We start from the raw sequence: 71,465 nt of genomic DNA on the forward strand, positions 1-71,465 counted from the left end.
ATTTAAAAGTTGTTTGATAATGAAAATAACTTGTATGATAGGACGTAGTTATGTAACTTGCCTTGTCTAGGGGTTATATTCTAAAAGTGTGAAAAAGCTGCCCAATTGCACTGTATCACTTCAAACACTATGCACTGGTGTCTGCGCCCATGGAGGTAAAATGCAGAATTAGAGGTTAGATCGATTATTCTCTCATTTAATGCCAGCTTTACCTTCTTCCTGTTTTTAAAAGGGTGTCCTATAGTGAAACTGTTTTTTAAATTATTATTTTGAATCGGTCTGCATGCTCTATTGAAGCTGTCCAGTCCTTGCTGGTCCCAAATCTGTTTGTGCTGTCTTGCCAAATCCTATGGTCATTGTCATGCCACAAACGGCTATTCCAGTCCTGTGAGGCAGAGTGACAGGCACCTGTGACCCCTGGTCAAGCTCTTCTCATGGCCCTCTGTGGGAGCACTCAACCCTGGACACACACTAGGCTAGTCACTCCATTAGCTGGCTGACAGGCCGCTAAATGGACAGCAGCGCTATTCCCCAGCCTGTCACTAAGCGAAAGCCGTCAAGATCCTATGCACAAACATGCACTTCCTGTGTGTAAATCAAACAGGGGTTTAGGCCACATTGAATACTTTAGCTACAAGTCTGATTTGCACCATCCAGTTACTTTCAAAATGTATTGTGATTTTGTGGAGGAGTATCCATTTAAGCTTAATGGCAAGCTTGACTCACAGTCACAAGTGTCAATAATGATTTGAGCAGGAACATTGTGTGATACCTTGGGGAGCAAAACCTTTATACCTCTACTTATTTTATATAGTGTAACGACCCTGGGTTTATAAGCGCGGAAATCGACTCTGCCGCACGAGCATGCTTTTGCCAGGATCTCGGGCTCGAGACCTGCTCCCTGCTATTTCATTACAATATATTCTTACCACTCATTCCAATTTAAAAGCATACCTAGTGTTTTAACAAAAAAATGCTAAAGAATGAAGAGCACATAATTTAACACCCAAACCTCATGAATTTAAAGTAGTACACAGTAGCTTGGCGATACTTTCGCATTCGTATATCCCCTCACTCGGATGTTAGATCTGTGCCCACTGGTAACCTCTACCTGGAGAAACAGCACGCATGGAGGGTGTCACTAACAAGCTAAGAGCATTTTGTCTGGTCATCTCCACTCTCTCCCACCCTTAATCCCTCTCTCCCCATGTTCAGCCCCTTTCCTGTGTGTCAGCATTTCCTCGCCGGCAGGCAGCCCTGCGCGTGTCAAACGGGCTTTCCGCCTCCCCCGCCCCTAACCTGGTCATCTGTCTGTTGGCTGAAAGTCGTTCCCCCGATCTCTCGGGTTCCTTACCTCATCTGGGAGCTATTTATTCCCAGCCCGGGGGGACGACGACGACGACGACGACGACAAGACAGATGAGGCTAAATAGGATTCAGATGGGAAGATAACACTTTGGTGGTGGAGAAAGGCAGCGTTATTGGGCAAAAGATCAGAATTGGGCTGCTTGTGTAAATGTAAAGTTAAAGCACTAGAACATGTCCATGGGTTTGGTGTAGCCTGTATGGCTTGAATCTTAAATCAGAGTTAGAATTCCTGCATGCTCCTTCATCGATCAATGATAGCTCAGAGGTGATGTTGGATGGGAAGGTAGATGTTCAGATATGGAAGTACCTGAGGAGTTTGCTTGACAGTAGTTGGGAGCTTTCCTGTGCTCGATGCATAGCTCGAGATCCGAATTTCATTATGTGGTTTAAATAAGCCTTGATAGGGTCATCAATCACAGCACATCACTAGGGCAAGGATAGACAATTATTTTTTAATGTAAGTAAGATATGACCAGTTGGAGGTGTTAAACATTTCAATTTCATTTAAAGAATCTATTGATTTTCCATTTAGCATCACAACAATAACACATATTCATGACATCACTGACCTACAAATAGAAAATAATAATAATGGAACGGTGAACTGTATCCTCCATCAAAGAATAACAACATGTGCGTAAACATCACTTTTGAGTCTTGCTTTGAACAGCCTATACGAAAATATTTTTAAAAAGTCATATCTGACGGAATACTTCCCGTAAAAAAAATGCGTCATCGTGCGTAAAAGTCCTTAATGCACGCAGTGACCCTACCATGGTCTCCACACCGAGTCTGCGGTGACGGGAGGCGCAACAAGTGACACAGGCACCGCAAGTGCTGGATTGCCATGTATTGCGTTTGGCGCACTCGTATGCGTAAGAGCCACGCTTGGAATCAGAATAGCGAATTGTCCATCTGTCGCCCCCGGCACAATCTGAAGTCCACTGTATAATGTAGCCATTTCTGATGTGAGGTTGATAGGCGAGCCACTTTTGCAAGGCATTATTCCATTTAACTGAGGAGATGCACTTGGGATTTGCGCAATGGCTTGGGCAAGCAATGGATGCGGAGGGTAGGTGGGGATCTGGCATTGAGTTGAGAAGTTTACTGTGTTTATCTGTGACACACAGCCGGCTAAGTGGCTGAGAAGTCGAGACCTGATCTCCGTGTTCACCCCTCCACACGTGGACAGAAAACGGGTAACTTCACTCATGCATTCGCTGAATCCCGCTCTGTACTTGCCAAAGACTGATGGATCCCTGCTTATAGCTGCTGTAAAGTCAAAAACATATATTTGAGGATATATTGTTCAGAAAATCATTACAATCGAATTATATAATACTAAGTAGGTCTATCAATAGCTTTGGTAAACTTGGGTAAATATACGACCGTGGGAACTGCGATGCGTGCCAAATGGGCACAGCCAGATTATATTTATACAAGTCTAGAATGACTGTAATCAATTAGAGATAAAAAAAAACAACCTACCAGTCATTTGGAGACGCTGCATATTCCTAAGGTGCTTCACAGTCATCTCAAGGATGTCCGCCTTCTCGAGCTTCGAATGTCTCGAGCTCTAAATAGACATCAAGAAGAAAATGACACATGATTAATAATCTATTTGAGTTTCTTTCCAGTCCATAACGATATAAGCATATGTCGTTGACATAAATGTCTACATGGAATATGGTTTTTGCCATATAAAAAAACGTACATCTTTTTTTAGTGCATCCAAGATGAGGGTCTTTAGCTGACCAAGGCTGTCATTGATTCGCGCACGTCTTCTCTTCTCCATAATTGGCTTTGAGGACTTAAAACACAAAACATGTTAATAATGAAAAACAAAACAATTTACATATAAAAAGCAATAGTTTTCTTTCGGTGTATTTTTGTACCTTTCTGTGCTCTGAGGCAGTCCTTGGTTTATCCGGAGTTCCACTGACCCTCGACGGAGTGGCTGCGACAGAGGATGGGGATGTTTTCTCCAAAATATCAGCTGGCATCTTCAAGTTTTAATATCCCACAATCGTCCAGCCAATTTAAGCAAATCCTTTTTAATGTCCCACTATTGTTAAAGAAAGTCCAGCCTATTGAGTAATATTCAAACACCGGTTATGCACTTTTTCTGACCAACGCAGTTCGTTCTAGGCGTTTATTATAATGTGGCTATAGCTGAGGTAAAGTCCTATCAGTGCGGTGTTGATAACAAGTCAACACTGTTACTTTCACCCCCGGTCGTATTTATAGAGGAGGCTGCACGCGAACGGCTCGTGTGAAATGTCCCAAAGTTTTATTTCCACTGCAACTTTCTACCAATGAGCGCGCGGGACACGTTGCCAGGGATGAGGTTGGCTCGTGTAAGGAGGCCTTGCATTGGCTATCTGGTGTCTTGTGTGTGAGACAGTGGTCCACAGCACACTACTGCACTGACCTACCAAGCAAAAAGGCAGTAACTGCTCATTTGGTCGAAAATTAGTAAATTTAATTTTTGCTTACATGAAATGCATGCTTAATCATGTGGACAAGTATCCTGCCTCTATTGTATTGTGTTCTGGAGAACATTTGGGTTATGCTAGCAGTAATTGCATAAAGTTACTGTAAAACTAAGGTAAATCAAATAATTTTATGCTATGAGCAGTTACTGCCTTTTTGCTTGGTAGGGCAGTGCAGATGTAGGATCTTAATTTGAGCCAGTGTGCTACAGCAGGAAAAGGATCTTGCAGCAGCAGGAAATGTGAATTATTATGTGGATTATAATTAATGGAATTTTTTTCGGTAGGGTTTGTTACATTTTTCTTTATAGCAAAGCAAGTCTGACATTTTAGAGTGGAAATTGCAAACTTCAGAAGACTTTTACAAATGAAAATACACTAAGTCTGCTCTGCAGGATAATTCTCAGCAACAAAAAAAGTGATCAGATTAAGATCCTACATCTGTATATATGATCAACAAATACAACAGGTTACATTTTATAAAATGTGTTGCAGAAATATGAAGGTTTTAGTTATTAGTAACAGTCAATTAAGGTTAAATAAATACCTGTATTAGACTCCAATTTAAGCCCAGGTTAATTGATCCAAAAGTGAGTAGTTCATAATGAAATAGAAACAGTTTGTTTTAATGTTCAAAACACTCTCTGTTTATTTTAGTATGTTAAACATTAAATAGCATATTTAAAGTACACCAAATAAATATGGTTTTTTTTTAGGTCATCGTGTCTGTAAAGACAATATTCTGTAAACTACCATCACATGTATGTGACTGACAACTGATGTTGTACTCAATGACCTTCACATCTCGGTCTTAGCATGCAGATGACATGAACTGTCACCATAGAGGAGAAGATTACCAGGTTGCTCTCACTCTCACCTTCTTGACAGACTTCAGGCGCCCTAAACGTCTCCTTTCTAAAGCTCCTAATACCTTTCAGCTCAAATGACCCCGAGGCTAGGTCAGGGTCTGTATGGGCCCGTATCGCGGAAGAAACTTGTCATCTGTATCCTCAAATTCTTTCTTAACAATATGAACATAAATAAACGCACAAAAGACTGACCTCAAAAAAACACATAAGAAATTGTGGACACGAAAATGAGCCAATAGTCGTCATGGATTTTCTATTCATGTCCAATGTTTTACACCAGTGTGTAAAATTACCACGGTTGTACGTTTTTCACGAAACAGGATTCGACGCTGAAAAGAGGATTCTCACAGCAGGGGCCTTTCTCTGTGAGTATCTTCTAAAGCAGTGTTCTCCAACACTGTTCCTGGAGCGCTACCCTCCACTAGGTTTTCACTCCAACCCCAGTTATAACTAACCTGACGCAGCTGATAAACCAGCTCCTTATTAGAATCAGGTGCACTAGATTAGGGTTGGAATGAAAAAACCTACAGGACGTTACCTCTCCAGGAACAGCATTGGAGCGCCCTGTTCTAAAGGCTACATCGTTTACTGTGAAGATTTAGGTGTCCAGAAGGGATCCTGTTTATTTTCATTAATACAATTTTCTTCCTTTCACAAACAAGGGTTCTGGGACAAGACAACAGGGAGAGGGAGGATGCAGGGTAGAAGGGGAGGAGGCGATGTGTTGCCCCTAATCAGCTCCATGCTCAATAAGCCTGCTGGTCCGACTGGAGACGTGCCTTTATTGTGCACCATGATCTATAACGGTGCTTTATGGCACACTCCAGATCAGTATCAGTGTGGGAAACACAGAGGAGAGAGAGGAACAGAGGCTCAGGTCGCCATTTGAGGGGGTTTGAAAGCTATTGAGGGAAAACAGTGTCTGATAACAACCAATAACAGAAGGGCGGTTGAGTTGGACCGGCACAGATTAGGATAACCTTGGACCTTGTGGAAATATTTAAAGAAAGTATATTGCTACTTGACCGCATTCCCCCGAACCAGTATGGCGCTTTGTTCACGTCAATGACTGGCGATGAAGATTGACATGTTGTGTCCGTAACGTTACATTTAAACAAAGACAGCACCCTGGGTTGTTTGCTTATAGCCACTTGCCAGTATTTTTGACATTAACCTCCACGTTCATCTGGTTTGAGACAGACCACCCTACATATTCTCCCCACTGCTGTCATGCCAAGGCAAATCGACTGTGGAATGGCCATCTCAATCACCAAATCCCGGGACTCGTTCCTTTTTAACTGGGCTGTGTGACACAGAGAGCGAGGCCAGCCAGATGGGGACAGAGGGATCACTTAAACATCTCACCAGGGCCTCCGCTTGTTCTCCCCACCTCCTCCCTTTGAGAACCTCTTAAAGAGGGGGGGGCCTCCTATAGCAACTCCTGGCTATTGCCCGCCCGCCTTTTGTCCCCCTCCCCAGCAGAAGTTTCTGCTCCAGAAGCCTTAGACAAGGCCTCCATTAATTGCGGGCCTGTGTGGAATACACGGGGGACAATGGGCCCAACAGAGTGTCCGGCCCTCAGACAAGGCTGGAAACAAATGGTACAGGGAGTCCGGCAGAATAGAATCGTCCTGGCTGATGTCACTGAATACATTTACCTACCTCAGAGCCCATTCAGCACCACGCTTTGTTTTATTTGGACAAAAAAAAGGGGGAGGTATCAATAGCGGGAATGGGAGGGGGGGAGAGGCTTGATGATGGGAAATCACTGGTCTCCATGGTCACCATCCGTCCCAAAAATATGGTAGAATTGATTGGAGGCGGGGATGAAAAGGAGAGGCTATAAGATTAAAGCTCCAGAAGATAAGAAAAGCGATTGAAAACAAAGGTTGTGTTTTCCAGTTTCTTTAACTCTGTGGGATTTCTTTCCAACCCTCTATGATAATCAGACGCGAAGAGATCAATCCTAATGAAACAGGGTTGGTTCAGTTAGCAAGACATGCTCACATGGTGAGTAACCTTGCCTGAAACCTGAGGACTTGCGTTAGCTCCTAGAGCAATGTCTAGGCTTTAGCTCAAAGGGCTAACAGTATTGTGGCATAATGAAAGAAGCAACAGGCATTTTGCAATTCCTCGGACCACAACAAGCCACCATTTGTCACCTTCCTTTAGCCTTATAGCGATGCTCCAGAACATTTGTATAATTTCAGCCAGTAGTTTTGAAAGTGGTGCTCATGAGCCAAAACTGGTCCCTGTTTTGTGTGTACTATGTCATCCAGTTGTATACTACGTCATCCATTTCGTACGATATGTTACGAATTCAATTCATACAATATGTTATGAATATTTTGTGCTTAAGATCCCGGATTGCCTCTTTTACATCTTAAAAAGCCAGCATTTAGAGAACTTCAACTTGGAGGAAAGGCAATGAGACTTCAGTCTTATTTAACTTTAGGTCCTTCCTTTCAAAGGAAATTGAGCAGGCATGTGCACAGATAGGGTACTTCCCAACCTCCTTCCCCTTTGCCAAGTGCCCTTTTGGGTAGTGGTAAAACTTGTCATTTTTGTATACAGTTTTTGTTGTTGTTGTTCTGAACCAACTGCCCCCAAGTTGTAGTGACGTCGTCAAGTTCACCACCCCCACCCTCTTCATTGATCTGTACTATACAGAGCTCCCGTCCACCTGATTGTGCCTTTTTCCAATCTGCCCTGTACGGAGATTGAGCGCCCGGTATCCAAACATGCACTGCTTGTGATGTGGGTCAACTGTCAAGTGTGTGTAGCAAGCTACCTAGTTTTTAAAAATTGTATTTATGTTATTAACCTTTATTTAACTAGGCAAGTCAGTTAAGAACAAATTCTTATTTACAGCTGCCCTACCCTGACCAAACCCTCCCCTAACCCAGACCACGCTGGACCAATTGCGCGCCGCCCTATAGGACTCCCGATCATGACCAGTTGTGATACAGCCCGTGATCGAACCTGGGATCAATCCAGGGTCCGTAGTGACGACTCTAGCCCTGAGATGTAGTGCCTTAGACTGCTGCGCCACTCGGGAGCCTGTTAAACCAGTTAAACTCTTAGTGGTTGTTTTGGACACGGTACAGGGTCTGGCGAGTTTTGGGTGGTAACCCCCAAAAAATGTTTTTGTTAGAAAATAGAAAGTCACGTATAATTTGAAAGCTACAGCCCTTGTCTTTTTGTAAATAGAACTCAACTCTTACTGCTGGCAATGTCATAAGATCCCCCCCACCACCGATAAACTCAATAACTCGAAAAACCTGATTGATAGGGTCAGTTCAAGATGTCAGGCTTGAAAATCTGATCAGCCATTTTGGCAAAGTGAGTCACTACCCAAACAAGAAGGAACTGGTTTCAAGTGGCCAAGAGACATCTCCTATTGCTATCTATCTACTGGGAATCAGACAGGGGATATCTTAACATTAATGGATGGGTTGAGACTTCAACAATCTTTTCATGGATAATTCCTGTAAGACAAAAAAATGCATGTTAGATAAAAGCACTGCACTTTTAAAATGGCTGTGTTACTATGTGAACATGTTTAAATGTACTTCAACATTTTGGGACTTTAATTGGTGTCATAATTTATGTCAAACCTAAACTTCAAATCTCTTATTCCCCAACATTCCCCTCTTACCCCCCTGTTCTACATAGTCATTGAACACTGGTCACTTTAATAATGTTTCAATACTGTTTTACCCACTTAATATGTATATACTGTATTCTAGTCAAGGCTCATCCTATATAACTACTGCTTTACACACCTTTTCTATTCATTTACTGTCCATACTGTGTATTTCACACCATTATACAGTATACATATACACACTAAGTGTACAAAATGTTAAGAACATACACTACCGTTCAAAAGTTTGAGGTCAATTAGAAATGTCCTTGTTTTTGAAAGAAAAGCTACTTTTTTGTCCATTAAAATAACATGAAATTGATCAGTAATACAGTGTAGACATTGTTAATGTTGTAAATGACTAGTGTAGCTGGAAAAGGCTGATTTTTAATAGAATATCCACATAGGCGTACCTAGGTCCGTTATCAGCAACCATCACTCCTGTGTTCCATTAGAAAACCCTTTTGCAATTATGTTGGCACAGCTGAAAACTGTTGTCCTTATTAAAGAAGCAATAAAACTGGCCTTCTTTAGACTAGTTGAGTATCTGGAGCATCAGCATTTGTTGGGTTCGAATACAGGCTCAAATGGCCAGAAACAATGACCTTTCTTCTGAAACTCGTCAGTCTATTCTTGTTCTGAGAAATGAAGGCTATTCCATACAAGAAATTGCCAAGAAACTGAAGATCTCGTACAACGCTGTGTACTACTCCCTTCACAGAACAGCGCAAACTGTCTCTAACCAGAATAGAAAGAGGAGTGGGAGGCCCCGGTGCACAACTGAGCAAGAGGGCAAGTACATTAAAGTCTCTAGTTTGAGAAACAGACGTCTCACAAGTCCTCAAATGGCAGCTTTATTAAATAGTATCCGCAAAACACCAGTCTCAATGTCAACAGTGAAGAGGCGACTCCAGGATGCTGGCAGAGCTCCTCTGTCCAGGGTCTGTGTTCTTATGCCCATCTTTTATTTTTAATTGGCCAGTCTGAGATATGTTTTTTCTTTGCAACTCTGCCTAGAAGGCCAGCATCCCGGAAATGTGCTTTTCTTTCAAAACAAAATGTACTTTTCTTACGGTAGTGTGTGTGTGTGTATATATAAATAAATAAAGGAAGAGAAGCTTTGGCTTAGCCCCAGAGATATAGAGGGATTTTCTGGCTGCACCGACATGTATTTCTTTGTCAAATGGGTACTGCGTCTGCTATACAGATAAAGGCGTACATTTCTCTCATTTTCAATCCAACAATTTTGTATAAAGATAAGCATTATATTGTTAGATTATAGGAGTGACTCTGGTAGGCCTGAAATATTTTTCCTCACCTCAAGGTCAAATGTACTTCCGGCGCCGACAGAGATGGCCGCCTCGCTTCGCGTTCCTAGGAAACTATGCAGTTTTTTGTTTTTTTACGTGTTATTTCTTACACTAGTGCCCCAGGTCATCTTAGGTTTCTTTACATACAGCCGAGAAGAACTACTGAATATAAGATCAGCGTCAACTCACCATCAGTACGACCAAGAATATGTTTTTCGCGATGCGGATCCTGTGTTCTGCCTTACAACCAGTGTAACCGAGTGGATCACATGCAGCGACCAAAAAAAAAAAAAACGACTCAGAAAAAGAGGGAAACGAAGCGGTCTTCTGGTCAGACTCCGGAGACGGGCACATCGTGCACCACTCCCTAGCATTCTTCTTGCCAATGTCCAGTCTCTTGACAACAAGGTTGATGAAATCCGAGCAAGGGTAGCATTCCAGAGGGACATCAGAGACTGTAACGTTCTCTGCTTCACGGAAACATGGCTAACTGGAGAGACGCAATCCGAAGCGGTGCAGCCAGCGGGTTTCTCCACGCATCGCGCCGACAGAAACAAACATCTTTCTGGTAAGAAGACGGGCGGGGGCGTATGCCTTATGGCCAACGTGACATGTTGTGATGAAAGAAACATACAGGAACTCAAATCCTTCTGTTCACCTGATTTAGAATTCCTCACAATCAAATGTAGACCGCATTATCTACCAAGAGAATTCTCTTCGATTATAATCACAGCCGTATATATCCCCCCCCAAGCAGACACATCGATGGCTCTGAACGAACTTTATTTAACTCTCTGCAAACTGGAAACGATTTATCCGGAGGCTGCATTCATTGTAGCTGGGGATTTTAACAAGGCTAATCTGAAAACAAGACTCCCTAAATTTTATCAGCATATCGATTGCGCAACCAGGGGTGGAAAGACCCTGGATCATTGTTACTCTAACTTCCGCGACGCATATAAGGCCCTGCCCCGCCCCCTTTCGGAAAAGCTGACCACGACTCCATTTTGTTGATCCCTGCCTACAGACAGAAACTAAAACAAGAAGCTCCCACGCTGAGGTCTGTCCAACGCTGGTCCGACCAAGCTGACTCCACACTCCAAGACTGCTTCCATCACGTGGACTGGGAGATGTTTCGTATTGCGTCAGACAACAACATTGACGAATACGCTGATTCGGTGTGCGAGTTCATTAGAACGTGCGTTGAAGATGTCGTTCCCATAGCAACGATTAAAACATTCCCTAACCAGAAACCGTGGATTGATGGCAGCATTCGTGTGAAACTGAAGGCACGAACCACTGCTTTTAATCAGGGCAAGGTGTCTGGTAACATGACTGAATACAAACAGTGCAGCTATTCCCTCCGCAAGGCTATCAAACAAGCTAAGCGCCAGTACAGAGACAAAGTAGAATCTCAATTCAACGGCTCAGACACAAGAGGTATGTGGCAGGGTCTACAGTCAATCACGGACTACAGGAAGAAACCCAGCCCAGTCACGGACCAGGATGTCTTGCTCCCAGGCAGACTAAATAACTTTTTGCCCGCTTTGAGGACAATACAGTGCCACTGACACGGCCTGCAACGGAAACATGCGGTCTCTCCTTCACTGCAGCCGAAGTGAGTAAGACATTTAAACGTGTTAACCCTCGCAAGGCTGCAGGCCCAGACGGCATCCCCAGCCGCGCCCTCAGAGCATGCGCAGACCAGCTGGCCGGTGTGTTTACGGACATATTCAATCAATCCCTATACCAGTCTGCTGTTCCCACATGCTTCAAGAGGGCCACCATTGTTCCTGTTCCCAAGAAAGCTAAGGTAACTGAGCTAAACGACTACCGCCCCGTAGCACTCACATCCGTCATCATGAAGTGCTTTGAGAGACTAGTCAAGGACCATATCACCTCCACCCTACCTGACACCCTTGACCCACTCCAATTTGCTTACCGCCCAAATAGGTCCATCTCAACCACACTGCACACTGCCCTAACCCATCTGGACAAGAGGAATACCTATGTGAGAATGCTGTTCATCGACTACAGCTCGGCATTCAACACCATAGTACCCTCCAAGCTCGTCATCAAGCTCGAGACCCTGGGTCTCGACCCCCCCTGTGCAACTGGGTACTGGACTTCCTGACGGGCCGCCCCCAGGTGGTGAGGGTAGGCAACAACATCTCCTCCCGCTGATCCTCAACACTGGGGCCCCACAAGGGTGCGTTCTGAGCCCTCTCCTGTACTCCCTGTTCACCCACGACTGCGTGGCCATGCACGCCTCCAACTCAATCATCAAGTTTGCGGACGACACAACAGTGGTAGGCTTGATTACCAACAACGACGAGACGGCCTACAGGGAGGAGGTGAGGGCCCTCGGAGTGTGGTGTCAGGAAAATAACCTCACACTCAACGTCAACAAAACTAAGGAGATGATTGTGGACTTCAGGAAACAGCAGAGGGAACACCCCCATCCACATCGATGGAACAGTAGTGGAGAGGGTAGCAAGTTTTAAGTTCCTCGGCATACACATCACAGACAAACTGAATTGGTCCACTCACACAGACAGCATCGTGAGGAAGGCGCAGCAGCGCCTCTTCAACCTCAGGAGGCTGAAGAAATTCGGCTTGTCACCAAAAGCACTCACAAACTTCTACAGATGCACAATCGAGAGCATCCTGGCGGGCTGTATCACCGCCTGGTATGGCAACTGCACCGCCCTCAACCGTAAGGCTCTCCAGAGGGTAGTGAGGTCTGCACAACGCATCACCGGGGGCAAACTACCTGCCCTCCAGGACACCTACACCACCCGATGCTACAGGAAGGCCATAAAGATCATCAAGGACATCAACCACCCGAGCCACTGCCTGTTCACCCCGCTGCCATCCAGAAGGCGAGGTCAGTACAGGTGCATCAAAGCTGGGACCGAGAGACTGAAAAACAGCTTCTATCTCAAGGCCATCAGACTGTTAAACAGCCACCACTAACATTGAGTGGCTACTGCCAACACACTGTCAATGACACTGACTCTACTCCAGCCACTTTAATCATGGGAATTGATGGGAAATGATGTAAATATATCACTAGCCACTTTAAACAATGCTACCTTATATAATGTTACTTACCCTACATTGTTCATCTCATATGCATACGTTGATACTGTACTCTATATCATCGACTGCATCCTTATGTAATACATGTATCACTAGCCACTTTAACTATGCCACTTGGTTTACATACTTATCTCATATGTATATACTGTACTCGATATCATCTACTGTATCTTGCCTATGCTGCTCTGTACCATCACTCATTCATATATCCTTATGTACATATTCTTTATCCCCTTACACTGTGTATGACAGTAGTTTTTTTTGGAATTGTTAGTTAGATTACTTGCTCGTTATTACTGCATTGTCGGAACTAGAAGCACAAGCATTTCGCTACACTCGCATTAACATCTGCTAACCATGTGTATGTGACAAATAAAATTTGATTTGATTTGATTTGATTTGAAATGTCATAGTTGCATTCATCGGCTTAAAAGGTACATACAGTAACAGTCAAGCGTTTGGACACACCTACTCGTTCAAGGGTTTTTCTTTATTTTTACAATTTTCTACGTTGTAGAATAATAAATCAAAACTATGAAATAACATATATGGAATCAAGTACGAATCAAAAAAGGGTTAAACAAACCCAAAAATATTTTATATTCGAGATTCTTCAAAGTAGCAACCCTTTTCCTTGATGACAGCTTTGCACACACTTAGCATTCTCTCAGCCATTTTCATGAGGTAGTCACCTGGAATACATTTCAATTAATAGGTGTGCCTTGTTAAAAGTTAATTTGTGGAATTTCTTTCCTTCTTCATGCGTTTGAGCCAATCAGTTGTGTTGTGAAAAGGTAGGGGTGCTATACAGAAGATAGCCCTATTTGGTAAAAGACAGAGTCCCATATAATGTCAAGAACAGCTCAAATAAGCAAAGAGAAACTACAGTTCATCATTACTTTAAGACACGAAGGTCAGTCAATCTGGAAAATTTCAAGAACTTTGGAAGTTTCTTCAAGTGCCGTCGCAAAAATCATCAAGCGCTATGATGAAACTTTTTGGTTCCAAACGCTGTGTCTTTTTGAGACGCAGAGTAGGTGAATGGATGATCCCCGCATGTGTGGTTCCCACCGTGAAGCATGGAGGAGGTGTGATGGTTCTTTGCTGGTGACACTGTCAGTGATATTTTTTAGAATTCAAGGCACACTTAACCAGCATGGCTACTACAGCATTCTGCATGGTGGTACTATCATTTGTTTGTCAACAGGACAATGACTCAACACACCTCTAGGCTGTGTAAGGGCTATTTGACCTAGAAGGATGGTGATGAAGTGCTGCATCAGATGACCTGGCCTCCACAATCACCTGACCTCAACCCAATTGCGATGGTTTGGGACGAGTTGGACAGCAGAGTGAAGGAAAAGCAGCCAGTGCTGGTGTGGGAACTCCTTCAAGCATTCCAGTTAAAGCTGATTGAGAGTATGCCAAGAGTGTGCATAGCTGTCATCAAGGCAATGGGTGGTTACTTTGAAGAATCTAAAATCTAAATTACATTTTGATTTGTTTAACACTTTTTTGCTTATTACATGATTCCATGTTTTATTTCATAGTTTTGATGTCTTCACTATTATTCTACAATGTAGAAAATAGTAAAAATAAAGAAAAACCCTTGAATGAGTAGGTGTGTCTAAACGTTTGACTGGTACTGTATATATCTGCCAAACACCAGTGGGTCTACAGGTAGCCTAGCGGTTAAAGAGTGTTGTGCCAGTAACCTAAAGGTCGTTGGTTTGAATCCCTGAGTCAGAAAAGTGGAAAAACCTGCTGTTCTGCCCGTGAGCAAGGCAGTTAACCTTTTATTAACGTTGTGTATCATCCTAAAACAGTCAAACGGAATATATCATGCTAAAGCAGTCAACCGTAATATATCATACTAAACTATCAAGACGTAGGATACTCTACAAGTCGTGTTATATTGTATGACCCCTATCACCCTGATAGACCAATGTAATGTAACCTAACGTAAAGGAACATGCCAAACATATCAATGATCAGCTCATAGCCTACCCTCTTTTGCCTCTTTTTTTTTAGGAAGCGCTGTAACTAGCTTGCTTACAATTTGTGATGAGTGACTGTGTTGTTTGGAGTAATAAATAGGCTTATGCTAAAAAATGTAAACATCTTGAGCACCTGCCTCTGAAAGGTCTGTGCACGGCCCTGGAATAGAGGTCCTCCTCCCCTCATCAAATTGAATTTTTTAAAACCCAGACAGGAAAGTGTTTCTCGAACCACATTCAACTGTGGCGACTCCTTAAAGCGCTAGTTAACATGTAGATTATATGCATTTCGCTGCATTGTCAACGTTTCTAAGTGTATTTACATGCTAATATGTTCAGGAATACCACAGTCCTGAAAGGTGTTGGGGGAGGTTCTGGTTAACTCTGATGTCTTTATCTCTATGGAATTTGATTTCTTTGTGCCGTCATCGCTCAAACGCATTCCTGCAGAGCAATGGTTATTATGTGAACTGATTCGTAACGCATAAACAACTTTCGAATGTTTAAAACTGGTTATTTGGAATTTGTTTTCGGCGATATGGTTGTTATTCAGCTACACCACAAGCCAAATGTCACATGTACCACACTGTTGGAATGGAAGCTTCTGTTGAGTCTGTTGATGTCAGTACCCAGCCAGTACCAAGTCACTGCAAGGCCTCATCCATGTCCATATCCATGAGTGTGTCTGCTGAGGGATTTATTATTGCGAAGATGGCCATTCTTACCAGTGACGATGACTCACAAGACCCCTATTTCAGCCACTTACCCTGTGAAAGCGGCTGCTGGGGTTGCCCTTTCAGCACTCGAGGACCTCTAGCCGAGCCCCCTTCACATGGGAGATCATCCTCACTTGGGAAAAAGTCTCTGCTCTTTTGGGGGAGCTGTCCTGAAGGATGCCCTTGTCCTCAGGCCTCCCTTCCTTCTTCACCTGCTGGCTTAGTGTCTAATCACTTATGCACATAATCCCTGGTTAGTGCATGCGAGCCACTAGGCCTGGGCTCTGGCCCCCGGCCTCCCGTTCTCACATGCTTGCTGGGTGGCTCCACGGTGGCCATGGCAACTCTCATCTTCTCATGACAGTTAGGCCTCAGGCATGGGTCTAAATCCACTCTGGTCCCCAAGCGTTGTTTTCTGTCAGCTTTCTGTCTCTTTCTGTCAACCCCCCATCTATTTGTCTGTTGCTATTTCTGACTCTTTCTTTCTGTAACTCTTTACCCTCTCAGTTTTCCACTGTTCCCAAGTTATGCTTAAAGCCTGGGATAATGGTCACTGGTAAGCGGTTGTGCAAGTTAAACGTGAAAGTTCATTCTGAAATGAAAGTTAAAATGTTGAGAGGAGCCCTAGTCAACATGCCATGTTTGTGTATCTGTTTCAATCCCAAATTAGTGTTGAAAATTAGCAGAATCAACTGACTATCTGTCCCATTCATTTGGGGTTGAAGCATGTACTGTAGCTGAATCTACACAATTGATGGCATGGGATGTGGACTCATCTTCTCACTATAGACCAATTTTTCTGTCTGACAACATCTGACAAACTTTGTTTTTGGAGTCACTTTAAGCCTATGGTACCATGGTCAGTACATTACTGCTTGGTTTAGGTTAGACAAAAAGAAAATACATCATTTTCCCCATGAAAAAAAAATGTGATGCAACCAGAAACCGTGGATTGATGGCAGCATTTGCTCAAAACTGAAAGCACGAACCACTGCTTTTAATCAGGGCAAGGCGACCGGAAACATGACCGAAAACAAACAGTGTAGCTATTCCCTCCAAAAGGCAATCAAACAAGCTAAGCGTCAGTATAGAGACAAAGTAGAGTCGCAATTCAACGGCTCAGACACGAGAGGAATATAGCAGGGACTACAAAAAGAAAACCAGCCCGTCGCGGACCCCGATGTTTTGCTCCCAGGCAAACTAAACAACTTCTTCACTCGCTTTGAGGACAATACAGTGCCACCGACACAGCCCGCTACAAAAACCTGCGGACTCTCCTTCACCACAGCCAACGTGAGTGAAACTGCCGGCCCAGGCGGCATCCCCAGCCGCGTCCTCAGAGCATGCACAGACCAGCTGGCTGGTGTGTTTACGGACATATTCAATCAATCCCTATCCCAGTCTGCTGTTCCCACATGCTTCAAGAGGGCCACCATTGTTCCTGTTCCCAAGAAAGCCAAGGTAACTGAGCTAAATGACTATCGCCCCGTAGAACTCACTTCCGTCATCATGAAGTGCTTTGAGAGACTAGTCAAGGATCATATCACCTCCATCCTACCTGACACCGTAGACCCTCTCCAATTTGCTTACCGCCCCAATAGGTCCACAGACGACGCAATCGCAATCACAGTGCACACTGCCCTAACCCGTCTAGACAAGAGGAATACCTATGTAAGAATGCTGTTCACTGACTACAGCTCAGCATTTAACACCATAGTACCCTACAAACTCGTCATTGAGCTCGAGACCCTCGGTCTTGCTCCCGCCCTGTGCAACTGGGTCCTGGACTTTCTGACGGGCCGCCCCAATGTGGTAAGGGTAGGAAACAACATCTCCACGCCGCTGATCCTCAACACTGGGGCCCCACAAGGGTGTGTTCTGAGCCCTCTCCTGTACTCCCTGTTCACCCAAGACTGCGTGGCCATGCACGCCTCCAACTCAATCATCAAATTTGTAGACGGCACTACAGTGGTAGGCTTGATTACCAACAACAACAAGACAGCCTACAGGGAGGAGGTGAGGGCCCTCAGAGTGTGGGGTCAGGAAAACAACCTCACACTCAACGTCAACAAAACAAAGGAGATTTTATTAAAAAATTTTATTTCACCTTTATTTAACCAGGTAGGCTAGTTGAGAATAAGTTCTCATTTACAACTGCGACCTGGCCAAGTTAAAGCATAGCAGTGTGAACAGACAACAACACAGAGTTACACAATAAACAAGTCAATAACACAGTAGAAGAAAAGAAAAAAGAGTCTATATACATTGTGTGCAAAAGGCATGAGGAGGTAGGCGAATAATTACAATTTTGCAGTTTAACACTGGAGTGAAAATGATCAGATGGTCATGTGCAGGTAGCGATACTGGTGTGCAAAAGAGCAGAAAAGTAAATAAATAAAAACCGTATGGGGATGAGGTAGGTAAATTGGGTGGGCTATTTACCGATGGACTATGTACAGCGTGGTGATGCTAGTCGGGCGTGCGGGTGCAGGCAGTGAACGGTTGAAAAGCATGCATTTGGTTTTACTAGCGTTTAAGAGCAGTTGGAGGCCACGGAAGGAGTGTTGTATGGCATTGAAGCTCGTTTGGAGGTTAGATAGCACAGTTTCCAAGGAAGGGCCAGAAGTATACAGAATGGTGTCGTCTGCGTAGAGGTGGATCAGGGAATCGCCCGCAGCAAGAGCAACATCATTGATATATACAGAGAAAAGAGTCGGCCCGAGAATTTAACCTTGTGGCTCCCCCATAGAGACTGCCAGAGGACCGGACAACATGCCCTCCGATTTGACACACTGAACTCTGTCTGCAAAGTAGTTGGTGAACCAGGCAAGGCAGCCATTAGAGAAACCGAGATGATCGTGGACTTCAGGAAACAGCAGAGGGAGCACCCCCCTATCCACATCGACGGGACAGTAGTGGAGAAGGTGGAAAGTTTTAAGTTCCTCGGTGTACACATCACAGACAAACAGAAATGGTCCACCCACACAGACGGCGTGGTGAAGAAGGCGCAACAGATCCTCTTTAACCTCAGGAGGCTGAAGAAATTTGGCTTGTCACCAAAAACACTCAAACTTTTACAGATGCACAATCGAGAGCATCCTATGGGGCTGTATCACTGCCTGGTACGGCAACTGCTCCACCCACAACCGCAAGGCTCTCCAGAGGGTAGTGAGGTCTGCACAACGCATCACCGGGGTAAACTACCTGCCCTCCAAGACACATAGAGCACCTGATGTCACAGGAAGGCCAAAAAGATCATCAAGGACAACAACCACCCAAGCCACTGCCTGTTCACCCCATTATCATCCAGAAGGCGAGGTCAGTACAGGTGCATCAAAGCTGGGACCGAGAGACTGAAGACAGCTTCAATCTCAAGGCCATCAGACTGTTAAACAGCCAACACTAACATTGAGAGGCTGCTGCCAACATACAGACTCAAATCTCTAGCCACTTTAATAATTAAAAATTGAATCACTTTAAACAATGACACTTTATGTAATGTTTACCTACCCTACATTACTAATCTCATATGTATATACTGTACTCTATACCATCTACTGCACTCTATACCATCTACTGCATCTTGCCTATGCCGTTCGGCCATCGCTCATCCATATATTTATATGTATATACTCTTATACACACAAGTGTAAAGGAATGAATAAGGTAGTTGTTGTGAAATTGTTAGATTACTTGTTAGATATTACTGCATGGTCGGAACTAGAAGCACAAGCATTTCGCTACACTCACATGAACATCTGCTAACCATGTGTATGTGACCAATAACATTTGATTTGATTTGCAACGCTACTTGCAGTATTTGGAACTTGCCATTGGTAATGTCCCATCCCATCTATTTAAAATGTAACAGTTATTTTGCCCATTCTGTGAACGTTTTCAGCATGAGGACAATGATGCCCACTGGTTTAATGCAATGTTTTAGTTACCAAATTAAAACTTGACCAATTCTTTTTATTGTGAGTCGGAGGTGTAAAATGAGAGTGGAAAACATACTGCAATCATTCACTGTGGCCCCTAAGTGCAGATCAGTTTACCCAAAGGCCAGCTCTAGCCTTAACAATTAGGAGGGGGGAGAATGCTAAAAACCATCAGCCTTATGGGGGGGCAACCTACAGCGCTGTGTGGCCCCACACTAACAAGTGTCAGTGATACCAGCCTGTCCTCCCCCTATGTGAACGCCATGTGAGAGGCGGCCCCATCCCTGCCCTGCCGCCTGAACACAAGGCCCTCCATTGACTTCTAACCTGTCGAGGGACCAGAGGAGACAAAGGGGCCCGGGGCGGGGCCCGTCCCTCCAACAAGGCTGCGAACAAACGCTAACACGGCTGCAACTGTCCACCCCCTGAATCACTGAATTTATTTACCAACCACAGAGCCCATTCAGTCCCACATCCCTCTGATAACAGAAGAAGACAGGGATGGCCATAAAGGATGGTGGAAGGAGCCTTGCTTAGGAGAAAGGAGGGAGGAGAAGAGGCTTTGTGTCCTTCTGCTGGCCTACAGATCGTCACAGGCCTACTACCAGACATGGGCGTCTTTGTGTCTTCCGTACAATGGGGCAAACCGTAAGTGAGCAGCGGGCTAGCCTTGTGGCCCGACTATTAATCACTGTGATGGCCTTATGAGTGTACCCATAACTCCAAGTGAGGGTTTTTTACTGTGACTTTTGCTCTGCTATCTATGTAAGTAGCTACAGAGTACGGCGCTTTCTGAGTTGTAAGATATCAGTGCATTCTTCACTTCACAATGATGAGGGAGTAATGCATTCATATTTCAGTCATTTAGCAGACGTTCTTATCCAGAGCCACACAGTAAGTGTGTTCATCTTAAGATAGCTAGTTATCCTACTTCTATGGGTGTAAGAAGCCTGACGAGGCTCGTCTAACAGCTCCCTACCAAGATGAAGCCATGCCACACAGTGAGAAGTCAATCACTGTGTGCAAAAGGGCATAATAGGAAGTGGCTTGTATGCGTTGGCCTTAAACACCTCCAATGTTTAAACAGTCTTCGAGAGATCGTTAATTGCTGAAAAAGTGCATTGTGCTGCGATGGAACTCCGGCATCGGTCAGTCATCAAACTATAGGCCTGACATTCCACAAGTAAGCCCAAGCCTCAAACTTTGCGAGAACAGTCAGAAATAAAAGCCTGTGTTCGTGTGTGTTCTTTAAGTCTTTATATCCATCTCCATCTGTTACTTTACGGAAGACAAAGGAATGGAGGAAAGACTTACACCAAACCTCTAATGCCACACAAGCGAGGCAACAGTAGCCAGAAACACTGCAAACACTGCTCTAAAGCAAGAGATCCTCATTCCAATACACCACTGTTGACCAAAAAGATGATATACAAGTGGACACAGACATCAATTCATGACTCCTCCTCATCCCCATCCTCCTCATCATGAATAATCCCCAACTGCCTCTTCTTGCCCTGATCTCTGGGAGATTCCATTCCTTTCACTGGCACCAGGCACCCCTCTCTTCTTATTCAGGGTCCCCCCTTCTAAACTCAAAATCCACCCATTCACTGCTATGGGCCCTGATCTCCACATGAAATGATACCCCTCTTTCTCTTCCACTCTCTGGGCTTTAAAGCGCCCATATGCCAGGCAGCGAGAAGGCTGGGAAAGCCCATAATTGATCAGTAAGATGCGAGTGAAAAACGTGTGACCGGGGTCAGCCCCCCACGAAGCCCAAAGGAGTGTTCTGATATCCAGATTTATTGGGAAATGGAATGGTTGAGTTGTCTTCAGAATTGGACAAGGCATTTATGCAATCCTCTCTACAGAGCAAACACAGGGGATAATATCATTATTATTGTAGCCATTTTGAGAAAATCGCACATTTTTGGTGAGTCGTATCCCAATGGAAAAGAAGGGATTAAAAGTAAACAATCGCTACAATTTGCAAAACCAGTTCCATTGAAAATAACATTTGTAAGGTTTCATTAGTTGTTGCTTTTTGTGGTTCTGACTAGCAGTAAAGACATTAAACGGATTGCTAAGCGAAATGACATAGTTAGACATTTGTTTCCTTACCTTGACAGTAGTCTATGGACAAGGAGAGAGAGACTGCCACCAAAAATCTATGAAAGTCAATCTCCCCCATTGTTGCCCAAATCATCTTTGAATCATTTTTTACCAAGTCGTTGAGCTATACAACACATTTAAGAGATGATCTGGGCATGACATTTATAGGTAAGGAAACAAATATCTAACTATGCAATTTTGCTCTACTACCCCTTTAATCCTTCTGGTTCGACTGTTACAGAGAGATCTGTTCAAAGGAACTGTTGACAAATGTTTAGGTCGATATCAACAAGCTTGGATGCATGCTAGACGAAATAGGGGATACATCAGTTGCGAACAACGCACTGTACAAATTGAACATAGAATCTGATATTAAAGTGAGCTGTTACTCTCAGAGAATACAAAATGTGACACCTTTTCAAAACAAGATGAACTCCATTGTTCAGGTTTCACAACAGTCACAGACACTCGTATACTTCCACAGGAAGATTTACTTTCACAAAGCATTTCTCAGAGAAACACCGCAATATATTATTAGTTCATTGGAATGTTATTCAGTCTCAAATACAATAGTACCACCAGCATGATCTGGCCATTTTTAAGCAAAGCTGTTCATTATTTCAATACACAACAATTATATCATCCCCAGATAAGACGGCCTATTCCTAGACCATGGAAAGTGTCGGTTTGGCAAGGTGATCGCAGGTATCACATAACATCCCCTTCTCCCTGCTCACAAATCTGTAGCTGCGGTTTTATAAACGCTTATCAGTTATTATGGACGCTTCTAGTCTAAAGTATAAAGCGTTACGCGTATGCACGGGTGTTACCAAACTAATCCCTCTTTCCCTCAGTAAGGTCCTGTTCACACACGTTCGTTTTTTCGCTCTTGACACTTCGTTGGAGCCGCAATCAAGGAAGGTGAGAAAGTGCTAGTGGACGATTCCATAGTTATTAGCCTTTTGTGAAGCTGAAGAAATCAAGCAGTGACGAGTGCAGGGCAAGCCCTCTCTAACGTCCACTAAGGAAAGGCATCATCTCTGGGCCTATTCACTGTGGCTCTGATAGTAGCAAAAGGGGGGCGATAGGCTGCCTCATACTGATCACTTGTCAGTAGTCACATTGCTGGGGTTCTTTGTGTGCTTTGGGGGGTATGGGTAAGGACAGACCAGTTATGGTCTAGTTACGGTCAAGAGGTTGATAGGATCACAGGGTGATGGCGAGCTTTTGTCGTGGTTCATCCCTAATAAAAATTAAAAAAATACAACAATACTGTGATTTCGGGCATTTCTTTTTGTTTGTGTGCCCTGGTTCATCCTTTAGCCCTGGATGTGGGGCTAGTTGGTTTGACACCCTGGCGAGGGTAGTCAGTTCATTGGGCAGTGCAGAGGGTATAAAGCACTAAATAAACTTCAGTTGGTGCTAAATACGGCTGCTAGAATCCTGACTAGAACCAAAACATTTGATCATATTACTCCAGTGCTAGCCTCTCTACACTGGCTTCCTGTCAAAGCAAGGGCTGATTTCAAGGTTTTACTGCTAACCTACAAAGCATTACATGGGCTTGCTCCTACCTATCTCTCTGATTTGGTCCTGCCGTACATACCTACACGTACGCTACGGTCACAAGACGCAGGCCTCCTAATTGTCCCTAGAATTTCTAAGCAAACAGCTGGAGGCAGGGCTTTCTCCTATAGAGCTCAATTTTTATGGAACGGTCTGCCTACCCATGTCAGAGACGCAAACTCGGTCTCAACCTTTAAGTCTTTACTGAAGACTCATCTCTTCAGTGGGTCATATGATTGAGTGTAGTCTGGCCCAGGAGTGGGAAGGTGAACGGAAAGGCTCTGGAGCAACGAACCGCCCTTGCTGTCTCTGCCTGGCCGGTTCCCCTCTTTCCACTGGGATTCTCTGCCTCTAACCCTATTACAGGGGCTGAGTCACTGGCTTACTGGGGCTCTCTCATGCCGTCCCTGGAAGAGGTGCGTCACCTGAGTGGGTTGATTCACTGATGTGGTCATCCTGTCTGGGTTGGTGCCCCCCTTGGGTTGTGCCATGGCGGAGATCTTTGTGGGCTATACTCGGCCCTGTCTCAGGATGGTAAGTTGGTGGTTGAAGATATCCCTCTAGTGGTGTGGGGGCTGTGCTTTCGCAAAGTGGGTGGGGTTATATCCTTCCTGTTTGGCCCTGTCCGGGGTGTCCTCGGATGGGTCCACAGTGTCTCCTGACCCCTCCTGTCTCAGCCTCCAGTATTTATGCTGCAGTAGTTTATGTGTCGGGGGCTAGGGTCAGTTTGTTATATCTGGAGTACTTCTCCTGTCCTATTCGGTGTCCTGTGTGAATCTAAGTGTGCGTTCTCTAATTCTCTCCTTCTCTCTCTCTGAGGACCTGAGCCCTAGGACCATGCCCCAGGATTACCTGACATGATGACTCCTTGCTGTCCCCAGTCCACCTGGCCGTACTGCTGCTCCAGTTTCAACTGTTCTGCCTTCTTATTATTCGAACATGCTGATCATTTATGAACATTTGAACATCTTGGCCATGTTCTGTTATAATCTCCACCCGGCACAGCCAGAAGAGGACTGGCCACCCCACATATACTCTCTCTAATTCTCTCTTTTTTTCTCTCTCTCGGAGGACCTGAGCCCTAGGACCATGCCCCAGGATTACCTGACATGATGACTCCTTGCTGTCCCCAGTCCACCTGGCCGTGCTGCTGCTCCAGTTTCAACTGTTCTGCCTTATTATTATACGACCATGCTGGTCATTTATGAACATTTGAACATCTTGGCCATGTTCTGTTATAATCTACACCCGGCACAGCCAGAAGAGGACTGGCCACCCCACATAGCCTGGTTCCTCTCTAGGTTTCTTCCTAGGTTTTGACCTTTCTAGGGAGTTTTTCCTAGCCACCGTGTTTCTACACCTGCATTGCTTGCTGTTTGGGGTTTTAGGCTGGGTTTCTGTACAGCACTTTGAGATATCAGCTGATGTACGAAGGGCTATATAAATAAATTGGATTTGATTTGCATAGAATGGAAGGTTCTAGACTGGGTACCAGTTACAATCCAGTCAGTTGTCCAGGCAATGGAAGGTTCTAGACTTGGTATTGGTTATAAACCAGTCAGTTGTCTGGAGAATGGACGGTTCTAGACTCGGTACTGTATGTACAGCAGGCACTACAGTATGGCTATTGGCTACATGTGGGTGTGGTGATGTATCACATGTTGACAGCGTGGTGGGGGGTGCTGGTGGTAGCGGGTTTGGGGAGGGCCAGTCGGGGTCCTCCTGGGTGACTTCCATGTAGCGCACTCTGGGGGTCTTCCCCTTCCGACAGAACAGCCAGGAGAGGAACGTTGAGCTGAAACGCTCATTAGCAGACTAGAAATGGGACATAGACAAGAAAACAGCATACACCACAGTTGCAGTAGGCACTTTTCAATTGCTGCAGAGCAAGTAGTATTTTTCCTTTTTATTCCTAGTAAGAATGCATGATATACCAGACTAAATATCAGTGTTAGACGATAATCTCAAAAAAAACATGATATCGGTATCAATATCAGTGAATATCGCATCAGGTCAATATTCTTTCATATCCAATATTCAGATGATATCCAAAATAATCTGCCGCTTAATGTCAAGGTGTGCTAGTATAAAGATTTGCAGATGTTTCTGAAAAGCAGTTTTTGACATCCGGTATTGTCTACAAGATAGCCTAGCGGTTAGAGTGTTGGGTTAGTAACTGAAAGGTCACTGGTTCGCGTACACAAGGTGAAAAATCAGTCAATGTGCCCTTGAGCAAGGCACTTAACCCTAATTTACTCCAGGAGGGCTGTACTACTATGGCTGACCCTGTGAAACAACACATTTCACTGCACCTATCTGGTCTATGTGAGAATAAAACCATTTTTTATTTTTATTTTGATCATAGAACCTAATAATGGTCATAGGACTGAAACTTTCCATACCGGTGCATCTATATCGATGCATCTGTAATTCCTAGTCATTTTAATTTAAAATGTTCATTCGTAGCAAAGCTAGAACAGTAAGAAAAACAGTGATTTTTGAATGCTTGCTTCAACAATCACTGTAGGAATCTCTTATTTTCCATTCACAGCCTTCTTCGATCATGAAAAGGACAGACAAATGCAGCACAAAATTAACACATTGAATGTAAAGCACCTCAGAAGCCAGAGCAAGGATCAATGTGCCAACGTTTGCCATGCACAGCGGGGGGAAAGGGAGGGAGCCCTACTTGGGGTCAAAAAGATGCACTAGGTCTAGAGTGAAAGAGAGAAAAAGACGCAAAGCCGAAAATAGGCCAACCGGAGGTGTGTGAGCACCCCCCCCAAGCAAGCGGCACCATGAAGACCAAGGAACTCTCCAAACAGGTCAGCGACAAAGTTGTGGAGAAGTACAGCTCAGGGTTGGGTTATAAAAAAATATAAAAAACACAACAAACCTGTAAGAGAGGGCCGCCAACCAAAACACAAAGACCAGGCAAGGAGGGCATTGATCAAAGAGGCAACAAAGAGATCAAAGATAACCCTGAAGGAGCTGCAAAGCTCCACATCGGAGATTGGAGTATCTGTCCATAGGACCACTTTAAGGCGTACACTCCACAGAGCTGGGCTTTACGGAAGAGTGGCCAGAAAAAAAGCCATTGCTTAAATAAAAAAGTAAGCAAAAACATTTGATGTTCGCCAAAAGGCATGAGGGAGACTCCGCAAATATATGGAAGAAGGTACTCTGGTCAGATGAGACTAAAATGTAGCTTTTTGGCCATCAAGGAAAACGCTATGTCTGGCGCAAATCCAACAACTCTCATCACCCCGAGAACAACATCCCCACAGGGAAGCATGGTGGTGGCAGCATCATGCTGTGGGGATGTTTTCATTGGCAGGGACTGGGAAACTGGGCAGAATTGAAGGAATGATGGATAAATACAGGGAAATGAGATTTGAGAATGGGACCTTTTATTGATGTGAACAAACTGATGAATTATGATGCAATATTTGAAAATGTACTTCTCAGGTTCACCTTCCAGCAGGACAATGACCCTAAGCATACTGCTAAAGCAACACTCGAGTGGTTTAAGGGGAAACATTTACATGTCTTGGAATGAACCTGGTCAAAGCCCAGACCTCAATCCAATTGAGAATCTGTGGTAGGACTTAAAGATTGCTGTACACCAGCGGAACCCATCCAACTTGAAAGAGCTGGACCAGTTTTGCCTTGAAGAATGGGCAAAAATCGCAGTGGCTAGATGTGCCAAGCTTATAGAGACATACCCCAAGAGACTTGCAGCTGTAATTGCTGCAAAGGGTGGCTCTACAAAGTATCGACTTTTGGGGGGGGATGAATACACGCTCAGGTTTTCAGTTTTTTTGTCTTATTTCTTTTTCGTTTCACCATAAAAAAAGATTTTGCACCTTCAAAGTGGTAGGCATGTTTTGTAAATCAAATGATACAAACCCCCCAATCAAATCAATTTCAATTCCAGGTTGTAAGGCAACAAAATATAATGCCAAGGGGGGTGAATACTTTCGCAAGCCACTGTATACTGTAAACAATAGCTTCAGAGTAAACTTTGCTTCATGTTAGCTCTATGAAAAACAGTAACACTAGCATTGTAAAGGTTGCATTTAGTTGTTTCTATGTAAGCATATCTGCAGTTGCTGTGGATTCAAACACTGTTCATCAGTGCATAGTAGACGACACACAGGTGAAGCTTACAGTTGTTGTAGCTGGCTGTCTGAAAGGCTTCTCCTTGGAGAAGATGATGGCCACAGCCAGGTACTGGAAGGGCGAGCTGTAGTAGAGAGTAGTAATTCTTATAGTTCTTGATGTTCCTGTGGTCGACATGTGACGTTACGTTGAGACCATGGGTGACACTGGCACTGGAAACATTACAGGCACTGTTGAAGAGGAATTTGGGTTAGCATGAAGTTAACTTTCTTGGACCTAATTACTTGGGCCAGATATTGTACCTCAGATTGTTTACAGGATATGCCATGAAGGTAACTGTCATCCAGAGCAAAGTCCAAGGGTGACCTTCATTGACCTTTGGATGGACTTCTTAGATATAATTGCACAACTAGGTGGCGTGGTGGAGAGTCATAATAGCCGAATAGGTGTCAAAGTTTCCTTCCCCCACAGCCCAGGCAGTGCAGTACACATTCTGAGAGGGGCGTCCAATTCTAGTGACAGCTCTGGCCTCGGATCCAGAGGAAGGCCAGGACCTGGAAGGCCAAGCAGGTGAGGATCAAATCAAATCAAACTTTATTTGTCACATGCGCCGAATACAACAAGTGTAAACTTTACCGTGAAATGCTTACTTACAAGCCCTTAACCAACAGTGCAGTTCAAGATGAGGTAAGAAAATATTTACCAAGTAGACTAAAATAAAAGGTAATAATTAAAAGTGACACAATAAGAATAACAATGACGAGGCTATATACAGGGGGCACCGGTACTGAGTCAGTGTGCGGGGGTAGAGGTTAGTTGAGGTAATTTGTACATGAAGGAGGGGGTGAAGTGACTATGCACAGATAATAAACAGCAAGTAGTAGCAGTGTACCAAAAGGTTCTGGGTCAGCACAGAGAACAGCAGAGGGCCTGAGATCAGACTGGATGGGGGCTGTGATTGGAAATTAATCAAAACAACAGTATATCATGATACATGTTATTCATGGAGCACATCTGATTCTACAGCAAAATCTCAAAGTGATTTACATAAAGGTTGAGCATAAATGGAAGAGCTGAATGTCTGTTCCCAACGGCAAATAATCTCATAAAGAATGTGGTTGGGATGTTTAGTACAGCGTCTATTGAAACACTCGGCTCAGGTAATGCGAGCTAAAATATGTAGGAGAGAGAGATCCACACAACTCGTGAAGGCGATGATTAGGATGACAGCAACGTCAATGAAGTGGAACTAGAAGTCTCCTGGGTTGCTCAGGATCTAGAAACAGAGAAGCACAAGCCCTTAAAACTGATCTCAAACCAGCCGGTACCCTGTTTGTAAGTTCATCAAAGCTGCTAAACTGATCGGGGACAAGTACTCACAGAGTAGAGGAGTGTGACACTGAAGTACTGGGTGATGCTGTGCAGGGCAATGAACTTGAACAGACAGAAGCAGCTCGGCCCTCCCTGTGGAGAAACAACAGGCCATCATTCAGTCTGGTATTTGGTATTTGGTATTTTATTAGGATCCCCATTAGCTGTTGCAAAAGCAGCAGTTACTCTTCCTGGGGTCCACACAAAACATGAAACATAATACAGGAGGACATAATACAGAACATCAATAGACAAGAACAGCTCAAGGACAGAAATACATATATTTTTTTAAAGGCACACGTAGCCTACATATCAATGCATACCCACAAACGATGTAGGTCAAATAGGGGAGAGGCGTTGTGCCGCAAGGTGTTGCTTTATCTGTTTTTTAAAAACCAGGTTTGCTGTTTATTTGAGCAATATGAGATGGAAGGAAGTTCAATGCAATTAGGGCTCTATATAATACTGTACGCTTTCTTGATTTTGTTCTGGATTTGGGGACTGTGAAAAGACCCCTGGTGGCATGTCTGGTGGGATAAGTGTGTGTGTCAGAGCTGTGTGTAAGTTGACTATGCAAACAATTTGGGATTTTCAGCACATTAATGTTTCTTATAAAAAGAAGAAGTGATGTAGTCAGTCTCTCCTCAATTCTTAGCCAAGAGAGACTGGCATGAATCGTATTTATATCAGCCCTCTGATTACAATTAAGAGCAAAACGTGCCGCTCTGTTCTGGGCCAGCTGCAGCTTAACTAGGTCTTTCCTTGCAGCACTGGACCACACGACTGGACAATAATCAGGATTAGACTAAGCTAGAGCCTGCAGAACTTGCTTTTTGGAGTGTGGTGTCAAAAAAGCAGAGCATCTCTTTATTACGGCCAGACCTCTCCCCATCTTTACTACCATTGAATCTATATGTTTGACCATGACAGTTTACAATGGAAGGTAACGCCAAGTAAGTTAGTCTCCTCAACTTGTTCAACAGCCACACCCTTCATTACCAGATTCAGCTGAGGTCTAGAACTTAAGGAATGATTTGTACCAAATATAATGCTCTTAGTTTTAGAGATGTTCAGGACCAGTTTATTACTGGCCACCCATTCCAAAACAGACTGCCACTCTTTGTTAAGGGTTTCAGTGACTTCATTAGCTGTGGTTGCTGATGCGTATTTGGCTGAATCATCAGCATACATGGACACATGCTTTGTTTAATGCCAGTCGCAGGTCATTGGTAAAAATAGAATAGAGTAGAGGGCCTGGAGCTCTGCCCTGCGGTACAGCACATTTTATATGTTTGGCATTAGAGAAGCTTCCATTAAAGAAAACCCTTTGAGTCCTATTAGATAGATAGCTCTGAATCCACGATATGGCAGAGGTTGAAAAGCCATAACACATACGTTTTTTCTGGTTATGGTCAATAATATCAAAGGCTGCACTGAAATCTAACAGTACAGCTCCCACAATCTTCTTCTTATCAATTTCTTTCAACCAATCATCAGTCATTTGTGTCAGTGCAGTACATGTTGAGTACCCTTCTCTATAAGCATGCTGAAAGTCTGTTGTTTATTTGTTTACAGAGAAATAGCATTGTATTTGGTCCAACACAATTTTTTCCAACAGTTTGCTAAGAGCTGGCAGCAAGCTTATAAGTCTGTTGTCAGAACCAGTAAAGGCCGCTTTACCACTCTTGGGTAGCGGAATTAGTTTGGCTTCCCTCCAGGCCTGAGGACAGACTTTCCTCTAAACTCAGATTAAAAATATGACAGATAGGAGTGGCTATAGAGTCAGCTACCATCCTCAGTAGGTTGTCAATGCCAGGAGGTTTGTTATTATTGAGCGATAACAATAATTTTTCCGCCTCTCCACACTTTATAAAAACTTTACAAAATGTTTATGCATGAATACACTTGCTCACTGTTGAGTATAATTGCTCACAATTGCTCTTACAACTCTGGATGAGACTACTTTGATGCAGCACTTCAAATACCTCAACAGATACATTTTATTCCACAGGAAGTTATATTCCCTACAACCTATAGTTTATTCACATTGTTATACAGTTGCGGTCAAATATATTGGCACCCTTGCACTTTACTATGGAGTGCACTGTTCTGTTTTCTCTTTTAAAAATTGGTTCAATGGCTATTTTTACCCTGTAGGCACCTGCAACTTACCACATGTGAGTTCAATTACACATAAACAAGTATCACTTGCCTCCCACCAAATTAATTAGAATTTTGAATCATTTAGTCTCGGGCCATTTGTTAACTTAAATTGAAATTTTTTAATTTCAGTTTAGATATTTTTTTCTTAGTCCTGTAAAGGTTGAACGCACACAAATACATATGGGAACACCAAAAGTTTTCAAAGTATTTTTGGTTGTTGTTGAAGAAATAGTGAATCGTGCAAGGTGGCTGATATATTTGACCGCAGCGGCACCTAACGACTAACTGTCTGTTTAAGTACTATTCGATATCATGTTGTTACCAAAGTAAGTACATTATAGCTTGCCAATTTGTACCAACTGTATAAGGACTGTAAAATAAAGTGATAGTTAACACGGTTGATGAGAAGGATGCTACAGTACATAATGAGGTTGGGTACACAGGAGATGTTGGAGGTGAAGAGGGAGGTGACCGAGGCACCCAGCGCTGAACAAGGAGATCCCACTGGGAGCTGTCTTCAGGGCCTGGAGGTAGCAGAGAAAAAAGGGAGGGGGGAGGTCTCTTAATGGTTGTGGGTTCAATTCCCATGGGGGCCAGTTGAAAGTTAAGAGTAAGTTTGCATAACAATGTCTGGAAAAAAATACAGTTTATCGCAGAAATACAAGAGGCTGAATCTGTAATAGATTATGAGAAAGAGAGGTCTGTTCCTAATAGTGCTGTCATGAGAATACTGCCCCCTTATGGCTCTACTGACCAATGTCGCCCTGAGTGTCGGTTAAACAACTAAAATGCTTGCGCTCAGTCAGTAAATAGCTGATCCTATGGTACGGACAGTGGCCCTGATCACATCAACACTAATCTGCCCCTCCAAAACATTATTTACAGTAATAATACATGCCATTTTTGCAGACGCTTTTATCCAAAGCAACATAGAATCACACTTGCATACATTTTTACATAAGTACGGTCCCAGGAATTGAACCCACTATCCTGGCGTTGCAAGCGCCATTCTCTACAAACTGAGCTGTGGAACTGCAGTAAAACATGCTTTTATAGCATGAGATGAAAAGCACCCAGTGGATTTCTTACAACAACATGAAAAACTACAACCCCATACATACAGTCATTGGCACCATCACCACACATCCCTACAGTATAACTGCAGAGAAAAAAACATGGAGGCATTTAACGCCATGTGGCCAATGTAATACTGGCTAACAGCTCCCAGTGAGCACAAGACGTTGAAAGGACATATTTTCAACATCTTGTGCTCATATGGTTGGTGCTGAAGAGGAGACTCACTCAACACTCCACCAGCTGAGTCTTCTGGTCAGGAGCCATGTGGGCGAGTATTGCGGGCTGCAGTGCCAACTACAGAACCACCCAGAGAAGAAACTACCATCAAATATTGCTGTACTACAATGTGACAGGATGTGTTTACACAGGCAGCTCATTTCTAATCTATTGCCCAATTATTGTCAAAAGAGCTGATCAGATTGGACAAAAGACCAATTAGTGTAAAAAAGTCAGAATTAGAGTGCCTGTGTAAACGCAGCCATATTATCCATAAGGGTTTACTATCAAGGTCTCACAAACCCAGTCTACACAGGATGGTTACAGGAGGCACTAAACACTAGAATGTGTCAATTTAGTACTCGCTACAGTCCTTTCATTTCAGTTGTCCAAATAGAGGGATGGAATGTGGCACTGACCTTTCGGTCTGCCTGTGTACATCAATCTCAACATGTTTTACTGTGAGTGAAGACTGTGTATAAGATTGCCTTTACTCACCAGTAACCATCACAGTGCGAACATTTGCAAGTCGTAGGTCTTTTAAAGCCCTGACAGTCTCTTCCTTCCGCTTGTTTGGCATGATTACGAGCCCAAGGAACTCCATATTGGTCTCTATAAGATCCATGACAGGAATAGAAAACAGACAATACAACAACAACAACAAAAGTATCCTAGGTAAAAAGGAGTCTAGCAAACTCAAGGTTACAAATGTCTTGAATCTTCCAACAGGAAATAAGCTAGTTCTCATTACTGTGATTGGTTCGGCACATTGTATTGTGTGGGCCGATCCAGACGAACAAGATCGACAACGACCACGTCCTCACATGTTTATGCTTATAATCATCAAAAGTCCACAAGTGTTTTCCATGTATCTTTGTATCAGATGTCAGGACACGGAATTCTAGGCTTCAGGAACTGACAACCAATCTTGAACTAAACTGCTGGATTTCACTCTGTACCCTAAAGTAGCCAATGTCTCACTGTTCTCGTTGTTCAATTTTGAAGTTGTACCAGTTTCATATCAACCAACGTCTGTAACGATGCATGTATTCGTAATTCAGAATGACTATATCATCTTGAGACTTGGCCTTTGAGCCATGCCTTTTAGCCATGTTTTACTACACAACGCTAGTGGCCTTGGCTTTTTTAGCCTCAGCTGCTTATTAGTCGTTGCATTTTCACGTGAACACTTGTTTCCCAAAGCTCTGTATAATTTTTTTTTTTTACTTCCACCAGAAGTAAAGTCTCCTCTTTTACCTTTTCAAAGTCAACTTACTACTGCAAAATTTCCACTTACAGTATTCAGCCCATTCTGAGTTTGGCCAGGAGAGTTTGGCCTCCAGCTGGCTATGGGCCAGGGTTATGACTCTGAAACCCAGACTCCAGTGTCTCGGTAAAGCTCTCCGATATTAAAAGAAGAAAAAAGAAGAGTAAATATGGGTTACAGTCACAGTTACAGTTACAGAAATAATGTCTATATCATTTGAAGTGTTTCCAAAGCCTGTCTTGACAGTCCACATACAGGTTGGGTACTGGAATAGAAATACATGTTCTGGCAAGCTGCTCCCTGGTAAGAGTTGGTAAGATAAGGGTCTCACTAATATGTGTCCTCTCTGCAGAGGCTGGCCACAACCTCTGGCGCCTCCTTGAGGCGTCCATGCCCTTCTCCCCAGCCTCCGGACAACCACATTTGTCCTCTGTAGAGCCGACGAGAAGGGGAACTGGCAAACAATCCCAATCTCATATGACGATTTATGACAGACAGACAGCATATGGTCAGTCAAACATTATGCATTCAACCTATCCATTCACATACAAATCAATACTCAAGGAAAGAAAGAAATATGCTTTTGAAAAATGTCCTCAGACTTCTTACCGTCAACTCAGACAGCTCCTGAAAAGTAAAGGAGAAAATAAGGCTACAGTATATTTAACAGGTATGTAGACGTAGAGAGGTAAGAGTGAGCATACTACGGATACTTTACCATGTCCTTTGCTAGATTTACTTCCTGGTTGACCTTGGGGAGCACCTACATGGGCATTATGGGATTGTAGAGGGCTGTCTCTTAGTCTGTAGGCTCCTCCAGAATCTAGGATTCACAATCATTGGTGTGAAGCAACATCAGGGACCCCCTTGAAAACTGTCATCCCCATCTGACAGGCGAAAGGTGATTCAGACAGGTAGCCTGAGTGCCAGTCTGCTTTAGCCATCTTTTTTGCTATCTTGCCAAAGCAATGATGTAACATTGCTGAATGCAGAAACAGTCTGGCACATATGCTTATGGAAGGGATTGTGTTCTTGTCTTAGTATATAGCATTGTTAGCATAGCCAGGGTGCAAATTACGGGGGAGCCAGGGGGGGCTCAGCTCCCCTGAATGAGACATTAGCTCCCTTAAATGTGGCTACATAAACTGTCTCCCTGTCCACGGTGCTGTCCACTCAGTAGTGCTGATTTAGACCTCAGCTGAGCTCCTTTACGCATCGATTTTCCTTTGTACTTGCTCATTTTTGCCATTTGTTTGCCATGATCCATTGATTTAAAAAATAGCCTATCCCTTTATTCTGATATATTAGATTTATTCTTTGATTTATCATTGTTTGCTTTTTGTCAGTCAGCTGTTTAAAGCGCTCATTGCTTTGTTTTTCAGGTGCATGCTGGTACTGGTGTTCGCCGTGGCCAGAAGAAGTAGACCATTTATTTAGCTTTATTATTTTCAATCAATGTTTGGTTTCTTTCTTGGATCAGGTGATGATGGTCGCCAATATCACTAGACAACTAGCCTACAGCAAGACACCAATCAATGCGCATCCAATCCATAACAGTAGGCCTACAGTATAGTTGACTTTTTCCGGTTAGAAGCATTCAATTTTGAAATGGCATAGGGAAAGGGAAAGGGGGATACCTAGTCAGTTGTCCAACTGAATGTATTCAACTGAAATGTATCTTCCGCATTTAACCCAACCCCTCGGAATCAGAGAGGTGCGGGGGGCTGCCTTAATCAACCAACACGTCTTTGGCACCAGGGGAACAGTGGGTTTAACTGCCTTGCTCAGTGGCAGAACCACAGATTTTTTACCTTGTCAGCTTGGGGATTGGATCCAGCAATAGGCCTACATTATCTTGGATTTGTGTGGCCGTGAGAACTGATTTCACAGTGAAACAAAATGAAATGTTATGTTGACATAGGTACACTGCATTGAGATCTCCAAGATCCAGGAATTGTACAGGGTTTAAATGCAATGTTCTAATTAAATTGTTAAATGCTTAATAATTACAAATAACACTGTCATAAATGTAATTCATGTAATGGACACAAGACAGTGTTTTATGTCACAGGATCTGTGAAGACTCCTGAGGGCTCCCGAGTGGCACAGTGGTCTAAGGCACTGCATCTCAGTGCTAGAGGCATCACTATAGACCCTGGTTCAATCCTGGGCTCTATCACAACAAGCTGTGATTGGGAGTCACATAGGAAGGCGCCCAGTGTCGTCTGGTTTTAGGGTTTGGCCGGGGTAGGCCGTCATTGTAAGTAAGAATTTGTTTACAATGATGAATAAACAGACAAATAAAAATACAAAATAATTATGGACAACTCATGGGCTAGGGTGTAAACATGTTTAGATTCAACTCCTGTATTATGTTGAATGTAGGCTACCTGTTCTGTATGTGTTCATGTGTGTACAATTACCCACCTTTTTCAGAAATATGCATTGAAAGTATTGGGTGCGTTCCTTTTGTCACCGCAACCGGCAATCAGACTTTACCCACCTATTTTTGTACCAATATATCACTGGCTACCGGTGGGCCTATTTGAGGTTCATGGTAATAGGCCTACACATTGTAGCCTAACCTAGTAAATTGGCCGTGTGTGTTAGGGTGACCATCCTGTTTTTCCCGGGACAGTTTAAGCCCCATTTCAGGTGTAAAAAAAGGTCCATTTGTCAGCAAGGCACATCACTTAATGTAGGCCTAATCAATGGCAATCGCCAAATGTCATTAGGCATACAGATGTCTATTTCCATTCATCAAAAAGCGTGAGGATACATGCATTGCACTGTTTGGATTATATTGGAGTGGACAAACATGCACTGGTAGCCTACTTTTTGAAGTGATTTGTTTGACAATCAGATGAAAGCATCATGACTGGTTGTGTTCATCCCACATTAAACGGTCATTCATTTTTACCATTAAATTCCGTCTTTATGATTAGGCCCATATTTAAAAAAAAATTGAGATACAACCCCCCGAATGTCACAGTGTAATTCGCACTCTGAGCATAGCTATAACAGAAAGGATCCCACGGATGCCACCACCTGTCAATATGCTTTGTGTTGTAGTCATGACAGAAAAATATATGAAGTCAGGCAAACTTTTTTGAGCAAAAACAACTAAAATTCAAGTCAGAACATCAGTATGTGTAACATCAACATTGCTACAGTAGTCATACAGAAACGGCGTCAGCATGTAGCATTGTTAGCATAGCTATAACAGAATGTACTGTAGGTTACAATATCCATACAGGAACAGAGACAACATTGAGAAAACATTGAGACAACTTTGAAACAGAATTTAGACTGACTGACCCAGTCTGTGGCGTTGAACATCTTTAGGTCCAGTGGGTCTCCGGAAAGTTCTCCGTCTATCTTGGGAAGAGAAACTGAGGAAAAAAAGAATTAGGATGAAATTGTCTTTAGATGGTGATGTAACATCCGTATGATGTTTTTCCCTGTAGGTGGCTGTAGCTAAGTAAACAAGTGTAAATTTAGGGTTTCTGACTGAATAATCCTCAAAGGTAACTACAACCTTAAGTAAATGTGTAATTATCACTTTTACATAGTGAGGTTAAATGAGGGAACTAGGGACAGGGTGTAGTGAGAGGACTGGGGGAAACAAAGGAGCTGTGGTATTCATCGACTGACTCTATCATAGATCATTAATAACTCTCTTACTAAAGAACAAAGGAGATTCACAGACAGAAGATAACTGATACATGGTAGAAGAGAATATCTCTCCTTAGCCATGGAGGCCATGAGCATAAAAACATAGACACAGAATATCCCTCTCATTCTCACCTGTCATTTTCAACTCTCTGGATCCCTCAAAGGTCCAAACCATCTTCAATGAGAGTGCACCTACACACTTGTGTATCAATCTGATTGATGGATTGTGTTGTGCAGTAAACAGGCTCAGGTGTATAACTGTGGCTCCTTCCACCTTCAAAGAATAGGCAAGAGGGCCAACCATGGAGAATAGTAAAGACACTTCATTATTTCTATTTATATAACTACGCTATATTGTTTGTCCTCATGTTTTCATGCATGTTTTTGAGTATAAAGTACTCTGCAGCTATTTAGTGTGGACACCAGGTGAGACCACACACACAGATTCCTGTTGAACATTGTCTCTTTAACTACTGTATTTTCTCAATTACAGTTTCTCTCCTTCACTTCATCCCTCTCCCCCTTCTCCCAAATCCTCTAGGTTATATCAGCTGTGTCAGTGAACCCCTCCCGCATCTGAACTGGCTGACACATAGAGAGCACAGCATGATCAGAGGTGAGAGGTCACTTGGTCGGGTCAACAGAAAGTATTATTAAAGAGATGCTTTACGTTGAAATACAGATAAAGATGTAGTAGTCCCAGAGTTAATGATACAAGGTCAGTTTTGCATTTCACCTCCTGATGATTACGATGACTGACAGTGTTCGAAGAAAAAAAGAAAAACCACAAGGCTCGTTTGCACGTACGTTTTGATGTGAGAGAGGGTGCCAACCCCCTATCCCATCATCACCATCTCACCCACTCATAAGATAACCTTCGGGCCAACTGGGGGCCCAAGACTGTTATGAGACACCACTAGAGACATTATTATGTAATTGTGATGAACTCAGATAATATTAGGGTAGCACTGTGATTCATTAATCATATGCTCTCTTCCCTGCTCCTCTGTTCATACCGCTTTCCCCTTTCTGTCTGTTGCGCTCCTTCTTACACCTCTCTACCCTCCTCCTCTTTCTTCCTGTTTTTATAATGCACACCAGATGTACATTGAAGTACAGATTGAACGTGTATTTACAATGATAATATTTTTAATGCATGCATTATGTATTTATATTACTTGGATAACGAACTTCTTTCAAGAAAGCGTTTCACATTCTCAACTGGTTGAAAGTAAGTCTCTGATTTGATGAAATACTACACCTATCCTGTGTCCTCAGATCAATGCGGATGAAGGGAGTTTGATATTGAGATGAACCGGTTTTAGAGTATTTACATGATGCGTAGGAAGTGTAGTGTACTGTTTTTTAAATTCTGTTTCTGTATATAAGAATTACAAATCAGCCTTTCACTAGTTACACCACGTTTGTAGTCTATTGCATAGTTACATTGTGCAACCATTGATGTCCCAGGACCGGGATTGGTAAACACTGTTGAAGTTTATAATTGTAATACATACATGCAGACACAGCATCATTCAAAGACTGGATTTTGATACTCCTGGTATTGGATATGTCTGAAAAAGAATGTCTCACAATGTCTCATACCTGAACCACACCTTTATTTGCCAAGGTAGAGCACATGATCAGTGAATATATTCAATGTACAGGCTACAATGTGGGGATCTCATGCTTGGTAATAACTACATGTACAGTATATAGGACTTGCATCCTTGGCACAATAAAGTTATATTATATTCTACTCAATCCATAGGCTTCATTATTGCCATTCAGACTGTTTTGAAGTCGATAGAACAGGCTATGATAGCTGAGGTTCATAGCTAGGTTCTGAACTAATATTTATACCAAATGTTTTAGGGTCCATACACAGATCGGCTACATATTCCTCTCAAATGTACATTTGTTTCATGACTCGTTATGACGTTATAATTACTTATATTTGCTTCCATCCTAGTATTTTTGTCGGCCATCTTTGCTGAAGAATGTCTCCAGCGATGGGTCACATAGCATCAAATTCTTCATGGGAACCACTCGATATGATTGGTCATCGCCCAGCGGTCGCCACTGGTGATTTCCATAAAGTTCGGAAATGCTGCCTCGCAGTGGTTAAGGGCGCTGTACTGCAGCGCCAGCTGCGCCAGCTGCGCCACCTCTGGGGTTCGCGCCCAGGCTCTGTCGTAACTGGCCGCGACCGGGAGGTCCGTCGCACAATTGGCCTAGCGTCGTCCGGGTTAGGGAGGGGTTGGCCGGTAGGGATATCCTTGTCTAATCGCACACCAGCGACTCTTGTGGCGGGCCGGGCGCAGTGCGCGCTAACCAAGGTTGCCAGGTGCACAGTGTTTCCTCTGACACATTGATGCGGCTGGCTTCCGGGTTGGATGCGCGCTGTGTTAAGAAGCAGTGCGGCTTGGTTGGGTATCGGAGGACGCATGACTTTCAACCTTCGTCTCTCCCGAGCCCATACGGGAGTTGTAGCGATGAAACAAGATAGTAGCTAATAAACAATTGGATATCACGAAATTGGGGAGAAAACAGAGTAATATATAAAAAGTTGGGAAATGCTGAACTTTTTCACAGCCTCCTGCCTACGCCGCGTTCGCAATGCCCAACGGTCCCCCGCCCTCTCCGCTTCTCACCGCTTTCCTTCCGTTGAAAATGAATGGGAAGTGGTGTTTCACCATGCGACACCGTACACAGGGTATAAGATCACCATGCGCAATGCCAAGCGTCGGCTGGAGTGTTGTAAAACATGCCGCCATTGGACTCTGGAGCAGTGGAAAACGCATTCTCTGGAGTGATGAATCACGCTTCACCATCTGGCAGAATCTGGGTTCGGCAGATGACAGGAGAATGCTACCTGCCCCAATGCATAATGCCAACTGTAAAGTTTGGTGGAGGAGGAATAATGGTCTGGTGCTGTTTTTCATGGTTTGGGCTATGCCCCATAGTTCCAATTAAGGGAAATCTTAACACAACAGCATACAATTACATTCTAGATGATTCTGTGCGTCCAACTTTGTGGCAACAGTTTGGGGAAAGCCTTTTTCTGTTTCAGCATGACAATGCCCCTATGCACAAAGCGAGGTTCATACAGAAATGGTTTGTCGAGATCGGTGTGGAATTACTTGACAGGCCTGCACAGAGCCCTGACCTCAATTCCGTCTAACACCTTTGGGATAAATTGGAACGTCATCTGCGAGCCAGGCCTAATTGCCCAACATCAGTGCCCGACCTCAGTAATGCTCTCGAGGCTGAATGGAAGCAAGTCCCTGCAGCAATGTTCCAACATCTATCGGAAAGCCTTCCCATAAGACTAGAGGCTGTTATAGCAAAGGGGGGACCAACTTCATATTAATGCCCATGATTTTGGAATGAGATGTTCGACAAGAAGGTGTCCTCATACTTTTGGTCATGTAGTGTACCTTGACATTTTTACCTTTGCTTGCGTCAGAATCGGCTCGAAATTATGTCAATCCCTTTCTGACAAAATCATTGGTTTAACATGCTATACAAATAACAATATTAATTGACTGACACTTGGCTTATCTGTGTTGTTGGTCTATGTTGTCTTGTTGAGGCCTCCTTAACAGCATTAAGAAAGGCTGTGTGCTCTTCAACCCTGTCTGTGTCAATAAAGATGTTGCAACATGTAAATGTTTCATTCTGTCCAGAAGAGGTTAAAGAGGGATTTTTAAGCCTTGAGACAATTGAGACATGGATTATGTATGTGTACCATTCACAGGGTGAATGGGCAAGACAAAAGATGTAAGTGCCTTTGAACGGGGTATGGTAGTAAGTGCCAGGCGCACCATTTTGTGTCAAGAACTGCGCTGCTGCAAGGTTATTCACGCTCAACAATTTCCTGTGTGTATCAAGAATTGTCCTCCACCCAAAGGGCATCCAGACAACTTGACACAACTGTGGGAACCATTGGAGTCAACATTAGGAAGGTGTTCTTAATATTTTGTGTGTATTTCCACACTATGAGTTTGGAATAATACTGTGAAAAGGATAATAATGCCTTTTTAACATGAGAGCACTTTAAAAAGATTGCCAGAAATGTCTGCCTGTTTTTGGTGGGAGGGAGTTTTGACTTTCCATTGTGACATCACCATGCTGTAAATGAGTTAATACACCAATAAGAAAGAGAGTTCCAAACTTCTCTGCCAATAACATATAATTTTCAGTTTTCCCCTGCCCACTCATACCACTTCTTAGCAAAATTCTTGCATGGGAAATTGCCCTTTGCTAAGCTATTTTTGTTTCTTTTTGACTCTTTTAATTTAAAACAATACAACTAGTGGGGTTTTGGGCGTTCGCCTATAAATTACATGAACATGCAACCTGGGCTTGACTAGGTGCAGGCTGATCACTGATCAAGAACCATGTCTACAGTCTACTTCTCCGATTTGATAAGAGGTGGACTTCTAAACTTTGTCACTAATAAAAGTAGTGTCCGTAATGGTAGTATCAGTAATGGTGGTCTACTACACTACAGCATGTGAGAGAATATTAACAATCACTTTTGTTGAACCTTGATGAAATGCTATTCCGAAACTGGTTCATTCACAACCATTAAGGACGTGAGTTCATTAAAGGACACATTTAGCGTAATTCATCCCCTTTTCTTACTCTTTGCTATCGCTGTCTAACCCTCTGTAAAAGTTTAAAATGTTCTGAGTGCAAAGTAGCAAGACCTCCAAGACTGGGTTTGCATCATACATCACAATATGTTACATTTTCTGCATGGAATTATTCTGTTTTCTTGGTGTGTGTGGGGGAAGAGAACATGTTCCAATTAATTAATTAATTCAGAAATCTGTTTTCCATTGCTTTACACTACCCTATGCCTATCCAAGAGATGACAGAATTCTAATGACTTAAAATCAATTGATACCAGGACAATGCATGGCAACAGAACAGGTGTATTCCAAAAGTAACAGTCTCCTTATGTAAATGACCATATTACACTCAGGTTGGACATTGACATATTTGTAAAGTATTGTTTTCTGAGTAAAACATTGACAAAATGGTAGCCTACCGAATTAAAAGCCTTGGGCCAGTCACCGAGAAGTCGCTGGTTCCAATCCCTAAACAGGCAAGGGGGAAAAATCTGCCCTTGAACAAGGCAGTTAACCCCCAACAACTGCACCCTGGGCGCCGATGATGTGGACGTTGATTAAGGCAGCCCCCGGCACCTCTCTGATTCAGAAGGGTTGGGTTAAATGCCTAAGACACATTTTAGTTGTTTGCATTCGCTTCTGCAACTGACTAGGTATCCCCATTCCCTCAAAACTCTTAACTAATTTGTTAAATCTGACAATTTCATTTGTTCATTATATGTAGTAACTGGTACATGGCCTATTTGGTCCACCAATGAGACCAAGTAGTCTAGATCATTTGATGACATGTGGAGGCTAAATTACACGCAACATTCAATTTCTAATGAAGCATAAGATGGGACATAGTGAGTATATCCCACTCTGCCCAAGTCGCATCTTCTGGTCTGGAATTTACTCCTCTGTATCATACCCACACATAATTACAGTACCAGTCAAAAGTTTGAACAGGTTTTTCTTTTTTTTCTTCTACATTGTAGAATAATAGTGAAGACATCAAAACTAGGAAATAACACATATGGAAACATGTATTAACCAAAAAAAAGTGTTAAACGAGCCACAATATATTTTATATTTGAGATTCTTCAAAGTAGCCACCCTCTGCCTTGATGACAACTTTGTACACTCTTGGCATTCTTATCAACCAGCTTCATGAGGTAGTAACCTGGAATGAATTTCAATTAACAGGTGTGCCTCGTTAAAAGTTAATTTACAGATTTTCTTTCCTTCTTAATGCGTTTGAGCCAATCAATTGTGTTGTGACAAGGTAGGTCTGGTATACAGAAGATGGACCTATTTGGTAGAAGACCAAGTCCATATTATGGCAAGAACAGCTCAAATAAGCAAAGAGAAATGACAGTCCATCATTACTTTAAGACATGAAGATCAGTCAATGCAGAACATTTCAAGAAGTGCAGTCACAAAAACCATCAAGCGCTATGATGAAACTGGCTCTCATGAGGACCGCCACAGGAAAGGAAGATCCAGAGTTACCTTTGTTGCAGATGATAAGTTCAGTAGTTAACTGCACCTCAGAACGCAGCCCAAATAAATGCTTCTTCGAGTTCAAGTAACAGACACATCTCAACATCAACTGTTCAGTTGAGACTGGGTGAATCAGCCCTTCATGGTCAAATTACTGCAAAATAAAACACTATTAAAGGACACCAACAAGAAGATGAGACTTGCTTAGGCAAAGAAACACGAGCAATGGACATTAGACAGGTGGAAATCTGTCCTTTGGTCTGTTGACTCCCAATTTTAGATTTTTGGTTCCGCCGTGTCTTTGTGAGACGCAGAGTAGGTGAACGGATGATCTCTGCATTTGTGGTACCCACCGTGAAGCACGGAGGTGTGATGGTGTTTTGCTGGTGACACTGTCTGCGATGTATTTAGAATTCAAGGCACTTAACCAGCATGGCTACCACAGCATTCTGCAGCGATACACCATCCCATCTGGTTTGTGCTTAGTGCGACTATCATTTGTCTTTCATTAGGACGATGACCCAACACACCTCTAGGCAGTGTAAGGGCTATTTTACCAAGGAGAGTGATGGAGTGCTGCATCAGATGACCTGGCCTCCACAATCACCCGACCTCAAACCAATTGAGATGGTTTGGGATGAGTTAGACTGCAGCGTGAAGGAACAACAGCCAACAAGTGCTCAGCATACGTAGGAACTCCAACTGTTGAAAAACATTCCAGGTGAAGATGGTTGAGAGAATGCCAAATACTTTGAAGAATCAAAAACATAAAATATTTATTTGGTTACTACATGATTCCATGTATTATTACAGTTTTGATGTCTTCACTATGATTATACAATGTAGAAAATAGTAAAAATAAAGAAAAACCTTTGAATGAGTAGGTGTGTCCAAACTTTTGACTGCTGCTGTATACTCTGGTATATACTGTATTATTTTTGCAGACTGTATTATACTATAGCATTTACTAAAGTGTTTTTGTTTTATCTTTAACATCGAAGCTTTCTCCTTGAGGAAACCTACTGTAGAAATACTAAAAGTCCACATTTTCCATAATTTGTTGCACATTTCTATAGCAAAAAGACACAAGATCCCTCTAAAATCTCACAAAATAAAGATTTTCAAAAAGAAAAATCTGAAAATCCACATTAAATTTGGGAACCCTTTAATTACTCAGTCTTCAATATAGTATTTGCATAATCAAGAAATTAACAATTAAAAGGTAAACTAATGGAAAACAGACAAACTCAAACAAAATGTTACACATACAGTAAGTGTGTAAGACATTACATTGTTAAGTATGAACGTGGTAGAATCTTTTCACATAAATCATTTAAACTACGAACAAATTCATTTGTTTTATTGAAATTATTAGGGATAGATGCCCATTACAAGCTTGTCAGTTAATTCAGATGTTGAATTAGAGCTCAGCTGCAGCAGTCCATTGTAAAAAAGAAGAAGATATTTGCTGTTTTAAGTCCTCCTTCCACCGCCGCCACCACCTCTGCCTGAAAAACAACAATAACAACAAATGACACCATCTTCCAAAGCTGATAGAATTGTTGGTAGATATAACTCGAGTAAAGAAACATTTCAGGCACTAGAACCACATTAAAAAGTGTGAAGTACACACACACAGTTGTGAAAAGGGCATGACAGATTTGGCACAGGCACTCAGATCATCAAAAAGTTATACAGCTGAACCATTGAGAGCATGTTGACTGGCTGCATCACTGATTAGTACGGCAACTGCAAGAAACACGACTGCAAGGCACTACCGAGGGTGGAAGGTACGGCCTAGTACATTACTGAGGCCGAGCTCCCTGGCACCCAGGACCTCTATACCAGGCGGTTTCAGAGGAAGGCCCAAAAAATTGTCAAAGGCTCCAGTCACCAAAGCTATAGACTATTCTCTGTTAGCGCATGGCAAGCGTTACCAGTGCACCAAGTCTGGAACCAACAAGACCCTGAACAGTTTCTACCCCCAAGCCATAAGACTGCTAAATAGCTAATCAAATGGCTATCTGGACTTACTTGCGTTTACCCTATAATTTTTTACACCAACAACGCGCACACACTGGACTCTCACTCACAGATAATTACACTGACACGCTAACACACACATGCATACTGACGCCACACACACACTTTCACACTGCCCATATACACTGCTGCTACGGTCTATGTTGTTGCCAAGTCACTTTACCTCATACCCTTTATTCCGCATCACTATTTCTATTTGATCTTTTTTTATGGTTAACTCTGTATTGTTGGAAAAGGACCCGTTAGAAAGCATTTCACCTGTTGTTTACGAAGCATGTGTCAAATCAAATTGGATTTTAAGTATCAATTGATATGTCCTCATGACTTTTCCAAAAAATGTAATTCAAACTAGATGACCTCACCTCCTCGTCCACCCCTGAAGCCTCCACCCCTGCCCCTGCCTCGACCGCCACCTCGACCTCCGGGTTTCCCTCTGAAGCTCCTGTTGAAGCCCGGTCCTTCTCCACGAGGTCCTCGTTCGCCCTGGGGCGTGGCATAGATCAGGGTCACCTTGCTCCCGTCAATCTGAAGGTCCACCACAGCCTCCTTAACAGCTTTGCAGACCTCTATGCTCTCAAAGTCCACAAAGCCAAACCTGAGAAGTACGAAGAAGGAGTATTCAAAGCACTGTCTGAATGTAATAACAATGTGGTTTCAAAAGGGTCATATTTTGAAACATACCCTCTAGATTCACCAGTCTCCTTGTCTTTAGTGACTCGAGCTTCAATGGCACCTTCAAAGGAGCTTTTCAAAGTCTCCTCGCTCGTCTCCTTGGCAAGATTCCTGACCATCAACGTCTTGGAAGGAACTACCAAGAGAACACACAGGTATGAATGATGGCACATTCAAACAACGTGAATTATTCACCTACAAATTTTCTGCTATATTCACCTGAGTTCTCTTGGTCACCTTCTGGCCTCTTCTGGCTGAACTTTACTCCGATGGCTCTTCCACAAATCTCTTTGTTTAACGATGATTCCATGGCTTCTTTAGCATCCTCCACACTTTCAAACTGAATGAAGGCATGACTTTAAAAAAAAAAAAGGGGGCGACAAATTGACACAATTGTCTCAAGTTACCATGTCCATTCTGAACATGAAATTACTATCAAATTCATCCGAACAGAATATTTATAATGATCTATTTGATGGCGCTCAAAATGTTCAGTAGAGCGCAACAAAAAGCAGGTGCAGCATCAATGTGCACCCTTACCCTCTTGGTTTGCCACTGCTCTGTGGTATTCTGACACTGACTGCTTTGAGAAAGATTTTCCTTAGGGCATCCTCTTTCGCAGTGTAAGCCAGGTTTGTCACCAATAACTCGTTATTCGGTGTGGCCTCAGCTATGGAACAGAACATTTGAGGACATGTTAACCAGTGAATTAATACACTTTGTAAAATCGGTCTCATCTCAAAGATGCTACAGAGCAACGTGACTAGCCATATAGCTATTCAAGTACCTTGTGCTTCAACAGTAATGGAAATCCCAGTGACTTCATTTCAGTCTACCCTTACCTGGAGCATTGATCATTTTTTGTTGTTGGCTCTTTTCTCCTAAAAAGTCAATAACGATGACACGGCCTTGGACATCAGTCCCCTGCTTCTCCTCCAGCACTTTCTCAGCAATGGCCTCCGTTTTGAACTCTATGTAGGCAATTCTGTCACAAGTAGACGCCAAGTGTTAAGAGCTGAATCCTGGGACCAACACGGTACCTTGTAAATCAAGCATTGATATCAAACGGGCACTTTGGATGACAACTCTCACCCTTTGCTTGGTCGGCCAATGCCTCTAGGAAACCTGATTTCGACCGCTGTGTCAAAGACTTTCTTTAAGTCCTCCTTTGTTGCAGAGAATGAGATATTCTTGACGTACAAGGTCTTGGCATCTTTAGCTGTGTGGGGAGGGAGACGTCTGTCAATACATGGAAATAAATCAATCAATTCTAGAAATGTCTAATATATCAGCAGCATGGAAAACTCACTCAAGATGAGACTAGTACCTTTTTTTTCCTCTGCTGTGACATCTTTGACATTAGCCTTGCCTAGCCTTATCTTTTGGTCCAAGATCTTCACCCTATCCAGCTCAAGGGCTTTTGTCAAGTCTTCCTCTGTGTGAAAGTCTACATATGCAAATTTCCTAGAGAATGCATCCCAAAAAAACATTTGACATTATGTCAATATATTTGTACAAATCCTTTGCCATGGAAAGGGGAATAATCTGTCTCGTGAGGAAATGTACAAACATTTGAAGAGTTTAAGTTTATTAAGTGCATAAAAATGGTACCCACTTTGTTATGTCCACTCGAATAGCTTGAAATAACAGACTATGCGACGTAAAAAAGTTGGCCAAGGCATCGTTGATTTCCTCCACTTCCTTGGATGTGTTCAAGTTACCAACAAAAAGACAAAAACCTAAAAATAAAAAAAATAAACAAAGGAGCATGTTAGCTCACTGACACCATCAATCAAGCACTCAAAACAGGAGTGATATTAACTCTTGCTCATAACCATACCACCATTAATGCACTTTGTTTTCTTAGCTGGAGAAGTCTCATCCTCTGCTTTCCTCTTCACTGGGGCTACTGCAACAGCTGGAGAGAGAAACGCACATAGACACATGTATTAAACCCTATTCCATACATACCCTGATGGAAAAACATAAATGAGTGATATCTGGGGGGGGGGTAATTATTAGTCCAGTTGCGTTACGCAACAAAAACTTGAGTTTTTAATGGATAAATGAAGGTAGGTGCCTCCCCTTTTGCTTCGGAGTGAATACACCCCTGGAAAAATGCATTACAATTCTGTTGTTCTTTGACCTCACCCTGGTCATTTCCATTGGTCTTCTCTTCAACATTACTGGCATCTTCGATGGCATTTTCTGACTCAAAGGTGACCTTAACAGCTTCCTCCTCAGCAGCAGGAGTTGTGTCCATCTGCTCCGCTTCACAAGCTACATAAACAATATTCATTAACAAAGGAAATACCTACTGAATTTAATGGAACAGGAAATGTTTTGCGTTTAAGAAATGTCATATGAACATAATCCCTATTCCAATTACATGCTGGGACAACGTCAAACACACTAAATATATGGTCTACGCTTGCCTCCCCTCAAAGCATTTTCTTTACCTGGGACATCTTTGACCTCCTCGTTCTCTGTAACATCATCTTCAATGGGAGCTACTTTATCTCCATCCTCATTAGCATCAGGTTCTGTGGAAAAGATGACCTGTGGAGTAGGGGCAGCTACCTCTGTTGATGCTGGAGAATCAGTCTGGCCTTCTGAAAGTTACATTGATGTATCAAGGACGCATTAAACAAGTAACTTTCTCAATATACGTTGCATTAAATATTGCACGGGCTATAGAGGAGAAAATAGTTGGGAACCACTTACCAGAATTATTTTCATCCTGTTTGTCGTCACCAATCTCTCCAACTTTCTGTCTAGTTGATGTTCTTGATGGGGTTCCCTATAAAACAACCTTTGGGATAAGCATTTCAACTGGTGTTCTTTAACCCATCATCACCAACCAATCACAAACAGACAACTGGGGGAGGGTTCGATTAATCCTGCCTGGGTTTAAAATTGATTGCAGTAGTAATAGAGTTTGCCAGTTTGTATTCCTAAAACCAGGAAATAAATTACCTCTGGTTCGTTCAGACATCCCTTTGTGAAAAATTAATGGGTAAAGAATAGGGTTATGGAATAAACACAGAAAATAAGGTCTGAGCTTAACACAGGTTTAGGAAATCTCATTTAAAAAATGTCTATGAGATAGCAGTCGGTTAACAGGGACTTTACGAATTATGACGCCTTTATGTGATTTATGCATTTTAATATTACATAAATTCTTCAAAATTCACTGAAAATGACGTTAGCTGACGAAGATTATATCCTAGAACCTAACGTATAAGATCTCAAACCTGTGTTTACCACAGACCTCATTTTCAGCGTTTACCCAAACCCAAATATAATTTTCCTCATAGGCTTTGTCCAACGAACCATGGTGGAGTTATTGCCTACAAAAAGGCGCCATTACATTATATTAGTGAGATTGTTTCCCCAAGCAAAATGGATTGCTTTTGATAAACGCTTCATCTGCCTTTCCAACGAAAGCTGTCTAGACAACTCTAACGTATTTCATGGAAAAGAGATGTTTCAGGACAATGTACCATGCTGCCTTGTTGACAAAATGACCAAGCGGCTCAGATTACTGCTTGCTTTCGCCCGATGACGTGACGGGCCTATCTATGCCGGGTGTCCCGCCGCTCAGTGTAATCGAACCCGCCCAATGTGTATTCGAAATAGATCAATTGTAACTCAATGTTCAGCACGTGTTTCAAGTGAACAACAGGTGATACAAAATAGCTAGGTAACTAGCTAAACATTCCATGCCCACAGAAGTGTAGTTCCACAATAGCTACAGTAGTTAGCTCATTTGCTAACGTTAGCTAGCTAGCGAGTTCAACCATGTTGTCATTTAACTTGTGGCCGTGTGAGACCAACTGTCGTGAACCATTAAACATAAGTAGATTTTAGATGTCATTCTTACGTTGCCTGATTGTGCCATGGTTTCGGAATATTCTTCTTTTAGTTAGCTAATGTACGGTGCACACGACTGTTCACATGAACGGCCATGAACGGTGGGCGAAATGTCCTTCTGTAGTAGAGGGGGAGGGGCGATACATGAATATTCATGATTTTCGCCGTAGAACCCGTCGGGTTACAGGTTGAGCCACAAATAGAACAATGAGAGTTGAAAAAATAATTGGAAAAGCCTTCTTGAGTGCGCACGGTAACACAAACGTTCAACAACGCCGCCGGTTTAAAAAAAAAAGTTTTATTCAACTATATAATTTACACATCTATTGAGAACTTGGTGGCGCTTTTACAAAACCATTGGTATTGCTCATTACAAGCGTTGCGATTTTGACATTCGAAGTGTTTGTTATTTGTAACAAGACAAAGCCCATTACTTGCACCACGTTTTCATTATACGATGTGTCAACACACATTGTCATTCATTTCTTCAACAACAAGTACAATATTACAATTTTTTTTCCAATATGTGAGATAATTAAGTTATCTGTAATATCGTATAGTTTTGGAATCGAGACATACGTACTTTCGAGGCAAATACACAGGTTTCTCGACTCATACCCTGACTTTGAGAAGGGATGGCGTGACGATTAGTTTAGCAACAGTGTGACGCGGCATAACAACGTGAACGCGATTGGTCAACCGTCTGCTGGGTGAGGCGTTACGTGCCTCCATTTATTGGCCAATGGGATTCCTTTCTCCAATATCTCCGTGTATGCGTGAGGGGTCGTCAGTAGTTACCACAACCACAAAGTTCTAAATCCCACCTCAAATCAAAGTTTATTTGTCACGTGCGCCGGTCACAATGCAAATAGTCCAGGTAACCATTGGCTACCTGTTCAGGAGTCTTATGGCTTGGGGGAAAAAACTGTTGAGAAGCCTTTTTGTCCTAGACTTGGCACTCCGGTACTTGAGAGAACAGTCTATGACGGGTGGCTGGGGTATTTGGCCATTTTTAGGGCCTCCTCTGACACCGCCTGGTATAGAGGTCCTGGATGGCAGGCACTTTTCCTTGTAAAAACATAAAATCTGTAAAAGCCACTTAAAATGTGTACAAATGATTTAACAAAAGTAAAACATGTTTAAGACATGAAAACATGTATAAAAAAAGTCACTTCGTTAAAAAAAGCTGTCTTCAGTCCTTTGTACAGGGACGGGGTGAGTCCATCAAGCTCTGTGTATGTTTCACTCCTGTGGGCTTGCAGGTCTCCCGAGAGAGTGAGTCGCTAGGCCTAGAAGGGCAGCATCCCGGAGTCGCCTCTTCACTGTTCACATTGAGACTGGTGTTTTGCGGGTACTATTTAATGAAGCCACCAGTTGAGGACATGTGAGGCATCTGTTTCTCAAACTAGAGACTCTAATGTACTTGTCCTCTTGCTCAGTTGTGCATCAGGGGCCTCCCATACATTTAATCTATAATATGACAAGGATTGAAAAGAATTTGCCTGTAGATTTCCGACTTGATTCATGATGACTGCTTGTCTAGCTTGCTAGCTAAGGTTTTGAAAGTATGACCTTGACATGATCAGTCCAATCAAAGCTACAGTAGCTATAACGTGATTTGACATAATTGTATCTGTGGCCAATGACCTTGAGCCTTCCTGGAGAACATTACCAACCTCTAAACTCTTTATTTTCTGCTGGCCCCACCACCACAGAAAGCACTGAGCTAGGCTGAAGCACCTGCATTTTGGATCTGCCTTACTCAAGAAAGCAAAAAAGAGACAATTTTTGCATTCAGCTTTATTATGTAAAAAAAATGTTTTTACATTGTTTGCAAACTGATGTGTGATGCATATTAATGCCAAAATAACATGCAAAACAGGTAACATAACATTTAGTTTTTTGCTAAACAGGTTGTCCTTATTTTATGTTCACCCCTGGTTATCAACTCATCTAGCTTACTACAGTAGTTAAGTATTTGACACTTATGTTTGTGTTTGACAGCATACCACGGTGAGAAAAGATGCTGATGGCCGTACTGTATAAATGTAGCCCCGTGCACGAAGTGCAAGTTATATATATTTATATATATATGTATATATATCACTGCTGCGTCTGCCAGTCCTCTAGATACAAACCAAGAGACTATGCGTGTGTGGGGGCACACATGGAGTCACACAAGATTGAATGTTGTGCAGCATAGTGGTAAAAAGTACATACACACATTAATTGCGCCACATCAGATATGAACTTTAGCTATGATTTTGAGCAAGGGGTGGGGGTTTATTGTTGAGCAGCGACTGTGTGTTTAAAAAAAAAACTAAAAACAATCAATTCCAGCACCCAAAGTAATAGCATGCCATTACACAAGACATTGTATTATTATGTGACATCAGCTCGAGTCTGCACACAGTAGTTGCTGCTCAACTCAATGATAAATCATGGAATTGAGTTTAGTCAGCTACCTGAAGCCTAGACTATCATTACTAGGGACACGTTCCTCGGGCTTTGCTGGCGCCTACCAGCTCTTACAATGCCTGGATATCTATTTTTCCTTTCAGCTAACCACATAATCATTTATAGAAATCTGTCAGTCAATGACGTGACTCACAACCTATTTACACTTTCACTATTTGAACACTTGAATAAATGTTTACAAAGACAATTGTTGCTTATTTGGTTCAGTTCACTGTTGACTAATGTCTAGCATGCTCATTTAACATTTAAGTAACTTAGCAGACACACTATCCAGAACTACTTACAGTAGTGAGTGAACACATTTTCATACTGGTCCCTCGTAGGAATCAAAACCACAATCCTTGTTACACACCCAACGCTCTACCAACAGAGCCAAATGGGACTCAGACTATGCCGTGAGGATGGGACCATCAAGTCTGGGTGTCTCAGTTCACACGCTTTCTGACTCTTCCGTAGGGCCCACTCAGGTAATATACACATAAAACAAATGTCAAATATTGTATATGGACCTCTCTTATCTTTTTTTCTTGATCTCTTACTCTCTCTCTCTTCCTCTTTCTGTAAATCTCTCCCTCTCTGTGTCTGTTTGATTGGTCTCTAGGGAGGAGGCTTTCAAGTTTGTCTGGATGGCACTGTAAAAAAGAAGAGAAAGGAGATCCAGAGCGACGGACGTGTCAGCCCATTGAACAAGCAGCTATCATTCAAAACTGGACTGGTGGGCCTAAAGGCAACCTCACAGCTGCCTCTCATCTTCCTCATGGACCCAGCCTGGAACTTAGCAACAGAGGACTGCTGTAACCACTTCGGCCAGAAGAGGGACATTGTCATCCTTACGTTTATATAGTAAATGAGTCCGTAGGGTAGAACATGGTGAGGATTCAGAGGCAGAAGTAGGATTTGGTAGAGGAAGATGTCACATATGTATGTGTGTATGTATGTATGTATGTATGTATGTATGCATGTATGTATGTATGTATGTATGTATGTATGTATGTATGTATGTATGTATGTATGTATGTATGTATGTATGTATGTATGTATGTATGTATGTATGTATTGTGTATGTATATTATTTTACTGCTCTAGGGATATAATTATTGTTTGGACAACCTTCTTTACTATTATGTATTGATTTCTACCTTACATTTTGTCACTCATTGTGCGATGCCCAATGCAGAGAATACCGGAAGAAGAATTGTTATTTAATTACCACAGTGAATTATTGTAATGTTTGTGTATGTGTCAATTAATCCCATAAGGGATGGGTTGGCGATTTGACACGAAAATAAAATGTAAGTCATTCATTCATTCATTCATTGAAAACATTTCATTCATATAGGTGATAATTCAAGGAAAATTGTGTTTGATTACTGCTCCAATTCACACTTTCACCAAAGTTCAGAATGGTAAAGAATAGGGAATAAAACATTGTTCTTTTCAACTGCAAGCACTGCTTTGGGACTCCTGGTTATACACCACATGACCGCACCATCAGACCAGACTACATTGATGTGTGATTTGGACTCCCTTTATCATTAATAGTCTACTAGGTATAGCTTTTATAACAGTGTCATATTCCTTGCTTGAAACCTCAAAGTTGTATCTTTCCATAAATTATCTCCGCATAAATAGATTCCCACTAATACTAAGTAATTGGCTGACAAGGATAATATACAAGTAAAGCAAGTAAAATAACATCTTGTTTCTATGTAATATCGACCCATTAGTCCATATAAAACATTCATGAGGTGAAAAGTTGTTTATACAGCAAAGCCCAGCACATTTAAAGCCTGCTTGTGAAAAGCCACCAATTTCACAGGAAGTTTACTTACAATATAATGGACAGCTTCAGAAAAACAAAATGAGGCTACAATATTCCAAAATTAAGTTGTTCAATAGCCTATCGAAGAAACAGCAAGGGGTCTGATGAAACCAAAATTAAACTCTTTGGCCTGAATGCCAAGCATGACGTCGGGAGGAAACCTGTACCATCTCTATGGTGAAGCATGGCGGTGGCAGCATCATACTGTGGGGATGTTTTTCAGCTGTAGGGACTGTGGAGACTAGTCAGGATCGAGGCAAAGATGAACGGAGCAAAGTACAGAGAGATCCTTGATGAAAACTTGTTGCAGAGCGATCAGGACCTCAGACTGGGGAGAATGTTCACCTTCCAACAGGACAACGACCCTAAGCACACAGTCAAGACAATGCAGGAGTGGCTTTGGGACAAATCTCTGAATGTCCTTGAGTGGCCCAGCCAGAGCACGGAGTTGAACTCGATCGAACATCTCTGGAGAGATCTGAAAATAGCTGTGCAGCAACGCTCCCCATCCAACCTGACAGAGCTTGAGAAGATCTGCAGAGAAGAATGGGAGAAACTCCCCAAATACTGGTGTGCCACACTAGTAGTGTCCCACCCAAGAAGGATCGAGGCTGTAATCGCTGCCAAAAGTGCTTCAACAAAGTATTGAGTAAAGGGTCTGAATACTTGTGTAAAAGGAATATTTATTTTTTTAAATATTTTTAAAAATAAATTAGCAAACATTTCTAAAAACCAATTTTTGCTTTGTCATTATGGGTTATTGTGTGTAGATTGAGGGAAAAAAAACTATTTCATACATTTTATAATAAGGCTTGTAGTGGTTATTTCTGTATTACCAAATAAGGAGAGACAAACTTATCACACAAGTCAGAGTTATACTTAAACATAATCTTTATTCACTTATTAATAGGGGAGCAGGTCAATACAACACACACATACAAGGTGCCCTTGGAAGATAATAAAAGAACAGGATGGGCTGAAGAACTGTGGTCTCTTCTCAGAGGCTCTTTGTCTTATGCCGTGTGACCAGGTTACTCAGAAGCAAAGAGACATTGAAACAATACAGGTCTATCTGTTCCTTGAGCTGATCTCTATCTCATGTCCTTGACTACATGCCCAGAACAGCTGTGGGGAGTGAACGTGGAAGAGAAGAACCATCCTTTCTCAGAAGCACAGCATTGACACTGAATAAATGTCTTTACTATTTGTTAAGCATATTAAATTGTTAAGTATTAATATTAAACAAATCACTTAAATAGTGATTATTCTCTCACAGACTGTAACCTAACAAAATGTGGAAAAAGTCAAGGGGTCTGAATACTTTCCGAAGGCACTGTAGGTTACAGTATCTAGCTCCCGAGTGGCACAGCGGTCTAAGGCACTGCATCTCAGTGCTTCTTGCCTAGTTAAATAAAGGTTACATTTTTTTTCTCCAGAAATGTTACAACCTGCCGGATTGAACCAACATCTCACATTTGGAAAGATTTAATACCAAACCTGAGATTTTGGAGAACTGCTTAACAATATCCAATGCCAATCTAGCCACTGACACATTTTTCAAAAAAAGTGATGTGTCATCTGTCAATTGGAATATCTTGAGCGCTCTGGCCTGGAATGTAAGACTGACTGTGATAAACTAATGAGCATAAGGTTTGAGATACTAACAAAATAAAAAGGTGAGATTGGACAACATTGTCGTATTCCTTGGTAAATGTTAAACATTGAGGATGTTCCATGACAGAGTTTGATACAGCTATTGGCACCATTATGCAGCGTTCTAATAGCGTTACCGAACTTCCAATGCTTAAGACAATCAAATATAAAACTGTGTGTTACGGTATCAAATGCTTTCTGAATATTCAAAAATAAGATAACATGGAAGTCATCCAATAGATCACAATACTCAACCACCTTAACACCTTAACCATTGTACATGTCAACTTCAATGCGGTAGGGTCGTCCCAAGGATCCCGAATAGCACGGAACATTTCGTGAACGGCGTCGTAAACTTTCTTTCCCAGCATGCACTTTGACCCAACCCCCGGAAATAGTTTAATGTTTGCTAGTCATTTAACTAGCTAACAAAAGCTACCTAATCGATTTTACGAAGCGAACAACAGCAGAACAGCATTCAGGTAATGTCGTCTTGTTTATAGCTATCTACTTTTCGTATAACCAACTGTCATTTACAGCTGACTTGTTATACAAAGTTCAAGTTTGGTTATATCGACTAACTTACTAGCTAACGTTAGCGCTGAACGGAAGCAACATTGGCGAGTTATAATAGCTACTACAATTGCTAACTGGATATTTAGTTCAGCCTCAGGACATGTCATGACTCAGGAGAATGTATAATCGACACCTATAATTGGTGAGTGAAAATAAAACTGAGGTGTATGAGGTTGCTTGTGTTTCTGGTATAACTAACGTTAGGTAGCTAGTCTAGTTATCTAACTTGCTAAATTGGCTAAATGGGATGGAATGTTCGTATACTGTATTTGACAATGAGCTAGCAGAGACAACTACATAGCTTAAGATCAAAGTGGCTCTTGATAAGATCATCTACTAATTGACCACGTTTACATACAAATATCCAGTTTTTATTCGACATACTCAAGTATTCTGTGTTTGAGTTGACGCATTTAATAAACATCATATCCGTTTACAATTTCCCAAAAAAGCTTGCATCCCGTTTATGTTTAAGATGCCTGGGATATGTTGCTCTTAGACGGTATACTATGGCATGTAAACGTCTTTTTTTGTGTGGTCTGCACAGGCTGTTTCGCCTATCATGTGATGTTTGTCAAAGAAGTCACTCCGAAAAGTAGGCTGGCTACCTGCTCAGTTCGATCCACCATAAATATTTATTTAGCTGATACTCTGTACTGGACCATGTTGTCTACTGGCTTAGGCTACTTTCACCCCAAATTTAATTAGTTTTTGCTTATTTCTTACAGTTGGTAGGCCATTTGTTTAACTATAGTTAGAAGAGAAGCTGCACCTAGGCCTGTCCTAACTTGTTGCCCTTGAAGACTAATAAAGCAGTGCTCACCAGAATAATGTATTACATAGATAGAATGAATGAAATGAAAGCATTATCAATCTAGTTAACACCGGTAAAGTTATCTGTTTTTACTTCTTCTAGGCAGTACTCTCACAGGACAAGGACGTATCTTAGGCAAATGGATCCTCCTCATCAATCCAAGGGAGGCAACAGGCCTCGGGATGGCAAACGTGGACCGAGCCAGTCCACTGTCCCTCATCAGAAAGATGCCTATGCCAGACTCCTCAGCCAGCATCACAGCAGCAAGTTCAGATCCTACCTGGACCAGTATGTCCAACAACAGGGGGAAGAGAGAGGGCCGAGCGAACAGAGGCAGGGATTAGCATACAGCGAAAAACAAGACATACCGCAGAGAAAAAGGGACCAGGCGTTTATCGAGTGCTCTGACTCGAGTGACTTCTCGCCTTCGCCTATGAAAGGTAAAGGAGGTGAAGAGAGCTCTCTGTCCTTGTACATGGACAAGCTGAATAGTCGAGGAGCCCTGCAGGAGCCAGAGAGGAGGCAGGGGGTTTCCGACAAGCAGCGACGCGGGGAGAGGAGGGACACCAACACCAGTCAGGATGGAGATGTGGAGTCCGGTGAGGAGTTTGCCTCCCTCAAACAGAGGGACTCCCAGCAGCAGCAACAACAGATAAGAAACAAAGACCATGCTTACAAAGTGCCCACAAGTAACCAAGTGAACAAGGACATGAGTTATGGGGCATCCCCCCCGAAAGCCTTCTCATCTTTCCCAGCTCAGGCGCAAGAGAAGAAGAAGTCCAAGAAGAAGAATGTGCCAAAGACCAACGCAGATAACAAGAGAGGTGGACCCATATATCCGGACTTCGATGCAGACATGTCAACATCCCCCCTTAACAAATCCAAAAACATGCAACCACAAGGTAAAAAATGGTCTTGACTAAAGTGAATATACTTTTTGAAATACCCTGACCGCAAAGTTGTCATATGTGATCAAGCTTTTACAAACAGCTGCATTTGCTGTTGAAGATGTAGGTGTTGGATTGTAATCAGACTTCTATTTTCATCCTCAGGTGCCTCTACGCCTTCTGACAAGGGTAAGAAGACTAGAGGAAGCCAAGGAGGATCAAAGAAGCAAGTGTTTGAAGCGTATATGACCACAGAGGACGTTTCCCACGGCCTAAAGAGAGGAGAGCTCATTCAGGTGAAACCAGCGTTCTAAGACTAGATCTTCATAAATATATATATATATGGTTATTGTATCAGACCAATTAACCTCACTAATGTAAACGGTTACTTGTTTACCGAAGGTCAGAAAATTCTGACCTAAGGCTTTATCGGCCAAATATTATCTGACACGATGGCGTGACAAGTTTAGCCTACTGATAGAAACATTTCCATATTCTTTTCAGGGATCCATAAGAATCAACCCCAAAAAGTACCACGAGGCTTTCATTGCAGCACCGGTGAGTGTGTCAATAGAAATATACAGTAGCTTATAGGTGTTGGCAGTAATATTTGTCTAATGGGACTGTGCATCTATGCAGGATGGCAAGCGGGATATCTTCCTGGATGGAACCGCAGCCCGCAACAGGGCCCTGAACGGGGATGTGGTAGTGGTGCAAGTTCTCCCTCAGGAGCAGTGGAAGGTGAGCTCCATGGAGGAAGATTCCGCCTCAGCATAAATACACTGTGTACACAACGTTAAGAACACCTTCCTAATACTGAGTCGCACCCCCCCCCCCCTCTTGCCCTCAGAATAGCCTCAATTCGTTGGGGCATGGACTCTACACTCCAGTAATTCCCACAGTTTTGTAAATTTATCTGGATGTCCTTTGGGTGGTGGACCATTCTTGATACATAGGGGAAACTGTTGAGCATGAAAAACCCAGCAGCGGCCTCCCGGGTGGTGCAGTGGTTAAGGGTACTGTACTGCAGCGCCAGCTGTGCCATCAGAGTCCCTGGGTTTGCGCCCAGGTTCTGTCGTAACCGGTCGCGACCGGGAGGTCCGTGGGGCGACGCACAATTGGCCTAGCGTCATCCGGGTTAGGGAGGGATTGGTCGGTAGGGATGTCCTTGTCTCATCGCGCACCAGCGACTCCTGTGGCGGGCCGGGCGCAGTGCGCGCTAACCAAGGTTGCCAGGTGCACGGTGTTTCCTCCGATACATTGGTGCGGCTGGCTTCCGGGTTGGATGCGTGCTGTGTTAAGCAGTGCGCCTTGGTTGGGTTGTGTATCGGAGGACGCGTGACTTTCAACCTTCGTCTCTCCCGAGCCCGTACGGGAGTTGTAGCGATGAGACAAGATAGTAGCTACTACAACAATTGGATACCACAAAATTCGGGAGAAAAAGGGGTAAAAAGAAAAGAAAAGAAAGAAAGAAAAATCCAGCAGCATTGCCGTTCTTGACACACTGGTGCACCTACTACCATACCCCGTTAAACGGCACTTAACTATTTTGTCTTGCCCATTCGCCCTCGGAATGGCACACACACAATCCGTGTCTCAATTGTCTCAAAGCTTAAAAGTCCTTTAGTGTGTCTCCTCTCCTTCATCTACGTTGGTTGAAGCAGATTTAGCAAGTCCCATCAATAAGGGATCATAGCTTTCACCTGGTTCGTCTGTCATGGAAAGAGCAGGTGTTTTGTACACTCTGTGTAGAGCAGCTATATCTTGTACACTGCTATGTAATAGGAGTATCCGTGTTTCCCTTACATTCAAGAATATTCAAGTAGATTTAGGTGGGTTACGACCAACTGTCAATGGTTATGACCAACGATGTCTATGGTTATGGCACTTAAGTTTGTGAACCACTCATTTATATCCACTGAGGCAATAACTTGTCATGCTCTTCATAATATACACCATTTACCCGCTGTTGGCTTCAAGCTAGATTTATTCACCTCACTGGATGTTGCACCGGCAAAAGACCCCGACACGTCACACAAGCACATATATTTATATTTTCTGACTAAGCCCCCCCTTCCAGACCCCCTTTGTACTCCTTCTGCTCAAATACAATGCACATAGATCATTCCATCTAACCCGACGATCACTACTGCCAGGTTAATTATACTGTTACAAACAGACCAAAACTGGCTTAAGTCAGATCGTCTCCAACACCTGCTGATGCACAGTGGCTATCCTAAAAACGGAACGAAGTGGTTGTACGTGTACAGGTTGTGAAGTCAGACAGTGAAGGCGTGAGCGAACCAGAGACCCAGTCTGGGAGGATCCAGACACCAGGAAAGAAGACCAAACGCCCCCCCAGTCCTGATGTCATTGTGGAAGCCGAGACTGAAGCTGAGGAACAACTGGCCAAGAGGGTGGAGAACTTCAGCCTCAACGCCACAGGTACAGGGATTTCCCCTCCACAGGTTTAATGAAACCACCCACATTTATGGCAATAGTTCTCAAAACTGTAGAGCAAATCCATTTGACAAAAATAGGAAATCGACACCGATTGGTAACTTCCAGCACTTTCCCCAATTAATTTTGCTGTTCTGCCTCTGCAGAAGATGGAATTAAAAAAGAGATACTCCAAAGGACTGCTAAGGTAAGCAGTTTTATTTTGAAATTGGATCCTTATGGCTGTTGTGCTATTGAGTGAAGAAAGACCTACTTCTAGTCACAAACATTTTAAAAGATAATGTACTGATTTCCAACAAACATCTCGCTCTACAGAAACATTTGCATTGAGACCTATCCTTCTGTCAAAGGGTTCGCTTCTTTTTGCTTTAGTTTTTTTTTCATTAGTCAAAATCGATGTTCTTGTATCCTCTTCATCTGCACCTTCTCCCCTAGGTGGTGTACATAGTGGAGCAGAAGCACTCGCGGGCCGCCACAGGCTTCCTCAAGTTCCTCCCGGACAAGCCCTTTGCCATGTTCTCTCCTGTTGACCACCGTGTTCCACGGGTAAATGTTCCCCTGCCAGATTGCCCCCACGACTTTTGCTCCCGCCCGGGAGACTACGCCAATATCCTGTTCATCGTCCGCATTACCAGCTGGCCAGACGACAGCAACTTTGCAGAGGGGTATGTAATGAGTCACTGTCTCACTGTAGGGAATTGTATGTATCCCTACCCCGTAGCATTGTCTCGTTCGTTTATACTCTCCTTCACGCATAAGTGTTTGACTTGATGGCTCGTAAAATAATTCTAGAGTTTTAGGTACACCTATCTGGTACCCCCCCCCTTTAAACCAGCCTGAATTCTTCAGGGCATGGAAATGTTGGTATCGAGGGACCAAACAAGTACCAGGGAAAACATTACACCACCGCCACCAGCCTGTACTGTTGACACTAGGCGGTTCTACACACCACTGTTGTACTGCGCCGTTTGTGGCCCGTCTGTTAGCTTGTATGATTTTTCTCAGTCTCCTTCGACCTCTCATCATACTGTTTTCGCCCATAGGACTACCACTGATTGGATTTTTATGGGGGAGGGGGTTGCCTCACCATTCACGGTAAACTCTAGACACGTTGTGCGTGGAAAAGTAGGGCTAACTCCATTTAGTCGACTGATCAATTGTTTGGTCAATAGCTGCTCAAGACGCCTGTCTGCTTCACGACTGTCTGAGTGGACTAATCCATTGCGGAGACCTTGGGGATGGCACTATACATTCTAAGACGCGCTACTGAAATTGCATATGGTTACATTATGTAAGGACGATGGTGCCACAATAAAAAAATATATTTTATAACAAATAGCCTTTCTCCTGCGTTGGATAGTGGTCATTGTCTGCGGTTCTGAAACATCAGTGTGCTGTTGAATTGGCGCCTTTTCCTAGACCATGTTGCTTTGTGCATAATAGCAAAGTTAACCAGCATATTGGTTTTGAGAACAATGCCGACTGAGGCATTGAGAAAACCGACTGAGGAGAGAAGAACAGCTCTTTCCTTATTGTCTAAGAAAAGTGAGGAGCGGGGAAACCCCAACTTGATTAGGTCTATAATCAATAGCCTAACTGTTAAATGTGCCTGACTATAAATCATCCATATACATATCTACAGAAATAAGACTGGTCATGCTTCTGTTGCTGGTTTTGAATGTTTGTTTAATAGCCTACTGATTCTGTGAGCTCCAAGCCTTACGCAACCACATGTTGGAGAAAGCAATTGCACAATTTCAGCTGTTTTTATTCTTTGCCATGCTGTGATTAAGGCTTTTCACTTTTTGTTGTTGTTAGAACGGCCTCTTTGGTATTACTTCTCTCACCGCCTGTTTGGCCAATATGCATGCAGCAATTGCTTCGTAACTTATTTTATCTTGATCTTCAGTAGTTTCCACAACTTGTCAAATTTCTTCCACACATCTGACTTCCCCTTTCCCTCCTGAGCAACCATTTTGCTCTCGCGTGTTCAGTTTTATAACCAGTTTATTGATGGGCTATATGTCAGGCACCAGTGGTCACGATGCGTACATGTCACGTAAAGAGTGCAAGGGTTGAGGGAATTGGGAATGTTTTTCCTTAAATGAAGGATTTCGGTAAAATAACTTTACAGTCAGATGGCTTATGTTGCAGCAACACGAACAGTGAGATAAACCCTGTTCTGTGGTGGTTGCTGCTGCAGGGAGGCGAGCGAGACACAGGCACTCGCTGTCTTTTATTTTTTATTTTATTTTTTACATTGCAGCAAGTCTGAGCGCGGCACAATGAAGTCCATTGCTTTTGGACTCTCTCTAAAGTAATTTGTCTGTCCTAATTATTTCATCAAACAGTGCGCTTAAAGCATCCAACAAGCTGAAAAAATACAATAGATTGGTCAAAAGAACAGACTGTCGGCCCCAAGGTTTAAACATTTTTCATGGACAGCTCTAGTGAAAGTCCCATGAGGCCGGATGTTTTAGCGGTACCGGAACCGGTGTGCCTGGCAGACAATCCTACCACGCTCAGTCTCTTAGGTCACTCGTTTCGCCCATTCTAACTTTCAATGGAAATGTAACTGAATGCCTGCTTTATATTGCAAACCCCGGCCACATTACTCACTTTGTGGGAGCTAACCTTTTTGGCGTACAGGGTGGTGTACCTGCCCACTGAGTAAGTGCTTGTCTGTGAATTCTAGTAGGGGATGATTCACTTGTGCTTCTAGAGGATCAGCTCTACGACACTTATCTATGTAATAAACTTTTTATAAAGTTACATCGACGCTCACATCTTGCCCATATCTATCGGATGCTGACAGTCCTCCTTATGCCCCCCCCAGTCGACTTGCTAAGACTCTGGGCCAGGCTGGGGAGATTGAGCCGGAGACCGAGGGCATCTTGATAGAGTACGACGTGGACTTCTCCGAGTTCTCTGTCGAGGTGCTGGGCTGCCTGCCCCAGAAGCTGCCCTGGACCATCCCCCCTGAGGAGTTAGGCAACAGGAGAGACCTGAGGTGAGTAGAGGACGCTCACAAATATGGCATCCATATCAAGAAGTCGCCAGTTCTCAGACGCAACTCCCTCAGTTGTCATTGACGCCGTACACAAAGGCTCTCGCATGCCCAATTCCAATGGAGCCACTCAATGTACATATGTATTGCGCCATTGTCTTTGCCTTTTTTATAAATACTAATTTGACACAACTGAAGAGGTGGAGACAACACTCATATATGCAGAGTTATTGTTTTCTATTCAGGAAAGAATGCATATTCACAATTGACCCAGCTACCGCCAGAGACCTGGACGATGCGTTGTCTTGCAAACCACTGCCCGACGGTGAGCCATTTTGTGTTCCTTTTGGAAATGAAGCATAGGGAATGCAATTTTGATGGTTTATTAATAAAGACTGGTTTTGAATTTACTCATGTTTTTATTGACTTGTGGAATTCATCAATGACCAAAGTTCTCCTGGTATGTTCTCTTTGTTAGGCAACTTTGAGCTGGGCGTCCACATTGCTGATGTGAGTTATTTCGTGGAAGAAGGCAATGCGCTGGACTTCATCGCCAGTCGGCGAGCCACCAGTGTCTACATGGTTCAAAAGGTCTTTGTTTGTTATTACTAAATGATTAATGTATTAGTCAATTGATAATGAATTAATGTATTATTGGAGCAAGTAAGTTCTGACTATTAGATAACTTACTGTATGCCCAGCTGGTAATTAACTGTTGACGTTGGCCTGTGCCACTCCCAGGTGATCCCCATGTTGCCTCGTCTGCTGTGTGAGGAGCTGTGCAGTCTAAACCCCCTGACTGACAGACTCACCTTCTCCGTCATCTGGAAGATCACCCCTGAGGGCAAGGTACAACACCTTCAAACTAAGTATGCTAGTGTTTCCATAGAAACCGGAAGCTATGGCACTGTTTCTCAGATGGATGCACTGTAATTGTATTGCATGGAGTTTTAAAAAATCTTTATAATACTATGCAGTGTATTCAGACCATTTCCCTTTTTCCATATTTTGTTATGTTAGTCTAATTCTAAAATGGATTTTAAAAATCATCAGTCTACACAAAATACCCCATAATGACAAAGCGAAAAACAGATTTTTAGAAATGTTTGCTAATTTATACAAAATAAAAAACACCTTATTTACTTAGGTATTCAGAGTTGTTGCTAAGAGACTCAATTGAGCTCGGGTCCATCCTGTTTCCATTGATCATCCTTGAAATGTTTCTACAACTTGATTGGAGTCCACCCGTGGTAAATTCAATTGATTGGTCATGATTTGGAAAGACGTGTGTGTTTATAAATACGGTCCCACAGTTGACAGTGCATGTCAGAGCAAAAACCGAGTCATGAGGTTGAAGGAATTGTCCGTAGAGCTCCGAGACAGGATTGTGTCGAGGCACAGATCTGGGGAAGGGCACCAAAGAATTTCTGCAGCATTGAAGGTCCCAAAGAACACAGTGGCCTCCTTTCTTAAATGGGAGAAGTTTGGAACCACCAAGATTCTTCCTAGAGTTGGCTGCCCGGCCCAACTGAGCAATCGGGGGAGAAGGGCCTTGGTCAGGGAGGTGACCAAGAACCCTATGGTTCTGCTGTGGAGATGGGAGAAAATTCTGGAGGAAACCTGGCACCATCCCTACGGTGATGCATGATGGTGGTGGCAGCATTATGCTGTGGGGATGTTTTTCAGCTTCAGGAACTGGGAGACTGGTCAGGATCGAGGGAAAGATGAATGGAGCAAAGTACAGAGATCCTTGATGAAAACCTGCTCCAGAGCATTCAGGCCCTCCGACTGGGGAGAAGGTTCACCTTCCAACAGAACAACGGCCCTAAGCACACAACCAAGACAACGCATGAGTGGCTTCGAGACAAGTCTCTGAATGTCCTTGAGTGGCCCGGACTTGAACTGATCGAACATCTCTGGAGAGACCTGAAAATAGCTGTGCAGCAACGCTCCCCATCTGACCTGACAGAGCTTGAGAAGAATGGGAGAAACTCCCCAAATACAGGTGTGGCAAACTTGTAGCGTCATACCCAGAAAGACTCTAAGCTGTAATCACTGCCAAAAGGTGCTTCAACAAAGTACTGAGTAAAGGGTCTGAATACTTGTATAAACTAAAATATCACATTTACATATTTTCAAAAAATTCCAGAAACCTGTTTCTTGTCATAATGGGGTATTGTGATATAGAACCTTTTAGAATAATGCTGTAGCATAACTAAATGTGGAAAAAGTCAAGGGGTCTGAATACTTTCCAAATGCACTGTATGCAGATGTGTGGCACATTCACCACACTCCGTCTCTACCCCTCTAGATCCTGAGTGAGTGGTTCGGTCGCTCGGTCATCCGCTCGTGCGTCAAGCTGAGCTACGACCATGCCCAGAGCATGATCGAGGCCCCCGACAAGCTGTTCCAGGCAGACGAGCTGCCCCCCTGTGCCGCCGAGCACCCCATGGACGAGATCCACCAGGCCGTGCTCAACCTGCACGCCATCGCCAAGAGGCTCCGTGCCCAGCGCTTTCAGGGTGGTGCCCTGCGCCTTGACCAGGTCAGAGGGTGCTGCATAGTATAGGACAGCTGTGTCAAGCCATTTTTGTGCTGTTGTCAGAAGGTTTTGGAATAGGAGTGCTGATATTGGATCAGTTTAGCCTTGTAGATCACAATGAATGAACGGGGGACCCGATCCTCGATCTGCACTGCTACCCTGAGACACTTTTTGAATCTAAAGATTTACAAAAACGTTTGCCTATTTTTACCATGTGGAATGAGTAGTGAGGATTGTAGTGAAAGGACAGAGCTAAATCTCAGAATGATGACTGATCTCCTTTGAATTTTCGCAGTTGAAGCTGTCTTTCACGCTAGACAGAGAGACCAGCATGCCCCAGGGATGCTATGTCTACCAGTACAGGGACAGCAACAAGTAAGTCAACCCCACACAATACACATACTCCGAATGTATGAAACATTAGGAACACCTGCTCCTTCCATGCGGTAGAATGACCAGGTGACTCCATGTAAAAGCCATAATCCCTTTTTGTCACTTGTTAAATCCACGTCAATCAGTGTAGATGAAGGGGACGAGACAGCGCACCAGTTTGAGTCAAGAAATGCAACGCTACTGGGTATTTCACGCTTAATAGTTTCCAGTGTGTATCAAGAATGTTCCGCCACGCAAAGGATATCCAGCCAACTTGACACAACTGTGGGAAGCATTGGAGTCAACATTGCCCAGCATCCCTGTGGAAAGCTTTCAACACCTTAGAGTCCATGACCCGATGAATTGAGGCTGTTCTGAGGGCAAACGGGTGTGCAACTCAATATTAAGGTGTTCCTAATGTTTTGTACACTCTGTATGTGCATACATACCCAAAGAGTCAGCTCCCTAAGCAAGCTAACGGAATTAAAGCGAGCTTAACGGCGACGGTGCTCTCAGATGGAGATACTATACAATGTCTTGCATGTCAAGTTTTTGTTTTAATGCTTTTCTCGCTGTCTTCTCTCCCAGGTTGGTAGAGGAGTTCATGTTGCTGGCCAACATGGCCACGGCCCACCAGATCTACCGCTCCTTCCCCAACAAGGCCCTGCTGCGACGCCACCCCCCGCCCCAGACCAAGATGGTGGACGACCTGCAGGAGTTCTGCGACCAGATGGGCCTCCACATCGACTTCTCCACGGCCGGGACGCTCCATGTGGGTATCTCCAACTCCCAGCATGCACTCTAAAACACAACAAGTCTGCCAATGGGAGGCCTACTCAAAAAATAACAAATGCAGAATACAACTTTTTAAAACAAATGTTCACGTATGTGTTAAGTGGGTTTGTTTCTTTTTAACTTGTCCCTTGTCCTTACCATCTCCCCCACATCGCTGCTCATATATTAATACCAAATGGACACACTCATTCTCTGAAGCACATAAATTTAGCCGGAATGCATTCTGCCCCTCCCCTCAATAGAAAAGTTTGAATGAGACTCTTGGCGATGACGAGTACACCAGCGCCAGGAAAGAGGTCCTGACCCACATGTGTTCCAGACCCATGCAGGTTAGTGTGCCACTACCCGTCGTCTCTCTATACTGCTACCTTAGCAGTCCTATCGCTGGTATCTCTTTCCTGTGTCGGTTGTTTCAGTCCACCGCTAGTCTACTGGGGCTCTAGCTCTGTTTATCTGGATTGTCCCCATGTGTTTTCCTCTTGGGCTGCCCCCAGCTAGCCAAACAACATGTCCAAAACATTTAGCAAATCTATTTGTATTGTACTGGTTAATGTCAATGGGGTCTTGTTGAGGCTACTTTCTACACTCTCTCTCTCTCACTAACCTATTTTGCTTTTGAGCCAACTTCAAAAATGTCACTGTGTGCCTCCCGGGTGCCGCAGTGGTCTAGGGCACTGCATCGCAGCACTAGCTGTGCCACCAGAGACTCTGGGTTCGCGTCCAGGCTGTGTCGCAGCCGGCCGCAACCGGGAGGTCTGTGGGGCGACGCACAATTGGCCTGGCGTCGTCCGGGTTAGGGAGGGTTTGGCCGGTAGGGATATCCTTGTCTCATCGCGCACCAGCGACTCCTGTGGCGGACTGTGCGCAGTGCACGCTAACCAAGGTCGCCAGGTGCACGGTGTTTCCTCCAACACATTGGTGCGGCTGGCTTCCAGGTTGGATGCACGTTGTGTTAAGAAGCAGTGCGGCTTGGTTGGGTTGTGTTTCGGAGGACGCGTGGCTTTTGACCTTTGTCTCTCCGAGCTCATACGGTAGTTGTAGCGATGAGATGAAATAGTAATTACTAACAATTGGATATCACAAAAAGAGGGTAAAATAATAAAAATTCACTGTGACCAATGATATGTGAATGCTTCCCTCCCCAGATGGCTATGTACTTCTGTACGGGGGTGTTGAAGGAGGAACTCCTGTTCCGTCACTACGCCCTCAACGTACCCTTCTACACCCACTTCACCTCGCCCATACGGCGCTACGCTGACGTCATCGTCCACAGGCTGCTGGCCGCCTCTCTTGGTGGGTGGTGCGACACTGTGCTGTGTGTGCGTTTTACCCCATTAGAGAACAATGGCTTCTCTGTGTTAAGAGGGGACCGAGGGCAGGGCGGTGTCTCAGCTGTGTGGTAGTGCCCAAAGAAAATGTGTCCCTGGTGGTGGTAAAACACAAAAGTGTCCCTTAGATTCAAAAAACACCCTGAATCTGAGCTGATGTTTCTTTTTTGTCCCTGTGTCTGTCTGAGATTCACTACTTTTTGACGATGTAGTGCTGCCATCTCTGTAAGAGAGAAGTAGTTCAAGTTGACTCCAGTGTGTGTCGTTTTGGTTGTCTTTACAATACATTCTTTGCTTATTTCTGGTTTGTGTAGGCTGTGGTACTCACCTGGAGTTGAAAGGGGAGGAGGTGCAGAAGCAGGCGTCCCACTGCAATGATAAGAAGACGGCCTCTAAGAGAGTCCAGGAGCTCAGCTCAGAGCTGTTCTTCAGTGTGTTCGTCAAGGTACACCCAAGACTTTGCACCCACCTGGTGTCCCAGGTTTAAATCGGTCCCTGATTAGAGGGGAACAATGAGAAAATCCAGTTGAACCGGCTTTGACGTTCGGAGTTGCATTTGAGTGCCCTATACTTAATTGAGTGCATCTGAACTATTTGAAAGAAAACAAATACTATTTCAGCCCAGGGCTGTTACACACTCATATCTCCAGTTAGGATTTAGCCCCTGGTGTTGCATTCAGGGCAACCCAAGTGTCGCACTGTACAGAATGTTATTTGCCCCCCTGCAGGAGAGTGGTCCTCTGGACTCTGAGGCCATGGTGATGGGAATTCTGGACCAGGCCTTCGATGTCCTTGTGCTGCGCTACGGGGTGCAGAAACGCATCTACTGCAAAGTGAGTGCCACTCGAACCATGGCACTATTCATATACTGTGTTCATATACTGCTTGGGTCCATACAGTGCCAAACACGACGGCTGCTGACTTGGGGCACACCATATCAACTTTTCAAGTGTTTCTTTAAAAAATAAAAATAAAAATTGGACAAGTTCAGAAAGAACCTCTATTTCTGACAGTTGTCTTCAATTTTGTGCCATGTGAACATGACCCAGGTTACCATTCATAAGTGACTAATCTTTCCATCAGATGCCACATCAAGCTTTATGGTCCTCTCTAGGCTTTATTGTTGCAATGGTCTAGAGAGAGAAGAATTTAGGTAAACATTGTTTGGTTGTCATTTCATAACTTTACACCCCAAGACCTTGGCTGACACACAGCATGATTGCATCCATATGTCAGCTCTTGCACTACACAACTACAACAACAACAAAAATAAGCTTTAGTCAAATTTGAATGACATTTATGGATTCTAAGTTGAATGAAATTGTGTTCATATTCAATAAACATGAAACTGTAGAAAATGGACTGAAACTGGGAGGGACTACCTGGACTAATTTGTTTTCTGTTGCAAAACATTTATTTTTGCCCTGATGAACACAACCCAGATGTATGAGCGTAAATTATTCTCCTGTTTTGGATGAACAGAATGAATGAATGCGGAGGTGTGTAGTTGATGTGTTAAGTTGTGTTGTCATGTTCTTCAGGGTCTACATGGCCTGGAGACGTTCCACTTCCACAAGGTGGGGAAAAAGGGGGAGTTGACTCTGGTGTGGGCCGCAGAGGAACCCGGGAAGCCTAGCGTACGGCAGGTAAGACCTAGGCATCGTGCCAAATGACTTTAAATAAAAATGTAGCCGCCATCTAATAGTTTTCCTATAAAATGATTGGAACATTTCATGAACATCCAAGTGAAAATCCTGTTGCGTGGCATGTCTGTTAAGGGGCAATGAAGTTCGACCGCAGTCGTACAGTGGGCTTAGGTATCTTCAATCTGCTTTGTAGCTGCCCGTATGGGCAGGTGACATTTTTTCCCGAAGACAACCGTTAAGTGTTCCTTCCATTAGTGACTCACCACAAAAAAAGAAACCTAGCCAAGTGATCACAGGTCTTCTTCCCTCCATTCTCTTTTCCCTCTGGTGCGTCTCACTAAATTTCTATCCGACCGCTCCCTCAATGCAAGATCGACTCACCCAAGCTCCCATTAGGCTTTCGGAAATGACCTCTTACAGAAAGGGATGTAGCCTCCCGAGTGGCGCAGCGGTTTAAGGGACTGCATCGCACTGCTAGAGGTGTTACTACAGACCTGGGTTCATTCCCGGGCTGTGCCACAACCGGCTATGGTGGGAGTCCCAAAGGGTGGTGCACAATTTGGTCCGGGTTGGGGGAGGGTTTGTCTGGGGGGGGACTTTACTTGGCTCCTTGTGGCGGGCCATGGTAAGGAGCTCGGTTAGGCGGGTCATGTTTCGGAGGATGCGTGACTCCACCTTCGCCTCTCCCGAGCCCGTTGGGGAGCTACAGCAATGAGACAAAATTGAGAAAAGTGTGAGGGGGGGTTAAAATAAAAGTATTGGATACACAAGCAAAACTCTAGATGAGCCATGTTCCAACTGCTGTTTTCAGAGGCCCCAACCATGGTACATTGAATGATTAAGCATATTTGCTACAATAACAGTTCTTTATACAAATCCAAGAACTCAGCTGAACAGTGTTTTGGTTGGATTGTTTTGAAGGCGCTAGACCGCTAGGACATTTTTAAGCAGGTTATCTTAAACAGTAGAGCATTGAAGCCCAACCCCATGTTAAACTAGCCGCTGAATGCAAACAGAATGTTATTATTTTGAGTGTGTCACTAACAGAGGGTTGTCCTGTTCCGGCCTCTCCTTCTAGGAGATCTCCATCTTTAGTCTGGTGGATGTGCAGCTGAGGGCAGATGGAGCGCCTATGAAATACAGCGCTGTCATCAAGAGGCCTAATGAGACGGCGTAATGAATACTCTCATGTGTCCTGAATAACACACTCACGCACACACACACCATATCACACATTCTCTGACACACACACACACACACACACACACACAGCACTGCCGAAGAAGTTTTGCCAGTATTTTGACATTGACTACACAAACACACACGTTCTTGCACGTTTTTTTATATGTATTAGAAAAGCAACTTTTT

The 71,465-nt window shown here is 43.3% G+C and overlaps 3 protein-coding genes across 8 annotated transcripts in view; 1 reads left to right on the plus strand and 2 right to left on the minus strand.

Moving 5' to 3' along the window:
* Positions 1 to 1,804: 1,804 nt before the first annotated feature.
* LOC112261072 (transcription factor HES-1-B) lies at positions 1,805 to 3,593 on the minus strand. The gene is made up of 4 exons (XM_024436420.2): positions 3,264 to 3,593; positions 3,083 to 3,178; positions 2,857 to 2,944; positions 1,805 to 2,640 (listed from the first exon to the last, which is right to left on the minus strand). Exons 1-4 carry the CDS (start codon positions 3,369 to 3,371, stop codon positions 2,138 to 2,140), a joined length of 795 nt encoding a protein of 264 aa, XP_024292188.1. The 5' UTR covers positions 3,372 to 3,593; the 3' UTR covers positions 1,805 to 2,137.
* Positions 3,594 to 44,277: 40,684 nt separating this feature from the next.
* LOC112260185 (nucleolin) lies at positions 44,278 to 50,390 on the minus strand. 5 transcript variants are annotated; one of them, XM_024435096.2, is made up of 14 exons: positions 50,301 to 50,390; positions 48,569 to 48,644; positions 48,304 to 48,453; positions 47,996 to 48,124; positions 47,685 to 47,762; positions 47,460 to 47,583; positions 47,172 to 47,308; positions 46,937 to 47,063; positions 46,687 to 46,829; positions 46,385 to 46,514; positions 46,064 to 46,200; positions 45,854 to 45,980; positions 45,535 to 45,767; positions 44,278 to 44,637 (listed from the first exon to the last, which is right to left on the minus strand). In XM_024435096.2, exons 1-14 carry the CDS (start codon positions 50,331 to 50,333, stop codon positions 44,603 to 44,605), a joined length of 1,659 nt encoding a protein of 552 aa, XP_024290864.1. In that variant the 5' UTR covers positions 50,334 to 50,390; the 3' UTR covers positions 44,278 to 44,602. The 5 variants fall into 5 exon arrangements, with proteins under 5 accessions (XP_024290864.1, XP_024290863.1, XP_024290862.1 ...); XM_024435095.2 differs by having other exon boundaries at positions 47,688 to 47,762; positions 48,304 to 48,456; XM_024435094.2 differs by having other exon boundaries at positions 48,304 to 48,456; positions 50,301 to 50,389.
* Positions 50,391 to 56,023: 5,633 nt separating this feature from the next.
* The window catches only part of dis3l2 (DIS3 like 3'-5' exoribonuclease 2), a 17,571-nt gene continuing 2,129 nt past the window's right edge, over positions 56,024 to 71,465 (plus strand). The window contains exons 1-21 of one of the 2 annotated variants that reach the window (XM_024435093.2): positions 56,024 to 56,152; positions 57,163 to 57,962; positions 58,113 to 58,243; positions 58,452 to 58,505; positions 58,587 to 58,688; positions 60,218 to 60,392; positions 60,554 to 60,594; positions 60,843 to 61,072; positions 63,244 to 63,417; positions 63,660 to 63,739; positions 63,893 to 64,005; positions 64,156 to 64,263; positions 65,726 to 65,959; positions 66,252 to 66,331; positions 66,917 to 67,100; positions 67,366 to 67,452; positions 68,269 to 68,416; positions 68,766 to 68,896; positions 69,180 to 69,284; positions 69,993 to 70,097; positions 71,176 to 71,465. The exon at positions 71,176 to 71,465 is cut by the window's right edge and continues 2,129 nt beyond it. In XM_024435093.2, the coding sequence (XP_024290861.1) occupies positions 57,200 to 57,962; positions 58,113 to 58,243; positions 58,452 to 58,505; positions 58,587 to 58,688; positions 60,218 to 60,392; positions 60,554 to 60,594; positions 60,843 to 61,072; positions 63,244 to 63,417; positions 63,660 to 63,739; positions 63,893 to 64,005; positions 64,156 to 64,263; positions 65,726 to 65,959; positions 66,252 to 66,331; positions 66,917 to 67,100; positions 67,366 to 67,452; positions 68,269 to 68,416; positions 68,766 to 68,896; positions 69,180 to 69,284; positions 69,993 to 70,097; positions 71,176 to 71,274 (3,144 nt within the window). In that variant the 5' untranslated portion in view covers positions 56,024 to 56,152; positions 57,163 to 57,199 and the 3' untranslated portion in view covers positions 71,275 to 71,465. Of the gene's footprint in view, positions 56,153 to 57,139; positions 57,963 to 58,112; positions 58,244 to 58,451; positions 58,506 to 58,586; positions 58,689 to 60,217; positions 60,393 to 60,553; positions 60,595 to 60,842; positions 61,073 to 63,243; positions 63,418 to 63,659; positions 63,740 to 63,892; positions 64,006 to 64,155; positions 64,264 to 65,725; positions 65,960 to 66,251; positions 66,332 to 66,916; positions 67,101 to 67,365; positions 67,453 to 68,268; positions 68,417 to 68,765; positions 68,897 to 69,179; positions 69,285 to 69,992; positions 70,098 to 71,175 lie in introns of both variants that reach the window. The other variant, XM_042328585.1, reaches the window with a different exon arrangement.

This window comes from Oncorhynchus tshawytscha, linkage group LG10, assembly GCF_018296145.1.
Source record: "Oncorhynchus tshawytscha isolate Ot180627B linkage group LG10, Otsh_v2.0, whole genome shotgun sequence".
NCBI classification, from domain to species: Eukaryota; Metazoa; Chordata; class Actinopteri; order Salmoniformes; family Salmonidae; genus Oncorhynchus; species Oncorhynchus tshawytscha.

Coding starts and splice junctions, on each gene's coding strand:
- LOC112260185 (XM_024435094.2), bottom strand. CDS start 50,333: ATGAGTCGAGAAACCTGTGTATTTGCCTCGAAA. Junction 46,515..46,686: donor AAAAATGATCAATGCTCCAG/GTAAGGGTAGAC, acceptor TCTGTTCCATAG/CTGAGGCCACACCGAATAAC. Junction 45,768..45,853: donor GAGACTGGTGAATCTAGAGG/GTATGTTTCAAA, acceptor CGTACTTCTCAG/GTTTGGCTTTGTGGACTTTG.
- LOC112261072 (XM_024436420.2), bottom strand. CDS start 3,371: ATGCCAGCTGATATTTTGGAGAAAACATCCCCATCCTCTGTCGCAGCC. Junction 3,179..3,263: donor CTGCCTCAGAGCACAGAAAG/GTACAAAAATAC, acceptor TTGTGTTTTAAG/TCCTCAAAGCCAATTATGGA. Junction 2,641..2,856: donor GCAGCGTCTCCAAATGACTG/GTAGGTTGTTTT, acceptor TTGACTTTACAG/CAGCTATAAGCAGGGATCCA.